General features: G+C 45.3%; 7 protein-coding genes across 7 annotated transcripts; all 7 read right to left on the reverse strand.

Moving 5' to 3' along the window:
• Positions 1–2,018: 2,018 nt before the first annotated feature.
• On the reverse strand, positions 2,019–4,071 carry LOC137089817 (zona pellucida sperm-binding protein 4-like). The gene is made up of 10 exons (XM_067453390.1): positions 4,045–4,071; positions 3,772–3,948; positions 3,480–3,675; positions 3,217–3,404; positions 3,053–3,150; positions 2,824–2,981; positions 2,549–2,741; positions 2,332–2,479; positions 2,181–2,253; positions 2,019–2,095 (listed from the first exon to the last, which is right to left on the reverse strand). The coding sequence occupies exons 1-10, from the start codon at positions 4,069–4,071 to the stop codon at positions 2,019–2,021; spliced, it is 1,335 nt and encodes a 444-aa protein (XP_067309491.1).
• A 3,150-nt stretch (positions 4,072–7,221) lies between these two features.
• LOC137089818 (zona pellucida sperm-binding protein 4-like) lies at positions 7,222–9,274 on the reverse strand. Its single transcript, XM_067453391.1, has 10 exons — positions 9,248–9,274; positions 8,975–9,151; positions 8,683–8,878; positions 8,420–8,607; positions 8,256–8,353; positions 8,027–8,184; positions 7,752–7,944; positions 7,535–7,682; positions 7,384–7,456; positions 7,222–7,298 (listed from the first exon to the last, which is right to left on the reverse strand). The coding sequence occupies exons 1-10, from the start codon at positions 9,272–9,274 to the stop codon at positions 7,222–7,224; spliced, it is 1,335 nt and encodes a 444-aa protein (XP_067309492.1).
• A 3,150-nt stretch (positions 9,275–12,424) lies between these two features.
• On the reverse strand, positions 12,425–14,477 carry LOC137089819 (zona pellucida sperm-binding protein 4-like). The gene is made up of 10 exons (XM_067453392.1): positions 14,451–14,477; positions 14,178–14,354; positions 13,886–14,081; positions 13,623–13,810; positions 13,459–13,556; positions 13,230–13,387; positions 12,955–13,147; positions 12,738–12,885; positions 12,587–12,659; positions 12,425–12,501 (listed from the first exon to the last, which is right to left on the reverse strand). The coding sequence occupies exons 1-10, from the start codon at positions 14,475–14,477 to the stop codon at positions 12,425–12,427; spliced, it is 1,335 nt and encodes a 444-aa protein (XP_067309493.1).
• Positions 14,478–17,627: 3,150 nt separating this feature from the next.
• Positions 17,628–19,680, reverse strand: LOC137089820 (zona pellucida sperm-binding protein 4-like). The gene is made up of 10 exons (XM_067453393.1): positions 19,654–19,680; positions 19,381–19,557; positions 19,089–19,284; positions 18,826–19,013; positions 18,662–18,759; positions 18,433–18,590; positions 18,158–18,350; positions 17,941–18,088; positions 17,790–17,862; positions 17,628–17,704 (listed from the first exon to the last, which is right to left on the reverse strand). The coding sequence occupies exons 1-10, from the start codon at positions 19,678–19,680 to the stop codon at positions 17,628–17,630; spliced, it is 1,335 nt and encodes a 444-aa protein (XP_067309494.1).
• Positions 19,681–22,830: 3,150 nt separating this feature from the next.
• On the reverse strand, positions 22,831–24,883 carry LOC137089821 (zona pellucida sperm-binding protein 4-like). The gene is made up of 10 exons (XM_067453394.1): positions 24,857–24,883; positions 24,584–24,760; positions 24,292–24,487; positions 24,029–24,216; positions 23,865–23,962; positions 23,636–23,793; positions 23,361–23,553; positions 23,144–23,291; positions 22,993–23,065; positions 22,831–22,907 (listed from the first exon to the last, which is right to left on the reverse strand). Exons 1-10 carry the CDS (start codon positions 24,881–24,883, stop codon positions 22,831–22,833), a joined length of 1,335 nt encoding a protein of 444 aa, XP_067309495.1.
• A 13,676-nt stretch (positions 24,884–38,559) lies between these two features.
• On the reverse strand, positions 38,560–40,672 carry LOC137089822 (zona pellucida sperm-binding protein 4-like). The gene is made up of 10 exons (XM_067453396.1): positions 40,646–40,672; positions 40,313–40,549; positions 40,021–40,216; positions 39,758–39,945; positions 39,594–39,691; positions 39,365–39,522; positions 39,090–39,282; positions 38,873–39,020; positions 38,722–38,794; positions 38,560–38,636 (listed from the first exon to the last, which is right to left on the reverse strand). Exons 1-10 carry the CDS (start codon positions 40,670–40,672, stop codon positions 38,560–38,562), a joined length of 1,395 nt encoding a protein of 464 aa, XP_067309497.1.
• Positions 40,673–49,085: 8,413 nt separating this feature from the next.
• Positions 49,086–51,138, reverse strand: LOC137089823 (zona pellucida sperm-binding protein 4-like). Its single transcript, XM_067453397.1, has 8 exons — positions 50,556–51,138; positions 50,293–50,480; positions 50,129–50,226; positions 49,900–50,057; positions 49,625–49,817; positions 49,408–49,555; positions 49,248–49,320; positions 49,086–49,162 (listed from the first exon to the last, which is right to left on the reverse strand). Exons 1-8 carry the CDS (start codon positions 51,136–51,138, stop codon positions 49,086–49,088), a joined length of 1,518 nt encoding a protein of 505 aa, XP_067309498.1.
• Between the last annotated feature and the right edge of the window lie 13,951 nt (positions 51,139–65,089).

A 65,089-nucleotide genomic window follows, 5' to 3' on the forward strand; every position in this document is an offset into this window, starting at 1 on the left:
CAGAGGTGAGAGAGTAGTGATAGGGGCAGATTTGAATGGACATGTTGGGGAAGGGAATAGTGGAGATGAGGAAGTGATGGGCAGGTTTGGTCTTCAAGAAAGGAACCCAGAAGGACAGAGGTTGGTAGACTTTGCTAAAAGTATGGAGATGGCTGTGGTGAACACGTACTTTCAAAAGAGGCAGGAACACAGGGTGACATATAAGAGTGTTGGCAGGAGCACACAAGTGGACTATATCTTATGTAGACGCTGCAATTTAATGGAAATTAGCGATTGTAGTGGAAAGTAGTGGTAGGTGAGAGTGTAGCTAGACAACATAGGATGGTGGTAAGATGACTCTGGTGGTGAGGAAGATGAAGAGAGTAAAAGCAGAGCAGAAGACAAAGTGGTGGAAGTTGGAAAAGGAAAAGTCATGTGTGGTTTTCAGGGAGGAGTTGAGGCAAGCTTTAGGTGGTCAGGAGGGGCTTCCGGATGACTGGACTACTACAGCCAAAGTGATCAGGGAGACGGGTAGGAAGGTGCTAGGTGTGTCATCTGGAAGGAGGAAAGAACACAAGGAGACTTGGTGGTGGAATGAGGAAGTGTATCGGTTGGCGAGGCAGGGGGATAGAGATGGAAAGGATGTGCAGCAGGTTAGAGTGATTTAAGATAGAGATGGAAATGTTTTGACAGGTGACAGGAGGGTGAGGGAAAGATGGAAGGAGTACTTTGAAGAACTGATGAATGAGGAAAATGACAGGGAGAGAAGAGTTGTAGAGGCAAATATTGTTGAACAGGAAGTAGAAAGTATTAGCAAGGGTGAAGTTAGGAGAGCTTTGAAGAGGATGAAGAGAGGAAAGGCAGTTGGCCCTGATGACATACCAGTGGAGGTATGGAAGTGTCTAGGAGAAATGGCAGTAGAGTTTTTAACTAGGTTGTTCAACAAGGTCTTAGAGAGTGAGAGGATGCCTGAGGAATGGAGGAGAAGTGTTTTGGTGCCGATTTTTAAGAACAAGGGAGATGTGCAGAGTTGTGGAAACTATAGAGGTATTAAGCTGATGAGCCATACAATGAAGTTGTGGGAAAGAGTAGTGGAAGCAAGGCTAAGGGGAGAAGTGGACATTGGCTTTGAGAAGTAGTGAGAAGTGGCTTCTCCTATCACTGCTATGGTGATGACACTCAACTCTACTTCTCATTTCAACCATATGATCCTACAGTCAGTGTTCGTATCGCTGCCTGTCTGACAGACATTTCTGACTGAACTCAATCTTGCAAAGACAGAATTACTTGTCTCAACCAACCCAGCACTTCAAAATTTCTCCATTCAGCTTGGTTCATCAACCATAACTCCATCCAGGACAGCCAGGAACCTTGGAGTTGTGATTGATGGCCATTTAAAATCTCACTGACCACATTACTGCAACAGCCCGGTCCTGCAGATTTGCCTTATACAACAGTAGAAAGATTATACCCTTCCTATCAGAACAGGCTACACAACTCCTGGTCCAAGCTCTAGTTCTCTCCAGACTAGACTATTGTAATGCTCTTCTAGCTGGCCTTCCAGAATGCACTATCAAACCCTTGCAACTAATCTAGAATGCAGCAGCGAGAGTTGTCTTTAACGAGCCGAAGAGAGCGCATGTTTGATATTAGCAGCACACTTACGGCTTTCATTACATGTGGTTGGGGAGGGGAGCTCTTGTCGCTGCTCTTATCTACAATGCACAGGGAGTTCTTGCCTGGAACAGAACCATACCACCAAGCTAAACGATATGCTAAATATAGAGGATAACCGAGGGTAACCCCTGTCACCAATTTGAAGTGTTCCACAAGTGGACAGGGGAGGTTTCTATGGACAGTCCCTTGACTCATTATGACAGGATGAGACTACACATGCACTTAGGACTTTCTAAGTCAACCCATTTCAAATAAAATCTGGTTTAGATTAGTGACCCAATAATGCAAACCCAACAGTCATGAAAAAGCAAAGACCAAAGAGACACTGCTGTTGAGTTTCATGTTTATTAAGACCATTAAAATCACATGACCAGGGTAACTTCTCCACTAGACACCACAGTTTGTCCAATGGAGACTGTCTTGACATCAGCATCTCTTCCTGGAAAAGAAGTGGCAGAATTGTGAGGGGCATTTAAAAACCAATTTCTCATGGTTCCTGAAGTCAGTTTACAGCAAGCACTCACTTTTCCTAGCGCAGCTTTGCTCACAGGAGCCAGAAGAGGGATGGCACACCGCTGTACTACAGTGGATGAAGATCTAGCAGAGAGGGAAAAGGGTCAAGCCACTATAAAAAAAGACTAATATCAAGGGTTCAGGCAAGGCTGTGGAGCTTACGGTTTCCTGCAGAGGAGCCAGTGATGCTGGATCCACAAATGTGAACATCTTCACAACAAAGCGCTTGTAGTGGGTTGGGAACTGAAGACCAGAAAAGCCAGCCACCGGAACCAGTGTGGTCAGGTAACGGTCATCCCGGTAAGGGCATCTGAAAGGCAAAGGGGCAGTCAGAAAGGCCTTACAGCACACTAGATGGATGAAGACCAGCCTTACTCACCCATCGACCAGAAGGTCCCACTGGGGTAGACTGAGTGGACTGGGGGTTGATGTTGCCCAGCAACGTCCCAGCATCAGGACAATGTTGGGGTCAGTCCTCTCCAACACGCGCACCTCAACAAACACAGGCTCCCGCAGGACTTTTGTGATCGGATAATCAGCATCACTGTAGTAGGACGTGTACGCCTCATCCCCTGAGGAAGAACACAGCGTTTAAACAGAAACTGCTGCAACCTGGAGTTGTAGAAAATCATCCATACTTGGACAGACACTTGCCTTCTGCACAGCCTTTGGTGACACATTGACCATTTGCCAGTCTAAGCTCCACCCTGAGGGGTCCAGAAGCAGCTACTGGTGGAGGTGCAGGAACAGTGTTGACCTCCACAACCAGAGCTTCCACAGAAGTACCAGAGTACCTACACTGGAAGAGAAGCCTGGACAACAAACAGAGAGCTTGTAGCATTTGTAAAGGATTAACATGCATGCTAGACAATAAGTCACCTACTCAAAATGGCTGTCCCTTGTGATGGAACCAAGTGGTCCGACACCCACTTCATACGAGGAGGTCATTCTGTTTTCATACACCACATATCCACTGTCCTCCTGCAAATAGTAACTGTTGGCATCCAGTCCATTCTAAGCAGAACAGAAGCACATGCAGCTACTCACCATCATGCTCGTGCCACATGCAGTGACAGGGAACTGGTATATAGCAAAGGAAGGTGTGGATCCCACAGGACTGCAAGGTGGGTCGTTTCCACCCAGGAGACGGACTGAATCCAGGCTCAATCGAGGCAGTGTGACATCTCTAGCCACCACTACCACAAACTGACCATCTCTTATACACTGGACAGTCACTGGAACAAAGAGAGCAGGTTATTGCTGAAGAGGAGTTTAACATGAACCCCTTTACATTGACTCAACACTCTTACCTGCCTTCCCATAGTAACACCGCTGTCCGTTAAAGCAGCAGTTGAGCGCTCCACAGTCCGCACCACTGATACCATCTGGGCCACATTGGATCTGCTCATAATCAGCTACAGCACATTTGTCAAGGGGCTCTGCCTGCACCACTGGCTGCTTAGACTGAACCTGCTGTTGAATCTGTTGACTAGCTTGTTGTTGAACCTACTGAGGAGACTGTTGACTAGCTTGTTTCTGAACCTGCTGATTAGCTTGTGTCTGAACCCACTGAGAAGATTGTTGACTAGCTTGTTTTTGAACCTGCTGATTAGCTTGTGTCTGAACCCTCTGAGGAGACTGCTGACTAGCTTGTTTCTGAACCTGCTGATTAGCTTGTTTTTGAACCCACTGAGGAAACTGTTGACCAACTTCCTTCTGAAGCCGCTGGTCAGTTTGCTGTAACATCAGCGCTTGCGGATTCTGGGGCAGATTACTCCACTGTGGAACAGCATGACAGAAAGCACAAAACCACACACAAAGTGCCAGAGACTGCACTGCACACCAGCTTCCTGCCATTGTTCAACAGCTAGTCACACTGTTGAGATGCTGCCCTTTGGTCATTTTGTATTCTACAGATTTTGGCTAATTAACGATAATCCCTCCCCTCTCCATTAACAGTCACGATTCTCCAGACTTGCCCAAATGGGAGCTTATGCTACCAGAAGATTCTCATTGGTTCTCAAAATTATACACGTGTGATAGTTCTTGATTCCAATTGGCCAGATTTGTCATCTTGAAGACAAGTAAAAAGGTTCATGCACAGGTTTGCTACTAGAGCTTGCCCAAAATACTTTGGGTAGATGTTTGGTGCATTCTGCTTTGCTTGTAGACATGCTGAAATATTAACTAGCATTATATACCTTTTTTAAAACAGAGAAATCTAAATATCGAAAGAGCAAGTAAAATCAAATATTTCTGATATAATATTATCATTAAATTATGTGAGGTAATACAGCCCAAATACTCAGAAAAAAAATGGCAGAAACAGACTTCAAACAATCAGACACCTAAAAGTTATTTATAAAGCAATTTAAGAGTATGTGAGATAAAATAAAGTTAATAATCCATTAACTTTGCATAATCCATTATGCGAATCACGAATAATCCATTCATTCGCATAATCCATTATGCGAATCACGAATATGACTTCCATACCGGATCGGTTGGGTCCCGGGTTAACAACGACCGCCATCAGTGCTGTTGACCTACAGGGCACTGGTGGAAATTGGGCTACTGTTAGTCAAACAAGGAGAGGAGGAAAGCGTGTCAGTAGGCAGAAAGAGAAGAGGAAAGGCAAGAGTTTAGGACTGAAAGTAGGGACTTTGAATGTTGGTACAATGACAGGAAAAGGCAGAGAGCTAGTAGATATGATGCAGAGGAGGAAAGTTGACATTCTGTGTGTCCAGGAGACCAGGTGGAAAGGGAGCAAGGCTAGAAGAATTGGAGCAGGGTTTAAACTGTTTTATAATGGTATGGACAGGAAGAAAAATGGAGTTGGAGTGATCCTGAAGGAGGAGTTTGTGAAGAATGTTCTGGAGGTAAAGAGAGTGTCAGATAGGTTGAGGAGTCTGAAGCTGGATATTGAAGGTGTGATGTTGAATTTTGTTAGTGCCTATGCTCCACAAGTAGGTTGTAAGCAAGATGAGAAAGACAGATTCTGGAGCGAGTTGGAGGAAGTGATGCAGACTGTTCCCAGAGGTGAGAGAGTAGTGATAGGGGCAGATTTGAATGGACATGTTGGGGAAGGGAATAGTGGAGATGAGGAAGTGATGGGCAGGTTTGGTCTTCAAGAAAGGAACCCAGAAGGACAGAGGTTGGTAGACTTTGCTAAAAGTATGGAGATGGCTGTGGTGAACACGTACTTTCAAAAGAGGCAGGAACACAGGGTGACATATAAGAGTGTTGGCAGGAGCACACAAGTGGACTATATCTTATGTAGACGCTGCAATTTAATGGAAATTAGCGATTGTAGTGGAAAGTAGTGGTAGGTGAGAGTGTAGCTAGACAACATAGGATGGTGGTAAGATGACTCTGGTGGTGAGGAAGATGAAGAGAGTAAAAGCAGAGCAGAAGACAAAGTGGTGGAAGTTGGAAAAGGAAAAGTCATGTGTGGTTTTCAGGGAGGAGTTGAGGCAAGCTTTAGGTGGTCAGGAGGGGCTTCCGGATGACTGGACTACTACAGCCAAAGTGATCAGGGAGACGGGTAGGAAGGTGCTAGGTGTGTCATCTGGAAGGAGGAAAGAACACAAGGAGACTTGGTGGTGGAATGAGGAAGTGTATCGGTTGGCGAGGCAGGGGGATAGAGATGGAAAGGATGTGCAGCAGGTTAGAGTGATTTAAGATAGAGATGGAAATGTTTTGACAGGTGACAGGAGGGTGAGGGAAAGATGGAAGGAGTACTTTGAAGAACTGATGAATGAGGAAAATGACAGGGAGAGAAGAGTTGTAGAGGCAAATATTGTTGAACAGGAAGTAGAAAGTATTAGCAAGGGTGAAGTTAGGAGAGCTTTGAAGAGGATGAAGAGAGGAAAGGCAGTTGGCCCTGATGACATACCAGTGGAGGTATGGAAGTGTCTAGGAGAAATGGCAGTAGAGTTTTTAACTAGGTTGTTCAACAAGGTCTTAGAGAGTGAGAGGATGCCTGAGGAATGGAGGAGAAGTGTTTTGGTGCCGATTTTTAAGAACAAGGGAGATGTGCAGAGTTGTGGAAACTATAGAGGTATTAAGCTGATGAGCCATACAATGAAGTTGTGGGAAAGAGTAGTGGAAGCAAGGCTAAGGGGAGAAGTGGACATTGGCTTTGAGAAGTAGTGAGAAGTGGCTTCTCCTATCACTGCTATGGTGATGACACTCAACTCTACTTCTCATTTCAACCATATGATCCTACAGTCAGTGTTCGTATCGCTGCCTGTCTGACAGACATTTCTGACTGAACTCAATCTTGCAAAGACAGAATTACTTGTCTCAACCAACCCAGCACTTCAAAATTTCTCCATTCAGCTTGGTTCATCAACCATAACTCCATCCAGGACAGCCAGGAACCTTGGAGTTGTGATTGATGGCCATTTAAAATCTCACTGACCACATTACTGCAACAGCCCGGTCCTGCAGATTTGCCTTATACAACAGTAGAAAGATTATACCCTTCCTATCAGAACAGGCTACACAACTCCTGGTCCAAGCTCTAGTTCTCTCCAGACTAGACTATTGTAATGCTCTTCTAGCTGGCCTTCCAGAATGCACTATCAAACCCTTGCAACTAATCTAGAATGCAGCAGCGAGAGTTGTCTTTAACGAGCCGAAGAGAGCGCATGTTTGATATTAGCAGCACACTTACGGCTTTCATTACATGTGGTTGGGGAGGGGAGCTCTTGTCGCTGCTCTTATCTACAATGCACAGGGAGTTCTTGCCTGGAACAGAACCATACCACCAAGCTAAACGATATGCTAAATATAGAGGATAACCGAGGGTAACCCCTGTCACCAATTTGAAGTGTTCCACAAGTGGACAGGGGAGGTTTCTATGGACAGTCCCTTGACTCATTATGACAGGATGAGACTACACATGCACTTAGGACTTTCTAAGTCAACCCATTTCAAATAAAATCTGGTTTAGATTAGTGACCCAATAATGCAAACCCAACAGTCATGAAAAAGCAAAGACCAAAGAGACACTGCTGTTGAGTTTCATGTTTATTAAGACCATTAAAATCACATGACCAGGGTAACTTCTCCACTAGACACCACAGTTTGTCCAATGGAGACTGTCTTGACATCAGCATCTCTTCCTGGAAAAGAAGTGGCAGAATTGTGAGGGGCATTTAAAAACCAATTTCTCATGGTTCCTGAAGTCAGTTTACAGCAAGCACTCACTTTTCCTAGCGCAGCTTTGCTCACAGGAGCCAGAAGAGGGATGGCACACCGCTGTACTACAGTGGATGAAGATCTAGCAGAGAGGGAAAAGGGTCAAGCCACTATAAAAAAAGACTAATATCAAGGGTTCAGGCAAGGCTGTGGAGCTTACGGTTTCCTGCAGAGGAGCCAGTGATGCTGGATCCACAAATGTGAACATCTTCACAACAAAGCGCTTGTAGTGGGTTGGGAACTGAAGACCAGAAAAGCCAGCCACCGGAACCAGTGTGGTCAGGTAACGGTCATCCCGGTAAGGGCATCTGAAAGGCAAAGGGGCAGTCAGAAAGGCCTTACAGCACACTAGATGGATGAAGACCAGCCTTACTCACCCATCGACCAGAAGGTCCCACTGGGGTAGACTGAGTGGACTGGGGGTTGATGTTGCCCAGCAACGTCCCAGCATCAGGACAATGTTGGGGTCAGTCCTCTCCAACACGCGCACCTCAACAAACACAGGCTCCCGCAGGACTTTTGTGATCGGATAATCAGCATCACTGTAGTAGGACGTGTACGCCTCATCCCCTGAGGAAGAACACAGCGTTTAAACAGAAACTGCTGCAACCTGGAGTTGTAGAAAATCATCCATACTTGGACAGACACTTGCCTTCTGCACAGCCTTTGGTGACACATTGACCATTTGCCAGTCTAAGCTCCACCCTGAGGGGTCCAGAAGCAGCTACTGGTGGAGGTGCAGGAACAGTGTTGACCTCCACAACCAGAGCTTCCACAGAAGTACCAGAGTACCTACACTGGAAGAGAAGCCTGGACAACAAACAGAGAGCTTGTAGCATTTGTAAAGGATTAACATGCATGCTAGACAATAAGTCACCTACTCAAAATGGCTGTCCCTTGTGATGGAACCAAGTGGTCCGACACCCACTTCATACGAGGAGGTCATTCTGTTTTCATACACCACATATCCACTGTCCTCCTGCAAATAGTAACTGTTGGCATCCAGTCCATTCTAAGCAGAACAGAAGCACATGCAGCTACTCACCATCATGCTCGTGCCACATGCAGTGACAGGGAACTGGTATATAGCAAAGGAAGGTGTGGATCCCACAGGACTGCAAGGTGGGTCGTTTCCACCCAGGAGACGGACTGAATCCAGGCTCAATCGAGGCAGTGTGACATCTCTAGCCACCACTACCACAAACTGACCATCTCTTATACACTGGACAGTCACTGGAACAAAGAGAGCAGGTTATTGCTGAAGAGGAGTTTAACATGAACCCCTTTACATTGACTCAACACTCTTACCTGCCTTCCCATAGTAACACCGCTGTCCGTTAAAGCAGCAGTTGAGCGCTCCACAGTCCGCACCACTGATACCATCTGGGCCACATTGGATCTGCTCATAATCAGCTACAGCACATTTGTCAAGGGGCTCTGCCTGCACCACTGGCTGCTTAGACTGAACCTGCTGTTGAATCTGTTGACTAGCTTGTTGTTGAACCTACTGAGGAGACTGTTGACTAGCTTGTTTCTGAACCTGCTGATTAGCTTGTGTCTGAACCCACTGAGAAGATTGTTGACTAGCTTGTTTTTGAACCTGCTGATTAGCTTGTGTCTGAACCCTCTGAGGAGACTGCTGACTAGCTTGTTTCTGAACCTGCTGATTAGCTTGTTGTTGAACCCACTGAGGAAACTGTTGACCAACTTCCTTCTGAAGCCGCTGGTCAGTTTGCTGTAACATCAGCGCTTGCGGATTCTGGGGCAGATTACTCCACTGTGGAACAGCATGACAGAAAGCACAAAACCACACACAAAGTGCCAGAGACTGCACTGCACACCAGCTTCCTGCCATTGTTCAACAGCTAGTCACACTGTTGAGATGCTGCCCTTTGGTCATTTTGTATTCTACAGATTTTGGCTAATTAACGATAATCCCTCCCCTCTCCATTAACAGTCACGATTCTCCAGACTTGCCCAAATGGGAGCTTATGCTACCAGAAGATTCTCATTGGTTCTCAAAATTATACACGTGTGATAGTTCTTGATTCCAATTGGCCAGATTTGTCATCTTGAAGACAAGTAAAAAGGTTCATGCACAGGTTTGCTACTAGAGCTTGCCCAAAATACTTTGGGTAGATGTTTGGTGCATTCTGCTTTGCTTGTAGACATGCTGAAATATTAACTAGCATTATATACCTTTTTTAAAACAGAGAAATCTAAATATCGAAAGAGCAAGTAAAATCAAATATTTCTGATATAATATTATCATTAAATTATGTGAGGTAATACAGCCCAAATACTCAGAAAAAAAATGGCAGAAACAGACTTCAAACAATCAGACACCTAAAAGTTATTTATAAAGCAATTTAAGAGTATGTGAGATAAAATAAAGTTAATAATCCATTAACTTTGCATAATCCATTATGCGAATCACGAATAATCCATTCATTCGCATAATCCATTATGCAAATCACGAATATGACTTCCATACCGGATCGGTTGGGTCCCGGGTTAACAACGACCGCCATCAGTGCTGTTGACCTACAGGGCACTGGTGGAAATTGGGCTACTGTTAGTCAAACAAGGAGAGGAGGAAAGCGTGTCAGTAGGCAGAAAGAGAAGAGGAAAGGCAAGAGTTTAGGACTGAAAGTAGGGACTTTGAATGTTGGTACAATGACAGGAAAAGGCAGAGAGCTAGTAGATATGATGCAGAGGAGGAAAGTTGACATTCTGTGTGTCCAGGAGACCAGGTGGAAAGGGAGCAAGGCTAGAAGAATTGGAGCAGGGTTTAAACTGTTTTATAATGGTATGGACAGGAAGAAAAATGGAGTTGGAGTGATCCTGAAGGAGGAGTTTGTGAAGAATGTTCTGGAGGTAAAGAGAGTGTCAGATAGGTTGAGGAGTCTGAAGCTGGATATTGAAGGTGTGATGTTGAATTTTGTTAGTGCCTATGCTCCACAAGTAGGTTGTAAGCAAGATGAGAAAGACAGATTCTGGAGCGAGTTGGAGGAAGTGATGCAGACTGTTCCCAGAGGTGAGAGAGTAGTGATAGGGGCAGATTTGAATGGACATGTTGGGGAAGGGAATAGTGGAGATGAGGAAGTGATGGGCAGGTTTGGTCTTCAAGAAAGGAACCCAGAAGGACAGAGGTTGGTAGACTTTGCTAAAAGTATGGAGATGGCTGTGGTGAACACGTACTTTCAAAAGAGGCAGGAACACAGGGTGACATATAAGAGTGTTGGCAGGAGCACACAAGTGGACTATATCTTATGTAGACGCTGCAATTTAATGGAAATTAGCGATTGTAGTGGAAAGTAGTGGTAGGTGAGAGTGTAGCTAGACAACATAGGATGGTGGTAAGATGACTCTGGTGGTGAGGAAGATGAAGAGAGTAAAAGCAGAGCAGAAGACAAAGTGGTGGAAGTTGGAAAAGGAAAAGTCATGTGTGGTTTTCAGGGAGGAGTTGAGGCAAGCTTTAGGTGGTCAGGAGGGGCTTCCGGATGACTGGACTACTACAGCCAAAGTGATCAGGGAGACGGGTAGGAAGGTGCTAGGTGTGTCATCTGGAAGGAGGAAAGAACACAAGGAGACTTGGTGGTGGAATGAGGAAGTGTATCGGTTGGCGAGGCAGGGGGATAGAGATGGAAAGGATGTGCAGCAGGTTAGAGTGATTTAAGATAGAGATGGAAATGTTTTGACAGGTGACAGGAGGGTGAGGGAAAGATGGAAGGAGTACTTTGAAGAACTGATGAATGAGGAAAATGACAGGGAGAGAAGAGTTGTAGAGGCAAATATTGTTGAACAGGAAGTAGAAAGTATTAGCAAGGGTGAAGTTAGGAGAGCTTTGAAGAGGATGAAGAGAGGAAAGGCAGTTGGCCCTGATGACATACCAGTGGAGGTATGGAAGTGTCTAGGAGAAATGGCAGTAGAGTTTTTAACTAGGTTGTTCAACAAGGTCTTAGAGAGTGAGAGGATGCCTGAGGAATGGAGGAGAAGTGTTTTGGTGCCGATTTTTAAGAACAAGGGAGATGTGCAGAGTTGTGGAAACTATAGAGGTATTAAGCTGATGAGCCATACAATGAAGTTGTGGGAAAGAGTAGTGGAAGCAAGGCTAAGGGGAGAAGTGGACATTGGCTTTGAGAAGTAGTGAGAAGTGGCTTCTCCTATCACTGCTATGGTGATGACACTCAACTCTACTTCTCATTTCAACCATATGATCCTACAGTCAGTGTTCGTATCGCTGCCTGTCTGACAGACATTTCTGACTGAACTCAATCTTGCAAAGACAGAATTACTTGTCTCAACCAACCCAGCACTTCAAAATTTCTCCATTCAGCTTGGTTCATCAACCATAACTCCATCCAGGACAGCCAGGAACCTTGGAGTTGTGATTGATGGCCATTTAAAATCTCACTGACCACATTACTGCAACAGCCCGGTCCTGCAGATTTGCCTTATACAACAGTAGAAAGATTATACCCTTCCTATCAGAACAGGCTACACAACTCCTGGTCCAAGCTCTAGTTCTCTCCAGACTAGACTATTGTAATGCTCTTCTAGCTGGCCTTCCAGAATGCACTATCAAACCCTTGCAACTAATCTAGAATGCAGCAGCGAGAGTTGTCTTTAACGAGCCGAAGAGAGCGCATGTTTGATATTAGCAGCACACTTACGGCTTTCATTACATGTGGTTGGGGAGGGGAGCTCTTGTCGCTGCTCTTATCTACAATGCACAGGGAGTTCTTGCCTGGAACAGAACCATACCACCAAGCTAAACGATATGCTAAATATAGAGGATAACCGAGGGTAACCCCTGTCACCAATTTGAAGTGTTCCACAAGTGGACAGGGGAGGTTTCTATGGACAGTCCCTTGACTCATTATGACAGGATGAGACTACACATGCACTTAGGACTTTCTAAGTCAACCCATTTCAAATAAAATCTGGTTTAGATTAGTGACCCAATAATGCAAACCCAACAGTCATGAAAAAGCAAAGACCAAAGAGACACTGCTGTTGAGTTTCATGTTTATTAAGACCATTAAAATCACATGACCAGGGTAACTTCTCCACTAGACACCACAGTTTGTCCAATGGAGACTGTCTTGACATCAGCATCTCTTCCTGGAAAAGAAGTGGCAGAATTGTGAGGGGCATTTAAAAACCAATTTCTCATGGTTCCTGAAGTCAGTTTACAGCAAGCACTCACTTTTCCTAGCGCAGCTTTGCTCACAGGAGCCAGAAGAGGGATGGCACACCGCTGTACTACAGTGGATGAAGATCTAGCAGAGAGGGAAAAGGGTCAAGCCACTATAAAAAAAGACTAATATCAAGGGTTCAGGCAAGGCTGTGGAGCTTACGGTTTCCTGCAGAGGAGCCAGTGATGCTGGATCCACAAATGTGAACATCTTCACAACAAAGCGCTTGTAGTGGGTTGGGAACTGAAGACCAGAAAAGCCAGCCACCGGAACCAGTGTGGTCAGGTAACGGTCATCCCGGTAAGGGCATCTGAAAGGCAAAGGGGCAGTCAGAAAGGCCTTACAGCACACTAGATGGATGAAGACCAGCCTTACTCACCCATCGACCAGAAGGTCCCACTGGGGTAGACTGAGTGGACTGGGGGTTGATGTTGCCCAGCAACGTCCCAGCATCAGGACAATGTTGGGGTCAGTCCTCTCCAACACGCGCACCTCAACAAACACAGGCTCCCGCAGGACTTTTGTGATCGGATAATCAGCATCACTGTAGTAGGACGTGTACGCCTCATCCCCTGAGGAAGAACACAGCGTTTAAACAGAAACTGCTGCAACCTGGAGTTGTAGAAAATCATCCATACTTGGACAGACACTTGCCTTCTGCACAGCCTTTGGTGACACATTGACCATTTGCCAGTCTAAGCTCCACCCTGAGGGGTCCAGAAGCAGCTACTGGTGGAGGTGCAGGAACAGTGTTGACCTCCACAACCAGAGCTTCCACAGAAGTACCAGAGTACCTACACTGGAAGAGAAGCCTGGACAACAAACAGAGAGCTTGTAGCATTTGTAAAGGATTAACATGCATGCTAGACAATAAGTCACCTACTCAAAATGGCTGTCCCTTGTGATGGAACCAAGTGGTCCGACACCCACTTCATACGAGGAGGTCATTCTGTTTTCATACACCACATATCCACTGTCCTCCTGCAAATAGTAACTGTTGGCATCCAGTCCATTCTAAGCAGAACAGAAGCACATGCAGCTACTCACCATCATGCTCGTGCCACATGCAGTGACAGGGAACTGGTATATAGCAAAGGAAGGTGTGGATCCCACAGGACTGCAAGGTGGGTCGTTTCCACCCAGGAGACGGACTGAATCCAGGCTCAATCGAGGCAGTGTGACATCTCTAGCCACCACTACCACAAACTGACCATCTCTTATACACTGGACAGTCACTGGAACAAAGAGAGCAGGTTATTGCTGAAGAGGAGTTTAACATGAACCCCTTTACATTGACTCAACACTCTTACCTGCCTTCCCATAGTAACACCGCTGTCCGTTAAAGCAGCAGTTGAGCGCTCCACAGTCCGCACCACTGATACCATCTGGGCCACATTGGATCTGCTCATAATCAGCTACAGCACATTTGTCAAGGGGCTCTGCCTGCACCACTGGCTGCTTAGACTGAACCTGCTGTTGAATCTGTTGACTAGCTTGTTGTTGAACCTACTGAGGAGACTGTTGACTAGCTTGTTTCTGAACCTGCTGATTAGCTTGTGTCTGAACCCACTGAGAAGATTGTTGACTAGCTTGTTTTTGAACCTGCTGATTAGCTTGTGTCTGAACCCTCTGAGGAGACTGCTGACTAGCTTGTTTCTGAACCTGCTGATTAGCTTGTTTTTGAACCCACTGAGGAAACTGTTGACCAACTTCCTTCTGAAGCCGCTGGTCAGTTTGCTGTAACATCAGCGCTTGCGGATTCTGGGGCAGATTACTCCACTGTGGAACAGCATGACAGAAAGCACAAAACCACACACAAAGTGCCAGAGACTGCACTGCACACCAGCTTCCTGCCATTGTTCAACAGCTAGTCACACTGTTGAGATGCTGCCCTTTGGTCATTTTGTATTCTACAGATTTTGGCTAATTAACGATAATCCCTCCCCTCTCCATTAACAGTCACGATTCTCCAGACTTGCCCAAATGGGAGCTTATGCTACCAGAAGATTCTCATTGGTTCTCAAAATTATACACGTGTGATAGTTCTTGATTCCAATTGGCCAGATTTGTCATCTTGAAGACAAGTAAAAAGGTTCATGCACAGGTTTGCTACTAGAGCTTGCCCAAAATACTTTGGGTAGATGTTTGGTGCATTCTGCTTTGCTTGTAGACATGCTGAAATATTAACTAGCATTATATACCTTTTTTAAAACAGAGAAATCTAAATATCGAAAGAGCAAGTAAAATCAAATATTTCTGATATAATATTATCATTAAATTATGTGAGGTAATACAGCCCAAATACTCAGAAAAAAAATGGCAGAAACAGACTTCAAACAATCAGACACCTAAAAGTTATTTATAAAGCAATTTAAGAGTATGTGAGATAAAATAAAGTTAATAATCCATTAACTTTGCATAATCCATTATGCGAATCACGAATAATCCATTCATTCGCATAATCCATTATGCAAATCACGAATATGACTTCCATACCGGATCGGTTGGGTCCCGGGTTAACAACGACCGCCATCAGTGCTGTTGACCTACAGGGCACTGGTGGAAATTGGGCTACTGTTAGTCAAACAAGGAGAGGAGGAAAGCGTGTCAGTAGGCAGAAAGAGAAGAGGAAAGGCAAGAGTTTAGGACTGAAAGTAGGGACTTTGAATGTTGGTACAATGACAGGAAAAGGCAGAGAGCTAGTAGATATGATGCAGAGGAGGAAAGTTGACATTCTGTGTGTCCAGGAGACCAGGTGGAAAGGGAGCAAGGCTAGAAGAATTGGAGCAGGGTTTAAACTGTTTTATAATGGTATGGACAGGAAGAAAAATGGAGTTGGAGTGATCCTGAAGGAGGAGTTTGTGAAGAATGTTCTGGAGGTAAAGAGAGTGTCAGATAGGTTGAGGAGTCTGAAGCTGGATATTGAAGGTGTGATGTTGAATTTTGTTAGTGCCTATGCTCCACAAGTAGGTTGTAAGCAAGATGAGAAAGACAGATTCTGGAGCGAGTTGGAGGAAGTGATGCAGACTGTTCCCAGAGGTGAGAGAGTAGTGATAGGGGCAGATTTGAATGGACATGTTGGGGAAGGGAATAGTGGAGATGAGGAAGTGATGGGCAGGTTTGGTCTTCAAGAAAGGAACCCAGAAGGACAGAGGTTGGTAGACTTTGCTAAAAGTATGGAGATGGCTGTGGTGAACACGTACTTTCAAAAGAGGCAGGAACACAGGGTGACATATAAGAGTGTTGGCAGGAGCACACAAGTGGACTATATCTTATGTAGACGCTGCAATTTAATGGAAATTAGCGATTGTAGTGGAAAGTAGTGGTAGGTGAGAGTGTAGCTAGACAACATAGGATGGTGGTAAGATGACTCTGGTGGTGAGGAAGATGAAGAGAGTAAAAGCAGAGCAGAAGACAAAGTGGTGGAAGTTGGAAAAGGAAAAGTCATGTGTGGTTTTCAGGGAGGAGTTGAGGCAAGCTTTAGGTGGTCAGGAGGGGCTTCCGGATGACTGGACTACTACAGCCAAAGTGATCAGGGAGACGGGTAGGAAGGTGCTAGGTGTGTCATCTGGAAGGAGGAAAGAACACAAGGAGACTTGGTGGTGGAATGAGGAAGTGTATCGGTTGGCGAGGCAGGGGGATAGAGATGGAAAGGATGTGCAGCAGGTTAGAGTGATTTAAGATAGAGATGGAAATGTTTTGACAGGTGACAGGAGGGTGAGGGAAAGATGGAAGGAGTACTTTGAAGAACTGATGAATGAGGAAAATGACAGGGAGAGAAGAGTTGTAGAGGCAAATATTGTTGAACAGGAAGTAGAAAGTATTAGCAAGGGTGAAGTTAGGAGAGCTTTGAAGAGGATGAAGAGAGGAAAGGCAGTTGGCCCTGATGACATACCAGTGGAGGTATGGAAGTGTCTAGGAGAAATGGCAGTAGAGTTTTTAACTAGGTTGTTCAACAAGGTCTTAGAGAGTGAGAGGATGCCTGAGGAATGGAGGAGAAGTGTTTTGGTGCCGATTTTTAAGAACAAGGGAGATGTGCAGAGTTGTGGAAACTATAGAGGTATTAAGCTGATGAGCCATACAATGAAGTTGTGGGAAAGAGTAGTGGAAGCAAGGCTAAGGGGAGAAGTGGACATTGGCTTTGAGAAGTAGTGAGAAGTGGCTTCTCCTATCACTGCTATGGTGATGACACTCAACTCTACTTCTCATTTCAACCATATGATCCTACAGTCAGTGTTCGTATCGCTGCCTGTCTGACAGACATTTCTGACTGAACTCAATCTTGCAAAGACAGAATTACTTGTCTCAACCAACCCAGCACTTCAAAATTTCTCCATTCAGCTTGGTTCATCAACCATAACTCCATCCAGGACAGCCAGGAACCTTGGAGTTGTGATTGATGGCCATTTAAAATCTCACTGACCACATTACTGCAACAGCCCGGTCCTGCAGATTTGCCTTATACAACAGTAGAAAGATTATACCCTTCCTATCAGAACAGGCTACACAACTCCTGGTCCAAGCTCTAGTTCTCTCCAGACTAGACTATTGTAATGCTCTTCTAGCTGGCCTTCCAGAATGCACTATCAAACCCTTGCAACTAATCTAGAATGCAGCAGCGAGAGTTGTCTTTAACGAGCCGAAGAGAGCGCATGTTTGATATTAGCAGCACACTTACGGCTTTCATTACATGTGGTTGGGGAGGGGAGCTCTTGTCGCTGCTCTTATCTACAATGCACAGGGAGTTCTTGCCTGGAACAGAACCATACCACCAAGCTAAACGATATGCTAAATATAGAGGATAACCGAGGGTAACCCCTGTCACCAATTTGAAGTGTTCCACAAGTGGACAGGGGAGGTTTCTATGGACAGTCCCTTGACTCATTATGACAGGATGAGACTACACATGCACTTAGGACTTTCTAAGTCAACCCATTTCAAATAAAATCTGGTTTAGATTAGTGACCCAATAATGCAAACCCAACAGTCATGAAAAAGCTAAGACCAAAGAGACACTGCTGTTGAGTTTCATGTTTATTAAGACCATTAAAATCACATGACCAGGGTAACTTCTCCACTAGACACCACAGTTTGTCCAATGGAGACTGTCTTGACATCAGCATCTCTTCCTGGAAAAGAAGTGGCAGAATTGTGAGGGGCATTTAAAAACCAATTTCTCATGGTTCCTGAAGTCAGTTTACAGCAAGCACTCACTTTTCCTAGCGCAGCTTTGCTCACAGGAGCCAGAAGAGGGATGGCACACCGCTGTACTACAGTGGATGAAGATCTAGCAGAGAGGGAAAAGGGTCAAGCCACTATAAAAAAAGACTAATATCAAGGGTTCAGGCAAGGCTGTGGAGCTTACGGTTTCCTGCAGAGGAGCCAGTGATGCTGGATCCACAAATGTGAACATCTTCACAACAAAGCGCTTGTAGTGGGTTGGGAACTGAAGACCAGAAAAGCCAGCCACCGGAACCAGTGTGGTCAGGTAACGGTCATCCCGGTAAGGGCATCTGAAAGGCAAAGGGGCAGTCAGAAAGGCCTTACAGCACACTAGATGGATGAAGACCAGCCTTACTCACCCATCGACCAGAAGGTCCCACTGGGGTAGACTGAGTGGACTGGGGGTTGATGTTGCCCAGCAACGTCCCAGCATCAGGACAATGTTGGGGTCAGTCCTCTCCAACACGCGCACCTCAACAAACACAGGCTCCCGCAGGACTTTTGTGATCGGATAATCAGCATCACTGTAGTAGGACGTGTACGCCTCATCCCCTGAGGAAGAACACAGCGTTTAAACAGAAACTGCTGCAACCTGGAGTTGTAGAAAATCATCCATACTTGGACAGACACTTGCCTTCTGCACAGCCTTTGGTGACACATTGACCATTTGCCAGTCTAAGCTCCACCCTGAGGGGTCCAGAAGCAGCTACTGGTGGAGGTGCAGGAACAGTGTTGACCTCCACAACCAGAGCTTCCACAGAAGTACCAGAGTACCTACACTGGAAGAGAAGCCTGGACAACAAACAGAGAGCTTGTAGCATTTGTAAAGGATTAACATGCATGCTAGACAATAAGTCACCTACTCAAAATGGCTGTCCCTTGTGATGGAACCAAGTGGTCCGACACCCACTTCATACGAGGAGGTCATTCTGTTTTCATACACCACATATCCACTGTCCTCCTGCAAATAGTAACTGTTGGCATCCAGTCCATTCTAAGCAGAACAGAAGCACATGCAGCTACTCACCATCATGCTCGTGCCACATGCAGTGACAGGGAACTGGTATATAGCAAAGGAAGGTGTGGATCCCACAGGACTGCAAGGTGGGTCGTTTCCACCCAGGAGACGGACTGAATCCAGGCTCAATCGAGGCAGTGTGACATCTCTAGCCACCACTACCACAAACTGACCATCTCTTATACACTGGACAGTCACTGGAACAAAGAGAGCAGGTTATTGCTGAAGAGGAGTTTAACATGAACCCCTTTACATTGACTCAACACTCTTACCTGCCTTCCCATAGTAACACCGCTGTCCGTTAAAGCAGCAGTTGAGCGCTCCACAGTCCGCACCACTGATACCATCTGGGCCACATTGGATCTGCTCATAATCAGCTACAGCACATTTGTCAAGGGGCTCTGCCTGCACCACTGGCTGCTTAGACTGAACCTGCTGTTGAATCTGTTGACTAGCTTGTTGTTGAACCTACTGAGGAGACTGTTGACTAGCTTGTTTCTGAACCTGCTGATTAGCTTGTGTCTGAACCCACTGAGAAGATTGTTGACTAGCTTGTTTTTGAACCTGCTGATTAGCTTGTGTCTGAACCCTCTGAGGAGACTGCTGACTAGCTTGTTTCTGAACCTGCTGATTAGCTTGTTGTTGAACCCACTGAGGAAACTGTTGACCAACTTCCTTCTGAAGCCGCTGGTCAGTTTGCTGTAACATCAGCGCTTGCGGATTCTGGGGCAGATTACTCCACTGTGGAACAGCATGACAGAAAGCACAAAACCACACACAAAGTGCCAGAGACTGCACTGCACACCAGCTTCCTGCCATTGTTCAACAGCTAGTCACACTGTTGAGATGCTGCCCTTTGGTCATTTTGTATTCTACAGATTTTGGCTAATTAACGATAATCCCTCCCCTCTCCATTAACAGTCACGATTCTCCAGACTTGCCCAAATGGGAGCTTATGCTACCAGAAGATTCTCATTGGTTCTCAAAATTATACACGTGTGATAGTTCTTGATTCCAATTGGCCAGATTTGTCATCTTGAAGACAAGTAAAAAGGTTCATGCACAGGTTTGCTACTAGAGCTTGCCCAAAATACTTTGGGTAGATGTTTGGTGCATTCTGCTTTGCTTGTAGACATGCTGAAATATTAACTAGCATTATATACCTTTTTTAAAACAGAGAAATCTAAATATCGAAAGAGCAAGTAAAATCAAATATTTCTGATATAATATTATCATTAAATTATGTGAGGTAATACAGCCCAAATACTCAGAAAAAAAATGGCAGAAACAGACTTCAAACAATCAGACACCTAAAAGTTATTTATAAAGCAATTTAAGAGTATGTGAGATAAAATAAAGTTAATAATCCATTAACTTTGCATAATCCATTATGCGAATCACGAATAATCCATTCATTCGCATAATCCATTATGCAAATCACGAATATGACTTCCATACCGGATCGGTTGGGTCCCGGGTTAACAACGACCGCCATCAGTGCTGTTGACCTACAGGGCACTGGTGGAAATTGGGCTACTGTTAGTCAAACAAGGAGAGGAGGAAAGCGTGTCAGTAGGCAGAAAGAGAAGAGGAAAGGCAAGAGTTTAGGACTGAAAGTAGGGACTTTGAATGTTGGTACAATGACAGGAAAAGGCAGAGAGCTAGTAGATATGATGCAGAGGAGGAAAGTTGACATTCTGTGTGTCCAGGAGACCAGGTGGAAAGGGAGCAAGGCTAGAAGAATTGGAGCAGGGTTTAAACTGTTTTATAATGGTATGGACAGGAAGAAAAATGGAGTTGGAGTGATCCTGAAGGAGGAGTTTGTGAAGAATGTTCTGGAGGTAAAGAGAGTGTCAGATAGGTTGAGGAGTCTGAAGCTGGATATTGAAGGTGTGATGTTGAATTTTGTTAGTGCCTATGCTCCACAAGTAGGTTGTAAGCAAGATGAGAAAGACAGATTCTGGAGCGAGTTGGAGGAAGTGATGCAGACTGTTCCCAGAGGTGAGAGAGTAGTGATAGGGGCAGATTTGAATGGACATGTTGGGGAAGGGAATAGTGGAGATGAGGAAGTGATGGGCAGGTTTGGTCTTCAAGAAAGGAACCCAGAAGGACAGAGGTTGGTAGACTTTGCTAAAAGTATGGAGATGGCTGTGGTGAACACGTACTTTCAAAAGAGGCAGGAACACAGGGTGACATATAAGAGTGTTGGCAGGAGCACACAAGTGGACTATATCTTATGTAGACGCTGCAATTTAATGGAAATTAGCGATTGTAGTGGAAAGTAGTGGTAGGTGAGAGTGTAGCTAGACAACATAGGATGGTGGTAAGATGACTCTGGTGGTGAGGAAGATGAAGAGAGTAAAAGCAGAGCAGAAGACAAAGTGGTGGAAGTTGGAAAAGGAAAAGTCATGTGTGGTTTTCAGGGAGGAGTTGAGGCAAGCTTTAGGTGGTCAGGAGGGGCTTCCGGATGACTGGACTACTACAGCCAAAGTGATCAGGGAGACGGGTAGGAAGGTGCTAGGTGTGTCATCTGGAAGGAGGAAAGAACACAAGGAGACTTGGTGGTGGAATGAGGAAGTGTATCGGTTGGCGAGGCAGGGGGATAGAGATGGAAAGGATGTGCAGCAGGTTAGAGTGATTTAAGATAGAGATGGAAATGTTTTGACAGGTGACAGGAGGGTGAGGGAAAGATGGAAGGAGTACTTTGAAGAACTGATGAATGAGGAAAATGACAGGGAGAGAAGAGTTGTAGAGGCAAATATTGTTGAACAGGAAGTAGAAAGTATTAGCAAGGGTGAAGTTAGGAGAGCTTTGAAGAGGATGAAGAGAGGAAAGGCAGTTGGCCCTGATGACATACCAGTGGAGGTATGGAAGTGTCTAGGAGAAATGGCAGTAGAGTTTTTAACTAGGTTGTTCAACAAGGTCTTAGAGAGTGAGAGGATGCCTGAGGAATGGAGGAGAAGTGTTTTGGTGCCGATTTTTAAGAACAAGGGAGATGTGCAGAGTTGTGGAAACTATAGAGGTATTAAGCTGATGAGCCATACAATGAAGTTGTGGGAAAGAGTAGTGGAAGCAAGGCTAAGGGGAGAAGTGGACATTGGCTTTGAGAAGTAGTGAGAAGTGGCTTCTCCTATCACTGCTATGGTGATGACACTCAACTCTACTTCTCATTTCAACCATATGATCCTACAGTCAGTGTTCGTATCGCTGCCTGTCTGACAGACATTTCTGACTGAACTCAATCTTGCAAAGACAGAATTACTTGTCTCAACCAACCCAGCACTTCAAAATTTCTCCATTCAGCTTGGTTCATCAACCATAACTCCATCCAGGACAGCCAGGAACCTTGGAGTTGTGATTGATGGCCATTTAAAATCTCACTGACCACATTACTGCAACAGCCCGGTCCTGCAGATTTGCCTTATACAACAGTAGAAAGATTATACCCTTCCTATCAGAACAGGCTACACAACTCCTGGTCCAAGCTCTAGTTCTCTCCAGACTAGACTATTGTAATGCTCTTCTAGCTGGCCTTCCAGAATGCACTATCAAACCCTTGCAACTAATCTAGAATGCAGCAGCGAGAGTTGTCTTTAACGAGCCGAAGAGAGCGCATGTTTGATATTAGCAGCACACTTACGGCTTTCATTACATGTGGTTGGGGAGGGGAGCTCTTGTCGCTGCTCTTATCTACAATGCACAGGGAGTTCTTGCCTGGAACAGAACCATACCACCAAGCTAAACGATATGCTAAATATAGAGGATAACCGAGGGTAACCCCTGTCACCAATTTGAAGTGTTCCACAAGTGGACAGGGGAGGTTTCTATGGACAGTCCCTTGACTCATTATGACAGGATGAGACTACACATGCACTTAGGACTTTCTAAGTCAACCCATTTCAAATAAAATCTGGTTTAGATTAGTGACCCAATAATGCAAACCCAACAGTCATGAAAAAGCAAAGACCAAAGAGACACTGCTGTTGAGTTTCATGTTTATTAAGACCATTAAAATCACATGACCAGGGTAACTTCTCCACTAGACACCACAGTTTGTCCAATGGAGACTGTCTTGACATCAGCATCTCTTCCTGGAAAAGAAGTGGCAGAATTGTGAGGGGCATTTAAAAACCAATTTCTCATGGTTCCTGAAGTCAGTTTACAGCAAGCACTCACTTTTCCTAGCGCAGCTTTGCTCACAGGAGCCAGAAGAGGGATGGCACACCGCTGTACTACAGTGGATGAAGATCTAGCAGAGAGGGAAAAGGGTCAAGCCACTATAAAAAAAGACTAATATCAAGGGTTCAGGCAAGGCTGTGGAGCTTACGGTTTCCTGCAGAGGAGCCAGTGATGCTGGATCCACAAATGTGAACATCTTCACAACAAAGCGCTTGTAGTGGGTTGGGAACTGAAGACCAGAAAAGCCAGCCACCGGAACCAGTGTGGTCAGGTAACGGTCATCCCGGTAAGGGCATCTGAAAGGCAAAGGGGCAGTCAGAAAGGCCTTACAGCACACTAGATGGATGAAGACCAGCCTTACTCACCCATCGACCAGAAGGTCCCACTGGGGTAGACTGAGTGGACTGGGGGTTGATGTTGCCCAGCAACGTCCCAGCATCAGGACAATGTTGGGGTCAGTCCTCTCCAACACGCGCACCTCAACAAACACAGGCTCCCGCAGGACTTTTGTGATCGGATAATCAGCATCACTGTAGTAGGACGTGTACGCCTCATCCCCTGAGGAAGAACACAGCGTTTAAACAGAAACTGCTGCAACCTGGAGTTGTAGAAAATCATCCATACTTGGACAGACACTTGCCTTCTGCACAGCCTTTGGTGACACATTGACCATTTGCCAGTCTAAGCTCCACCCTGAGGGGTCCAGAAGCAGCTACTGGTGGAGGTGCAGGAACAGTGTTGACCTCCACAACCAGAGCTTCCACAGAAGTACCAGAGTACCTACACTGGAAGAGAAGCCTGGACAACAAACAGAGAGCTTGTAGCATTTGTAAAGGATTAACATGCATGCTAGACAATAAGTCACCTACTCAAAATGGCTGTCCCTTGTGATGGAACCAAGTGGTCCGACACCCACTTCATACGAGGAGGTCATTCTGTTTTCATACACCACATATCCACTGTCCTCCTGCAAATAGTAACTGTTGGCATCCAGTCCATTCTAAGCAGAACAGAAGCACATGCAGCTACTCACCATCATGCTCGTGCCACATGCAGTGACAGGGAACTGGTATATAGCAAAGGAAGGTGTGGATCCCACAGGACTGCAAGGTGGGTCGTTTCCACCCAGGAGACGGACTGAATCCAGGCTCAATCGAGGCAGTGTGACATCTCTAGCCACCACTACCACAAACTGACCATCTCTTATACACTGGACAGTCACTGGAACAAAGAGAGCAGGTTATTGCTGAAGAGGAGTTTAACATGAACCCCTTTACATTGACTCAACACTCTTACCTGCCTTCCCATAGTAACACCGCTGTCCGTTAAAGCAGCAGTTGAGCGCTCCACAGTCCGCACCACTGATACCATCTGGGCCACATTGGATCTGCTCATAATCAGCTACAGCACATTTGTCAAGGGGCTCTGCCTGCACCACTGGCTGCTTAGACTGAACCTGCTGTTGAATCTGTTGACTAGCTTGTTGTTGAACCTACTGAGGAGACTGTTGACTAGCTTGTTTCTGAACCTGCTGATTAGCTTGTGTCTGAACCCACTGAGAAGATTGTTGACTAGCTTGTTTTTGAACCTGCTGATTAGCTTGTGTCTGAACCCTCTGAGGAGACTGCTGACTAGCTTGTTTCTGAACCTGCTGATTAGCTTGTTGTTGAACCCACTGAGGAAACTGTTGACCAACTTCCTTCTGAAGCCGCTGGTCAGTTTGCTGTAACATCAGCGCTTGCGGATTCTGGGGCAGATTACTCCACTGTGGAACAGCATGACAGAAAGCACAAAACCACACACAAAGTGCCAGAGACTGCACTGCACACCAGCTTCCTGCCATTGTTCAACAGCTAGTCACACTGTTGAGATGCTGCCCTTTGGTCATTTTGTATTCTACAGATTTTGGCTAATTAACGATAATCCCTCCCCTCTCCATTAACAGTCACGATTCTCCAGACTTGCCCAAATGGGAGCTTATGCTACCAGAAGATTCTCATTGGTTCTCAAAATTATACACGTGTGATAGTTCTTGATTCCAATTGGCCAGATTTGTCATCTTGAAGACAAGTAAAAAGGTTCATGCACAGGTTTGCTACTAGAGCTTGCCCAAAATACTTTGGGTAGATGTTTGGTGCATTCTGCTTTGCTTGTAGACATGCTGAAATATTAACTAGCATTATATACCTTTTTTAAAACAGAGAAATCTAAATATCGAAAGAGCAAGTAAAATCAAATATTTCTGATATAATATTATCATTAAATTATGTGAGGTAATACAGCCCAAATACTCAGAAAAAAAATGGCAGAAACAGACTTCAAACAATCAGACACCTAAAAGTTATTTATAAAGCAATTTAAGAGTATGTGAGATAAAATAAAGTTAATAATCCATTAACTTTGCATAATCCATTATGCGAATCACGAATAATCCATTCATTCGCATAATCCATTATGCAAATCACGAATATGACTTCCATACCGGATCGGTTGGGTCCCGGGTTAACAACGACCGCCATCAGTGCTGTTGACCTACAGGGCACTGGTGGAAATTGGGCTACTGTTAGTCAAACAAGGAGAGGAGGAAAGCGTGTCAGTAGGCAGAAAGAGAAGAGGAAAGGCAAGAGTTTAGGACTGAAAGTAGGGACTTTGAATGTTGGTACAATGACAGGAAAAGGCAGAGAGCTAGTAGATATGATGCAGAGGAGGAAAGTTGACATTCTGTGTGTCCAGGAGACCAGGTGGAAAGGGAGCAAGGCTAGAAGAATTGGAGCAGGGTTTAAACTGTTTTATAATGGTATGGACAGGAAGAAAAATGGAGTTGGAGTGATCCTGAAGGAGGAGTTTGTGAAGAATGTTCTGGAGGTAAAGAGAGTGTCAGATAGGTTGAGGAGTCTGAAGCTGGATATTGAAGGTGTGATGTTGAATTTTGTTAGTGCCTATGCTCCACAAGTAGGTTGTAAGCAAGATGAGAAAGACAGATTCTGGAGCGAGTTGGAGGAAGTGATGCAGACTGTTCCCAGAGGTGAGAGAGTAGTGATAGGGGCAGATTTGAATGGACATGTTGGGGAAGGGAATAGTGGAGATGAGGAAGTGATGGGCAGGTTTGGTCTTCAAGAAAGGAACCCAGAAGGACAGAGGTTGGTAGACTTTGCTAAAAGTATGGAGATGGCTGTGGTGAACACGTACTTTCAAAAGAGGCAGGAACACAGGGTGACATATAAGAGTGTTGGCAGGAGCACACAAGTGGACTATATCTTATGTAGACGCTGCAATTTAATGGAAATTAGCGATTGTAGTGGAAAGTAGTGGTAGGTGAGAGTGTAGCTAGACAACATAGGATGGTGGTAAGATGACTCTGGTGGTGAGGAAGATGAAGAGAGTAAAAGCAGAGCAGAAGACAAAGTGGTGGAAGTTGGAAAAGGAAAAGTCATGTGTGGTTTTCAGGGAGGAGTTGAGGCAAGCTTTAGGTGGTCAGGAGGGGCTTCCGGATGACTGGACTACTACAGCCAAAGTGATCAGGGAGACGGGTAGGAAGGTGCTAGGTGTGTCATCTGGAAGGAGGAAAGAACACAAGGAGACTTGGTGGTGGAATGAGGAAGTGTATCGGTTGGCGAGGCAGGGGGATAGAGATGGAAAGGATGTGCAGCAGGTTAGAGTGATTTAAGATAGAGATGGAAATGTTTTGACAGGTGACAGGAGGGTGAGGGAAAGATGGAAGGAGTACTTTGAAGAACTGATGAATGAGGAAAATGACAGGGAGAGAAGAGTTGTAGAGGCAAATATTGTTGAACAGGAAGTAGAAAGTATTAGCAAGGGTGAAGTTAGGAGAGCTTTGAAGAGGATGAAGAGAGGAAAGGCAGTTGGCCCTGATGACATACCAGTGGAGGTATGGAAGTGTCTAGGAGAAATGGCAGTAGAGTTTTTAACTAGGTTGTTCAACAAGGTCTTAGAGAGTGAGAGGATGCCTGAGGAATGGAGGAGAAGTGTTTTGGTGCCGATTTTTAAGAACAAGGGAGATGTGCAGAGTTGTGGAAACTATAGAGGTATTAAGCTGATGAGCCATACAATGAAGTTGTGGGAAAGAGTAGTGGAAGCAAGGCTAAGGGGAGAAGTGGACATTGGCTTTGAGAAGTAGTGAGAAGTGGCTTCTCCTATCACTGCTATGGTGATGACACTCAACTCTACTTCTCATTTCAACCATATGATCCTACAGTCAGTGTTCGTATCGCTGCCTGTCTGACAGACATTTCTGACTGAACTCAATCTTGCAAAGACAGAATTACTTGTCTCAACCAACCCAGCACTTCAAAATTTCTCCATTCAGCTTGGTTCATCAACCATAACTCCATCCAGGACAGCCAGGAACCTTGGAGTTGTGATTGATGGCCATTTAAAATCTCACTGACCACATTACTGCAACAGCCCGGTCCTGCAGATTTGCCTTATACAACAGTAGAAAGATTATACCCTTCCTATCAGAACAGGCTACACAACTCCTGGTCCAAGCTCTAGTTCTCTCCAGACTAGACTATTGTAATGCTCTTCTAGCTGGCCTTCCAGAATGCACTATCAAACCCTTGCAACTAATCTAGAATGCAGCAGCGAGAGTTGTCTTTAACGAGCCGAAGAGAGCGCATGTTTGATATTAGCAGCACACTTACGGCTTTCATTACATGTGGTTGGGGAGGGGAGCTCTTGTCGCTGCTCTTATCTACAATGCACAGGGAGTTCTTGCCTGGAACAGAACCATACCACCAAGCTAAACGATATGCTAAATATAGAGGATAACCGAGGGTAACCCCTGTCACCAATTTGAAGTGTTCCACAAGTGGACAGGGGAGGTTTCTATGGACAGTCCCTTGACTCATTATGACAGGATGAGACTACACATGCACTTAGGACTTTCTAAGTCAACCCATTTCAAATAAAATCTGGTTTAGATTAGTGACCCAATAATGCAAACCCAACAGTCATGAAAAAGCAAAGACCAAAGAGACACTGCTGTTGAGTTTCATGTTTATTAAGACCATTAAAATCACATGACCAGGGTAACTTCTCCACTAGACACCACAGTTTGTCCAATGGAGACTGTCTTGACATCAGCATCTCTTCCTGGAAAAGAAGTGGCAGAATTGTGAGGGGCATTTAAAAACCAATTTCTCATGGTTCCTGAAGTCAGTTTACAGCAAGCACTCACTTTTCCTAGCGCAGCTTTGCTCACAGGAGCCAGAAGAGGGATGGCACACCGCTGTACTACAGTGGATGAAGATCTAGCAGAGAGGGAAAAGGGTCAAGCCACTATAAAAAAAGACTAATATCAAGGGTTCAGGCAAGGCTGTGGAGCTTACGGTTTCCTGCAGAGGAGCCAGTGATGCTGGATCCACAAATGTGAACATCTTCACAACAAAGCGCTTGTAGTGGGTTGGGAACTGAAGACCAGAAAAGCCAGCCACCGGAACCAGTGTGGTCAGGTAACGGTCATCCCGGTAAGGGCATCTGAAAGGCAAAGGGGCAGTCAGAAAGGCCTTACAGCACACTAGATGGATGAAGACCAGCCTTACTCACCCATCGACCAGAAGGTCCCACTGGGGTAGACTGAGTGGACTGGGGGTTGATGTTGCCCAGCAACGTCCCAGCATCAGGACAATGTTGGGGTCAGTCCTCTCCAACACGCGCACCTCAACAAACACAGGCTCCCGCAGGACTTTTGTGATCGGATAATCAGCATCACTGTAGTAGGACGTGTACGCCTCATCCCCTGAGGAAGAACACAGCGTTTAAACAGAAACTGCTGCAACCTGGAGTTGTAGAAAATCATCCATACTTGGACAGACACTTGCCTTCTGCACAGCCTTTGGTGACACATTGACCATTTGCCAGTCTAAGCTCCACCCTGAGGGGTCCAGAAGCAGCTACTGGTGGAGGTGCAGGAACAGTGTTGACCTCCACAACCAGAGCTTCCACAGAAGTACCAGAGTACCTACACTGGAAGAGAAGCCTGGACAACAAACAGAGAGCTTGTAGCATTTGTAAAGGATTAACATGCATGCTAGACAATAAGTCACCTACTCAAAATGGCTGTCCCTTGTGATGGAACCAAGTGGTCCGACACCCACTTCATACGAGGAGGTCATTCTGTTTTCATACACCACATATCCACTGTCCTCCTGCAAATAGTAACTGTTGGCATCCAGTCCATTCTAAGCAGAACAGAAGCACATGCAGCTACTCACCATCATGCTCGTGCCACATGCAGTGACAGGGAACTGGTATATAGCAAAGGAAGGTGTGGATCCCACAGGACTGCAAGGTGGGTCGTTTCCACCCAGGAGACGGACTGAATCCAGGCTCAATCGAGGCAGTGTGACATCTCTAGCCACCACTACCACAAACTGACCATCTCTTATACACTGGACAGTCACTGGAACAAAGAGAGCAGGTTATTGCTGAAGAGGAGTTTAACATGAACCCCTTTACATTGACTCAACACTCTTACCTGCCTTCCCATAGTAACACCGCTGTCCGTTAAAGCAGCAGTTGAGCGCTCCACAGTCCGCACCACTGATACCATCTGGGCCACATTGGATCTGCTCATAATCAGCTACAGCACATTTGTCAAGGGGCTCTGCCTGCACCACTGGCTGCTTAGACTGAACCTGCTGTTGAATCTGTTGACTAGCTTGTTGTTGAACCCACTGAGGAGACTGTTGACTAGCTTGTTTCTGAACCTGCTGATTAGCTTGTGTCTGAACCCACTGAGAAGATTGTTGACTAGCTTGTTTTTGAACCTGCTGATTAGCTTGTGTCTGAACCCACTGAGGAGACTGTTGACTAGCTTGTTTTTGAACCTGCTGATTAGCTTGTGTCTGAACCCTCTGAGGAGACTGCTGACTAGCTTGTTTCTGAACCTGCTGATTAGCTTGTTGTTGAACCCACTGAGGAAACTGTTGACCAACTTCCTTCTGAAGCCGCTGGTCAGTTTGCTGTAACATCAGCGCTTGCGGATTCTGGGGCAGATTACTCCACTGTGGAACAGCATGACAGAAAGCACAAAACCACACACAAAGTGCCAGAGACTGCACTGCACACCAGCTTCCTGCCATTGTTCAACAGCTAGTCACACTGTTGAGATGCTGCCCTTTGGTCATTTTGTATTCTACAGATTTTGGCTAATTAACGATAATCCCTCCCCTCTCCATTAACAGTCACGATTCTCCAGACTTGCCCAAATGGGAGCTTATGCTACCAGAAGATTCTCATTGGTTCTCAAAATTATACACGTGTGATAGTTCTTGATTCCAATTGGCCAGATTTGTCATCTTGAAGACAAGTAAAAAGGTTCATGCACAGGTTTGCTACTAGAGCTTGCCCAAAATACTTTGGGTAGATGTTTGGTGCATTCTGCTTTGCTTGTAGACATGCTGAAATATTAACTAGCATTATATACCTTTTTTAAAACAGAGAAATCTAAATATCGAAAGAGCAAGTAAAATCAAATATTTCTGATATAATATTATCATTAAATTATGTGAGGTAATACAGCCCAAATACTCAGAAAAAAAATGGCAGAAACAGACTTCAAACAATCAGACACCTAAAAGTTATTTATAAAGCAATTTAAGAGTATGTGAGATAAAATAAAGTTAATAATCCATTAACTTTGCATAATCCATTATGCGAATCACGAATAATCCATTCATTCGCATAATCCATTATGCGAATCACGAATATGACTTCCATACCGGATCGGTTGGGTCCCGGGTTAACAACGACCGCCATCAGTGCTGTTGACCTACAGGGCACTGGTGGAAATTGGGCTACTGTTAGTCAAACAAGGAGAGGAGGAAAGCGTGTCAGTAGGCAGAAAGAGAAGAGGAAAGGCAAGAGTTTAGGACTGAAAGTAGGGACTTTGAATGTTGGTACAATGACAGGAAAAGGCAGAGAGCTAGTAGATATGATGCAGAGGAGGAAAGTTGACATTCTGTGTGTCCAGGAGACCAGGTGGAAAGGGAGCAAGGCTAGAAGAATTGGAGCAGGGTTTAAACTGTTTTATAATGGTATGGACAGGAAGAAAAATGGAGTTGGAGTGATCCTGAAGGAGGAGTTTGTGAAGAATGTTCTGGAGGTAAAGAGAGTGTCAGATAGGTTGAGGAGTCTGAAGCTGGATATTGAAGGTGTGATGTTGAATTTTGTTAGTGCCTATGCTCCACAAGTAGGTTGTAAGCAAGATGAGAAAGACAGATTCTGGAGCGAGTTGGAGGAAGTGATGCAGACTGTTCCCAGAGGTGAGAGAGTAGTGATAGGGGCAGATTTGAATGGACATGTTGGGGAAGGGAATAGTGGAGATGAGGAAGTGATGGGCAGGTTTGGTCTTCAAGAAAGGAACCCAGAAGGACAGAGGTTGGTAGACTTTGCTAAAAGTATGGAGATGGCTGTGGTGAACACGTACTTTCAAAAGAGGCAGGAACACAGGGTGACATATAAGAGTGTTGGCAGGAGCACACAAGTGGACTATATCTTATGTAGACGCTGCAATTTAATGGAAATTAGCGATTGTAGTGGAAAGTAGTGGTAGGTGAGAGTGTAGCTAGACAACATAGGATGGTGGTAAGATGACTCTGGTGGTGAGGAAGATGAAGAGAGTAAAAGCAGAGCAGAAGACAAAGTGGTGGAAGTTGGAAAAGGAAAAGTCATGTGTGGTTTTCAGGGAGGAGTTGAGGCAAGCTTTAGGTGGTCAGGAGGGGCTTCCGGATGACTGGACTACTACAGCCAAAGTGATCAGGGAGACGGGTAGGAAGGTGCTAGGTGTGTCATCTGGAAGGAGGAAAGAACACAAGGAGACTTGGTGGTGGAATGAGGAAGTGTATCGGTTGGCGAGGCAGGGGGATAGAGATGGAAAGGATGTGCAGCAGGTTAGAGTGATTTAAGATAGAGATGGAAATGTTTTGACAGGTGACAGGAGGGTGAGGGAAAGATGGAAGGAGTACTTTGAAGAACTGATGAATGAGGAAAATGACAGGGAGAGAAGAGTTGTAGAGGCAAATATTGTTGAACAGGAAGTAGAAAGTATTAGCAAGGGTGAAGTTAGGAGAGCTTTGAAGAGGATGAAGAGAGGAAAGGCAGTTGGCCCTGATGACATACCAGTGGAGGTATGGAAGTGTCTAGGAGAAATGGCAGTAGAGTTTTTAACTAGGTTGTTCAACAAGGTCTTAGAGAGTGAGAGGATGCCTGAGGAATGGAGGAGAAGTGTTTTGGTGCCGATTTTTAAGAACAAGGGAGATGTGCAGAGTTGTGGAAACTATAGAGGTATTAAGCTGATGAGCCATACAATGAAGTTGTGGGAAAGAGTAGTGGAAGCAAGGCTAAGGGGAGAAGTGGACATTGGCTTTGAGAAGTAGTGAGAAGTGGCTTCTCCTATCACTGCTATGGTGATGACACTCAACTCTACTTCTCATTTCAACCATATGATCCTACAGTCAGTGTTCGTATCGCTGCCTGTCTGACAGACATTTCTGACTGAACTCAATCTTGCAAAGACAGAATTACTTGTCTCAACCAACCCAGCACTTCAAAATTTCTCCATTCAGCTTGGTTCATCAACCATAACTCCATCCAGGACAGCCAGGAACCTTGGAGTTGTGATTGATGGCCATTTAAAATCTCACTGACCACATTACTGCAACAGCCCGGTCCTGCAGATTTGCCTTATACAACAGTAGAAAGATTATACCCTTCCTATCAGAACAGGCTACACAACTCCTGGTCCAAGCTCTAGTTCTCTCCAGACTAGACTATTGTAATGCTCTTCTAGCTGGCCTTCCAGAATGCACTATCAAACCCTTGCAACTAATCTAGAATGCAGCAGCGAGAGTTGTCTTTAACGAGCCGAAGAGAGCGCATGTTTGATATTAGCAGCACACTTACGGCTTTCATTACATGTGGTTGGGGAGGGGAGCTCTTGTCGCTGCTCTTATCTACAATGCACAGGGAGTTCTTGCCTGGAACAGAACCATACCACCAAGCTAAACGATATGCTAAATATAGAGGATAACCGAGGGTAACCCCTGTCACCAATTTGAAGTGTTCCACAAGTGGACAGGGGAGGTTTCTATGGACAGTCCCTTGACTCATTATGACAGGATGAGACTACACATGCACTTAGGACTTTCTAAGTCAACCCATTTCAAATAAAATCTGGTTTAGATTAGTGACCCAATAATGCAAACCCAACAGTCATGAAAAAGCAAAGACCAAAGAGACACTGCTGTTGAGTTTCATGTTTATTAAGACCATTAAAATCACATGACCAGGGTAACTTCTCCACTAGACACCACAGTTTGTCCAATGGAGACTGTCTTGACATCAGCATCTCTTCCTGGAAAAGAAGTGGCAGAATTGTGAGGGGCATTTAAAAACCAATTTCTCATGGTTCCTGAAGTCAGTTTACAGCAAGCACTCACTTTTCCTAGCGCAGCTTTGCTCACAGGAGCCAGAAGAGGGATGGCACACCGCTGTACTACAGTGGATGAAGATCTAGCAGAGAGGGAAAAGGGTCAAGCCACTATAAAAAAAGACTAATATCAAGGGTTCAGGCAAGGCTGTGGAGCTTACGGTTTCCTGCAGAGGAGCCAGTGATGCTGGATCCACAAATGTGAACATCTTCACAACAAAGCGCTTGTAGTGGGTTGGGAACTGAAGACCAGAAAAGCCAGCCACCGGAACCAGTGTGGTCAGGTAACGGTCATCCCGGTAAGGGCATCTGAAAGGCAAAGGGGCAGTCAGAAAGGCCTTACAGCACACTAGATGGATGAAGACCAGCCTTACTCACCCATCGACCAGAAGGTCCCACTGGGGTAGACTGAGTGGACTGGGGGTTGATGTTGCCCAGCAACGTCCCAGCATCAGGACAATGTTGGGGTCAGTCCTCTCCAACACGCGCACCTCAACAAACACAGGCTCCCGCAGGACTTTTGTGATCGGATAATCAGCATCACTGTAGTAGGACGTGTACGCCTCATCCCCTGAGGAAGAACACAGCGTTTAAACAGAAACTGCTGCAACCTGGAGTTGTAGAAAATCATCCATACTTGGACAGACACTTGCCTTCTGCACAGCCTTTGGTGACACATTGACCATTTGCCAGTCTAAGCTCCACCCTGAGGGGTCCAGAAGCAGCTACTGGTGGAGGTGCAGGAACAGTGTTGACCTCCACAACCAGAGCTTCCACAGAAGTACCAGAGTACCTACACTGGAAGAGAAGCCTGGACAACAAACAGAGAGCTTGTAGCATTTGTAAAGGATTAACATGCATGCTAGACAATAAGTCACCTACTCAAAATGGCTGTCCCTTGTGATGGAACCAAGTGGTCCGACACCCACTTCATACGAGGAGGTCATTCTGTTTTCATACACCACATATCCACTGTCCTCCTGCAAATAGTAACTGTTGGCATCCAGTCCATTCTAAACAGAACAGAAGCACATGCAGCTACTCACCATCATGCTCGTGCCACATGCAGTGACAGGGAACTGGTATATAGCAAAGGAAGGTGTGGATCCCACAGGACTGCAAGGTGGGTCGTTTCCACCCAGGAGACGGACTGAATCCAGGCTCAATCGAGGCAGTGTGACATCTCTAGCCACCACTACCACAAACTGACCATCTCTTATACACTGGACAGTCACTGGAACAAAGAGAGCAGGTTATTGCTGAAGAGGAGTTTAACATGAACCCCTTTACATTGACTCAACACTCTTACCTGCCTTCCCATAGTAACACCGCTGTCCGTTAAAGCAGCAGTTGAGCGCTCCACAGTCCGCACCACTGATACCATCTGGGCCACATTGGATCTGCTCATAATCAGCTACAGCACATTTGTCAAGGGGCTCTGCCTGCACCACTGGCTGCTTAGACTGAACCTGCTGTTGAATCTGTTGACTAGCTGGTTGTTGAACCCACTGAGGAGACTGTTGACTAGCTTGTTTCTGAACCTGCTGATTAGCTTGTGTCTGAACCCACTGAGAAGATTGTTGACTAGCTTGTTTTTGAACCTGCTGATTAGCTTGTGTCTGAACCCACTGAGGAGACTGTTGACTAGCTTGTTTTTGAACCTGCTGATTAGCTTGTGTCTGAACCCTCTGAGGAGACTGCTGACTAGCTTGTTTCCGAACCTGCTGATTAGCTTGTTGTTGAACCCACTGAGGAAACTGTTGACCAACTTCCTTCTGAAGCCGCTGGTCAGTTTGCTGTAACATCAGCACTTGCGGATTCTGGGGCAGATTACTCCACTGTGGAACAGCATGACAGAAAGCACAAAACCACACACAAAGTGCCAGAGACTGCACTGCACACCAGCTTCCTGCCATTGTTCAACAGCTAGTCACACTGTTGAGATGCTGCCCTTTGGTCATTTTGTATTCTACAGATTTTGGCTAATTAACGATAATCCCTCCCCTCTCCATTAACAGTCACGATTCTCCAGACTTGCCCAAATGGGAGCTTATGCTACCAGAAGATTCTCATTGGTTCTCAAAATTATACACGTGTGATAGTTCTTGATTCCAATTGGCCAGATTTGTCATCTTGAAGACAAGTAAAAAGGTTCATGCACAGGTTTGCTACTAGAGCTTGCCCAAAATACTTTGGGTAGATGTTTGGTGCATTCTGCTTTGCTTGTAGACATGCTGAAATATTAACTAGCATTATATACCTTTTTTAAAACAGAGAAATCTAAATATCGAAAGAGCAAGTAAAATCAAATATTTCTGATATAATATTATCATTAAATTATGTGAGGTAATACAGCCCAAATACTCAGAAAAAAAATGGCAGAAACAGACTTCAAACAATCAGACACCTAAAAGTTATTTATAAAGCAATTTAAGAGTATGTGAGATAAAATAAAGTTAATAATCCATTAACTTTGCATAATCCATTATGCGAATCACGAATAATCCATTCATTCGCATAATCCATTATGCAAATCACGAATATGACTTCCATACCGGATCGGTTGGGTCCCGGGTTAACAACGACCGCCATCAGTGCTGTTGACCTACAGGGCACTGGTGGAAATTGGGCTACTGTTAGTCAAACAAGGAGAGGAGGAAAGCGTGTCAGTAGGCAGAAAGAGAAGAGGAAAGGCAAGAGTTTAGGACTGAAAGTAGGGACTTTGAATGTTGGTACAATGACAGGAAAAGGCAGAGAGCTAGTAGATATGATGCAGAGGAGGAAAGTTGACATTCTGTGTGTCCAGGAGACCAGGTGGAAAGGGAGCAAGGCTAGAAGAATTGGAGCAGGGTTTAAACTGTTTTATAATGGTATGGACAGGAAGAAAAATGGAGTTGGAGTGATCCTGAAGGAGGAGTTTGTGAAGAATGTTCTGGAGGTAAAGAGAGTGTCAGATAGGTTGAGGAGTCTGAAGCTGGATATTGAAGGTGTGATGTTGAATTTTGTTAGTGCCTATGCTCCACAAGTAGGTTGTAAGCAAGATGAGAAAGACAGATTCTGGAGCGAGTTGGAGGAAGTGATGCAGACTGTTCCCAGAGGTGAGAGAGTAGTGATAGGGGCAGATTTGAATGGACATGTTGGGGAAGGGAATAGTGGAGATGAGGAAGTGATGGGCAGGTTTGGTCTTCAAGAAAGGAACCCAGAAGGACAGAGGTTGGTAGACTTTGCTAAAAGTATGGAGATGGCTGTGGTGAACACGTACTTTCAAAAGAGGCAGGAACACAGGGTGACATATAAGAGTGTTGGCAGGAGCACACAAGTGGACTATATCTTATGTAGACGCTGCAATTTAATGGAAATTAGCGATTGTAGTGGAAAGTAGTGGTAGGTGAGAGTGTAGCTAGACAACATAGGATGGTGGTAAGATGACTCTGGTGGTGAGGAAGATGAAGAGAGTAAAAGCAGAGCAGAAGACAAAGTGGTGGAAGTTGGAAAAGGAAAAGTCATGTGTGGTTTTCAGGGAGGAGTTGAGGCAAGCTTTAGGTGGTCAGGAGGGGCTTCCGGATGACTGGACTACTACAGCCAAAGTGATCAGGGAGACGGGTAGGAAGGTGCTAGGTGTGTCATCTGGAAGGAGGAAAGAACACAAGGAGACTTGGTGGTGGAATGAGGAAGTGTATCGGTTGGCGAGGCAGGGGGATAGAGATGGAAAGGATGTGCAGCAGGTTAGAGTGATTTAAGATAGAGATGGAAATGTTTTGACAGGTGACAGGAGGGTGAGGGAAAGATGGAAGGAGTACTTTGAAGAACTGATGAATGAGGAAAATGACAGGGAGAGAAGAGTTGTAGAGGCAAATATTGTTGAACAGGAAGTAGAAAGTATTAGCAAGGGTGAAGTTAGGAGAGCTTTGAAGAGGATGAAGAGAGGAAAGGCAGTTGGCCCTGATGACATACCAGTGGAGGTATGGAAGTGTCTAGGAGAAATGGCAGTAGAGTTTTTAACTAGGTTGTTCAACAAGGTCTTAGAGAGTGAGAGGATGCCTGAGGAATGGAGGAGAAGTGTTTTGGTGCCGATTTTTAAGAACAAGGGAGATGTGCAGAGTTGTGGAAACTATAGAGGTATTAAGCTGATGAGCCATACAATGAAGTTGTGGGAAAGAGTAGTGGAAGCAAGGCTAAGGGGAGAAGTGGACATTGGCTTTGAGAAGTAGTGAGAAGTGGCTTCTCCTATCACTGCTATGGTGATGACACTCAACTCTACTTCTCATTTCAACCATATGATCCTACAGTCAGTGTTCGTATCGCTGCCTGTCTGACAGACATTTCTGACTGAACTCAATCTTGCAAAGACAGAATTACTTGTCTCAACCAACCCAGCACTTCAAAATTTCTCCATTCAGCTTGGTTCATCAACCATAACTCCATCCAGGACAGCCAGGAACCTTGGAGTTGTGATTGATGGCCATTTAAAATCTCACTGACCACATTACTGCAACAGCCCGGTCCTGCAGATTTGCCTTATACAACAGTAGAAAGATTATACCCTTCCTATCAGAACAGGCTACACAACTCCTGGTCCAAGCTCTAGTTCTCTCCAGACTAGACTATTGTAATGCTCTTCTAGCTGGCCTTCCAGAATGCACTATCAAACCCTTGCAACTAATCTAGAATGCAGCAGCGAGAGTTGTCTTTAACGAGCCGAAGAGAGCGCATGTTTGATATTAGCAGCACACTTACGGCTTTCATTACATGTGGTTGGGGAGGGGAGCTCTTGTCGCTGCTCTTATCTACAATGCACAGGGAGTTCTTGCCTGGAACAGAACCATACCACCAAGCTAAACGATATGCTAAATATAGAGGATAACCGAGGGTAACCCCTGTCACCAATTTGAAGTGTTCCACAAGTGGACAGGGGAGGTTTCTATGGACAGTCCCTTGACTCATTATGACAGGATGAGACTACACATGCACTTAGGACTTTCTAAGTCAACCCATTTCAAATAAAATCTGGTTTAGATTAGTGACCCAATAATGCAAACCCAACAGTCATGAAAAAGCAAAGACCAAAGAGACACTGCTGTTGAGTTTCATGTTTATTAAGACCATTAAAATCACATGACCAGGGTAACTTCTCCACTAGACACCACAGTTTGTCCAATGGAGACTGTCTTGACATCAGCATCTCTTCCTGGAAAAGAAGTGGCAGAATTGTGAGGGGCATTTAAAAACCAATTTCTCATGGTTCCTGAAGTCAGTTTACAGCAAGCACTCACTTTTCCTAGCGCAGCTTTGCTCACAGGAGCCAGAAGAGGGATGGCACACCGCTGTACTACAGTGGATGAAGATCTAGCAGAGAGGGAAAAGGGTCAAGCCACTATAAAAAAAGACTAATATCAAGGGTTCAGGCAAGGCTGTGGAGCTTACGGTTTCCTGCAGAGGAGCCAGTGATGCTGGATCCACAAATGTGAACATCTTCACAACAAAGCGCTTGTAGTGGGTTGGGAACTGAAGACCAGAAAAGCCAGCCACCGGAACCAGTGTGGTCAGGTAACGGTCATCCCGGTAAGGGCATCTGAAAGGCAAAGGGGCAGTCAGAAAGGCCTTACAGCACACTAGATGGATGAAGACCAGCCTTACTCACCCATCGACCAGAAGGTCCCACTGGGGTAGACTGAGTGGACTGGGGGTTGATGTTGCCCAGCAACGTCCCAGCATCAGGACAATGTTGGGGTCAGTCCTCTCCAACACGCGCACCTCAACAAACACAGGCTCCCGCAGGACTTTTGTGATCGGATAATCAGCATCACTGTAGTAGGACGTGTACGCCTCATCCCCTGAGGAAGAACACAGCGTTTAAACAGAAACTGCTGCAACCTGGAGTTGTAGAAAATCATCCATACTTGGACAGACACTTGCCTTCTGCACAGCCTTTGGTGACACATTGACCATTTGCCAGTCTAAGCTCCACCCTGAGGGGTCCAGAAGCAGCTACTGGTGGAGGTGCAGGAACAGTGTTGACCTCCACAACCAGAGCTTCCACAGAAGTACCAGAGTACCTACACTGGAAGAGAAGCCTGGACAACAAACAGAGAGCTTGTAGCATTTGTAAAGGATTAACATGCATGCTAGACAATAAGTCACCTACTCAAAATGGCTGTCCCTTGTGATGGAACCAAGTGGTCCGACACCCACTTCATACGAGGAGGTCATTCTGTTTTCATACACCACATATCCACTGTCCTCCTGCAAATAGTAACTGTTGGCATCCAGTCCATTCTAAGCAGAACAGAAGCACATGCAGCTACTCACCATCATGCTCGTGCCACATGCAGTGACAGGGAACTGGTATATAGCAAAGGAAGGTGTGGATCCCACAGGACTGCAAGGTGGGTCGTTTCCACCCAGGAGACGGACTGAATCCAGGCTCAATCGAGGCAGTGTGACATCTCTAGCCACCACTACCACAAACTGACCATCTCTTATACACTGGACAGTCACTGGAACAAAGAGAGCAGGTTATTGCTGAAGAGGAGTTTAACATGAACCCCTTTACATTGACTCAACACTCTTACCTGCCTTCCCATAGTAACACCGCTGTCCGTTAAAGCAGCAGTTGAGCGCTCCACAGTCCGCACCACTGATACCATCTGGGCCACATTGGATCTGCTCATAATCAGCTACAGCACATTTGTCAAGGGGCTCTGCCTGCACCACTGGCTGCTTAGACTGAACCTGCTGTTGAATCTGTTGACTAGCTTGTTGTTGAACCTACTGAGGAGACTGTTGACTAGCTTGTTTCTGAACCTGCTGATTAGCTTGTGTCTGAACCCACTGAGAAGATTGTTGACTAGCTTGTTTTTGAACCTGCTGATTAGCTTGTGTCTGAACCCACTGAGGAGACTGTTGACTAGCTTGTTTTTGAACCTGCTGATTAGCTTGTGTCTGAACCCTCTGAGGAGACTGCTGACTAGCTTGTTTCTGAACCTGCTGATTAGCTTGTTGTTGAACCCACTGAGGAAACTGTTGACCAACTTCCTTCTGAAGCCGCTGGTCAGTTTGCTGTAACATCAGCGCTTGCGGATTCTGGGGCAGATTACTCCACTGTGGAACAGCATGACAGAAAGCACAAAACCACACACAAAGTGCCAGAGACTGCACTGCACACCAGCTTCCTGCCATTGTTCAACAGCTAGTCACACTGTTGAGATGCTGCCCTTTGGTCATTTTGTATTCTACAGATTTTGGCTAATTAACGATAATCCCTCCCCTCTCCATTAACAGTCACGATTCTCCAGACTTGCCCAAATGGGAGCTTATGCTACCAGAAGATTCTCATTGGTTCTCAAAATTATACACGTGTGATAGTTCTTGATTCCAATTGGCCAGATTTGTCATCTTGAAGACAAGTAAAAAGGTTCATGCACAGGTTTGCTACTAGAGCTTGCCCAAAATACTTTGGGTAGATGTTTGGTGCATTCTGCTTTGCTTGTAGACATGCTGAAATATTAACTAGCATTATATACCTTTTTTAAAACAGAGAAATCTAAATATCGAAAGAGCAAGTAAAATCAAATATTTCTGATATAATATTATCATTAAATTATGTGAGGTAATACAGCCCAAATACTCAGAAAAAAAATGGCAGAAACAGACTTCAAACAATCAGACACCTAAAAGTTATTTATAAAGCAATTTAAGAGTATGTGAGATAAAATAAAGTTAATAATCCATTAACTTTGCATAATCCATTATGCGAATCACGAATAATCCATTCATTCGCATAATCCATTATGCAAATCACGAATATGACTTCCATACCGGATCGGTTGGGTCCCGGGTTAACAACGACCGCCATCAGTGCTGTTGACCTACAGGGCACTGGTGGAAATTGGGCTACTGTTAGTCAAACAAGGAGAGGAGGAAAGCGTGTCAGTAGGCAGAAAGAGAAGAGGAAAGGCAAGAGTTTAGGACTGAAAGTAGGGACTTTGAATGTTGGTACAATGACAGGAAAAGGCAGAGAGCTAGTAGATATGATGCAGAGGAGGAAAGTTGACATTCTGTGTGTCCAGGAGACCAGGTGGAAAGGGAGCAAGGCTAGAAGAATTGGAGCAGGGTTTAAACTGTTTTATAATGGTATGGACAGGAAGAAAAATGGAGTTGGAGTGATCCTGAAGGAGGAGTTTGTGAAGAATGTTCTGGAGGTAAAGAGAGTGTCAGATAGGTTGAGGAGTCTGAAGCTGGATATTGAAGGTGTGATGTTGAATTTTGTTAGTGCCTATGCTCCACAAGTAGGTTGTAAGCAAGATGAGAAAGACAGATTCTGGAGCGAGTTGGAGGAAGTGATGCAGACTGTTCCCAGAGGTGAGAGAGTAGTGATAGGGGCAGATTTGAATGGACATGTTGGGGAAGGGAATAGTGGAGATGAGGAAGTGATGGGCAGGTTTGGTCTTCAAGAAAGGAACCCAGAAGGACAGAGGTTGGTAGACTTTGCTAAAAGTATGGAGATGGCTGTGGTGAACACGTACTTTCAAAAGAGGCAGGAACACAGGGTGACATATAAGAGTGTTGGCAGGAGCACACAAGTGGACTATATCTTATGTAGACGCTGCAATTTAATGGAAATTAGCGATTGTAGTGGAAAGTAGTGGTAGGTGAGAGTGTAGCTAGACAACATAGGATGGTGGTAAGATGACTCTGGTGGTGAGGAAGATGAAGAGAGTAAAAGCAGAGCAGAAGACAAAGTGGTGGAAGTTGGAAAAGGAAAAGTCATGTGTGGTTTTCAGGGAGGAGTTGAGGCAAGCTTTAGGTGGTCAGGAGGGGCTTCCGGATGACTGGACTACTACAGCCAAAGTGATCAGGGAGACGGGTAGGAAGGTGCTAGGTGTGTCATCTGGAAGGAGGAAAGAACACAAGGAGACTTGGTGGTGGAATGAGGAAGTGTATCGGTTGGCGAGGCAGGGGGATAGAGATGGAAAGGATGTGCAGCAGGTTAGAGTGATTTAAGATAGAGATGGAAATGTTTTGACAGGTGACAGGAGGGTGAGGGAAAGATGGAAGGAGTACTTTGAAGAACTGATGAATGAGGAAAATGACAGGGAGAGAAGAGTTGTAGAGGCAAATATTGTTGAACAGGAAGTAGAAAGTATTAGCAAGGGTGAAGTTAGGAGAGCTTTGAAGAGGATGAAGAGAGGAAAGGCAGTTGGCCCTGATGACATACCAGTGGAGGTATGGAAGTGTCTAGGAGAAATGGCAGTAGAGTTTTTAACTAGGTTGTTCAACAAGGTCTTAGAGAGTGAGAGGATGCCTGAGGAATGGAGGAGAAGTGTTTTGGTGCCGATTTTTAAGAACAAGGGAGATGTGCAGAGTTGTGGAAACTATAGAGGTATTAAGCTGATGAGCCATACAATGAAGTTGTGGGAAAGAGTAGTGGAAGCAAGGCTAAGGGGAGAAGTGGACATTGGCTTTGAGAAGTAGTGAGAAGTGGCTTCTCCTATCACTGCTATGGTGATGACACTCAACTCTACTTCTCATTTCAACCATATGATCCTACAGTCAGTGTTCGTATCGCTGCCTGTCTGACAGACATTTCTGACTGAACTCAATCTTGCAAAGACAGAATTACTTGTCTCAACCAACCCAGCACTTCAAAATTTCTCCATTCAGCTTGGTTCATCAACCATAACTCCATCCAGGACAGCCAGGAACCTTGGAGTTGTGATTGATGGCCATTTAAAATCTCACTGACCACATTACTGCAACAGCCCGGTCCTGCAGATTTGCCTTATACAACAGTAGAAAGATTATACCCTTCCTATCAGAACAGGCTACACAACTCCTGGTCCAAGCTCTAGTTCTCTCCAGACTAGACTATTGTAATGCTCTTCTAGCTGGCCTTCCAGAATGCACTATCAAACCCTTGCAACTAATCTAGAATGCAGCAGCGAGAGTTGTCTTTAACGAGCCGAAGAGAGCGCATGTTTGATATTAGCAGCACACTTACGGCTTTCATTACATGTGGTTGGGGAGGGGAGCTCTTGTCGCTGCTCTTATCTACAATGCACAGGGAGTTCTTGCCTGGAACAGAACCATACCACCAAGCTAAACGATATGCTAAATATAGAGGATAACCGAGGGTAACCCCTGTCACCAATTTGAAGTGTTCCACAAGTGGACAGGGGAGGTTTCTATGGACAGTCCCTTGACTCATTATGACAGGATGAGACTACACATGCACTTAGGACTTTCTAAGTCAACCCATTTCAAATAAAATCTGGTTTAGATTAGTGACCCAATAATGCAAACCCAACAGTCATGAAAAAGCAAAGACCAAAGAGACACTGCTGTTGAGTTTCATGTTTATTAAGACCATTAAAATCACATGACCAGGGTAACTTCTCCACTAGACACCACAGTTTGTCCAATGGAGACTGTCTTGACATCAGCATCTCTTCCTGGAAAAGAAGTGGCAGAATTGTGAGGGGCATTTAAAAACCAATTTCTCATGGTTCCTGAAGTCAGTTTACAGCAAGCACTCACTTTTCCTAGCGCAGCTTTGCTCACAGGAGCCAGAAGAGGGATGGCACACCGCTGTACTACAGTGGATGAAGATCTAGCAGAGAGGGAAAAGGGTCAAGCCACTATAAAAAAAGACTAATATCAAGGGTTCAGGCAAGGCTGTGGAGCTTACGGTTTCCTGCAGAGGAGCCAGTGATGCTGGATCCACAAATGTGAACATCTTCACAACAAAGCGCTTGTAGTGGGTTGGGAACTGAAGACCAGAAAAGCCAGCCACCGGAACCAGTGTGGTCAGGTAACGGTCATCCCGGTAAGGGCATCTGAAAGGCAAAGGGGCAGTCAGAAAGGCCTTACAGCACACTAGATGGATGAAGACCAGCCTTACTCACCCATCGACCAGAAGGTCCCACTGGGGTAGACTGAGTGGACTGGGGGTTGATGTTGCCCAGCAACGTCCCAGCATCAGGACAATGTTGGGGTCAGTCCTCTCCAACACGCGCACCTCAACAAACACAGGCTCCCGCAGGACTTTTGTGATCGGATAATCAGCATCACTGTAGTAGGACGTGTACGCCTCATCCCCTGAGGAAGAACACAGCGTTTAAACAGAAACTGCTGCAACCTGGAGTTGTAGAAAATCATCCATACTTGGACAGACACTTGCCTTCTGCACAGCCTTTGGTGACACATTGACCATTTGCCAGTCTAAGCTCCACCCTGAGGGGTCCAGAAGCAGCTACTGGTGGAGGTGCAGGAACAGTGTTGACCTCCACAACCAGAGCTTCCACAGAAGTACCAGAGTACCTACACTGGAAGAGAAGCCTGGACAACAAACAGAGAGCTTGTAGCATTTGTAAAGGATTAACATGCATGCTAGACAATAAGTCACCTACTCAAAATGGCTGTCCCTTGTGATGGAACCAAGTGGTCCGACACCCACTTCATACGAGGAGGTCATTCTGTTTTCATACACCAAATATCCACTGTCCTCCTGCAAATAGTAACTGTTGGCATCCAGTCCATTCTAAGCAGAACAGAAGCACATGCAGCTACTCACCATCATGCTCGTGCCACATGCAGTGACAGGGAACTGGTATATAGCAAAGGAAGGTGTGGATCCCACAGGACTGCAAGGTGGGTCGTTTCCACCCAGGAGACGGACTGAATCCAGGCTCAATCGAGGCAGTGTGACATCTCTAGCCACCACTACCACAAACTGACCATCTCTTATACACTGGACAGTCACTGGAACAAAGAGAGCAGGTTATTGCTGAAGAGGAGTTTAACATGAACCCCTTTACATTGACTCAACACTCTTACCTGCCTTCCCATAGTAACACCGCTGTCCGTTAAAGCAGCAGTTGAGCGCTCCACAGTCCGCACCACTGATACCATCTGGGCCACATTGGATCTGCTCATAATCAGCTACAGCACATTTGTCAAGGGGCTCTGCCTGCACCACTGGCTGCTTAGACTGAACCTGCTGTTGAATCTGTTGACTAGCTTGTTGTTGAACCCACTGAGGAGACTGTTGACTAGCTTGTTTCTGAACCTGCTGATTAGCTTGTGTCTGAACCCACTGAGAAGATTGTTGACTAGCTTGTTTTTGAACCTGCTGATTAGCTTGTGTCTGAACCCACTGAGGAGACTGTTGACTAGCTTGTTTTTGAACCTGCTGATTAGCTTGTGTCTGAACCCTCTGAGGAGACTGCTGACTAGCTTGTTTCTGAACCTGCTGATTAGCTTGTTGTTGAACCCACTGAGGAAACTGTTGACCAACTTCCTTCTGAAGCCGCTGGTCAGTTTGCTGTAACATCAGCGCTTGCGGATTCTGGGGCAGATTACTCCACTGTGGAACAGCATGACAGAAAGCACAAAACCACACACAAAGTGCCAGAGACTGCACTGCACACCAGCTTCCTGCCATTGTTCAACAGCTAGTCACACTGTTGAGATGCTGCCCTTTGGTCATTTTGTATTCTACAGATTTTGGCTAATTAACGATAATCCCTCCCCTCTCCATTAACAGTCACGATTCTCCAGACTTGCCCAAATGGGAGCTTATGCTACCAGAAGATTCTCATTGGTTCTCAAAATTATACACGTGTGATAGTTCTTGATTCCAATTGGCCAGATTTGTCATCTTGAAGACAAGTAAAAAGGTTCATGCACAGGTTTGCTACTAGAGCTTGCCCAAAATACTTTGGGTAGATGTTTGGTGCATTCTGCTTTGCTTGTAGACATGCTGAAATATTAACTAGCATTATATACCTTTTTTAAAACAGAGAAATCTAAATATCGAAAGAGCAAGTAAAATCAAATATTTCTGATATAATATTATCATTAAATTATGTGAGGTAATACAGCCCAAATACTCAGAAAAAAAATGGCAGAAACAGACTTCAAACAATCAGACACCTAAAAGTTATTTATAAAGCAATTTAAGAGTATGTGAGATAAAATAAAGTTAATAATCCATTAACTTTGCATAATCCATTATGCGAATCACGAATAATCCATTCATTCGCATAATCCATTATGCGAATCACGAATATGACTTCCATACCGGATCGGTTGGGTCCCGGGTTAACAACGACCGCCATCAGTGCTGTTGACCTACAGGGCACTGGTGGAAATTGGGCTACTGTTAGTCAAACAAGGAGAGGAGGAAAGCGTGTCAGTAGGCAGAAAGAGAAGAGGAAAGGCAAGAGTTTAGGACTGAAAGTAGGGACTTTGAATGTTGGTACAATGACAGGAAAAGGCAGAGAGCTAGTAGATATGATGCAGAGGAGGAAAGTTGACATTCTGTGTGTCCAGGAGACCAGGTGGAAAGGGAGCAAGGCTAGAAGAATTGGAGCAGGGTTTAAACTGTTTTATAATGGTATGGACAGGAAGAAAAATGGAGTTGGAGTGATCCTGAAGGAGGAGTTTGTGAAGAATGTTCTGGAGGTAAAGAGAGTGTCAGATAGGTTGAGGAGTCTGAAGCTGGATATTGAAGGTGTGATGTTGAATTTTGTTAGTGCCTATGCTCCACAAGTAGGTTGTAAGCAAGATGAGAAAGACAGATTCTGGAGCGAGTTGGAGGAAGTGATGCAGACTGTTCCCAGAGTTGAGAGAGTAGTGATAGGGGCAGATTTGAATGGACATGTTGGGGAAGGGAATAGTGGAGATGAGGAAGTGATGGGCAGGTTTGGTCTTCAAGAAAGGAACCCAGAAGGACAGAGGTTGGTAGACTTTGCTAAAAGTATGGAGATGGCTGTGGTGAACACGTACTTTCAAAAGAGGCAGGAACACAGGGTGACATATAAGAGTGTTGGCAGGAGCACACAAGTGGACTATATCTTATGTAGACGCTGCAATTTAATGGAAATTTGCGATTGTAGTGGAAAGTAGTGGTAGGTGAGAGTGTAGCTAGACAACATAGGATGGTGGTAAGATGACTCTGGTGGTGAGGAAGATGAAGAGAGTAAAAGCAGAGCAGAAGACAAAGTGGTGGAAGTTGGAAAAGGAAAAGTCATGTGTGGTTTTCAGGGAGGAGTTGAGGCAAGCTTTAGGTGGTCAGGAGGGGCTTCCGGATGACTGGACTACTACAGCCAAAGTGATCAGGGAGACGGGTAGGAAGGTGCTAGGTGTGTCATCTGGAAGGAGGAAAGAACACAAGGAGACTTGGTGGTGGAATGAGGAAGTGTATCGGTTGGCGAGGCAGGGGGATAGAGATGGAAAGGATGTGCAGCAGGTCAGAGTGATTTAAGATAGAGATGGAAATGTTTTGACAGGTGACAGGAGGGTGAGGGAAAGATGGAAGGAGTACTTTGAAGAACTGATGAATGAGGAAAATGACAGGGAGAGAAGAGTTGTAGAGGCAAATATTGTTGAACAGGAAGTAGAAAGTATTAGCAAGGGTGAAGTTAGGAGAGCTTTGAAGAGGATGAAGAGAGGAAAGGCAGTTGGCCCTGATGACATACCAGTGGAGGTATGGAAGTGTCTAGGAGAAATGGCAGTAGAGTTTTTAACTAGGTTGTTCAACAAGGTCTTAGAGAGTGAGAGGATGCCTGAGGAATGGAGGAGAAGTGTTTTGGTGCCGATTTTTAAGAACAAGGGAGATGTGCAGAGTTGTGGAAACTATAGAGGTATTAAGCTGATGAGCCATACAATGAAGTTGTGGGAAAGAGTAGTGGAAGCAAGGCTAAGGGGAGAAGTGGACATTGGCTTTGAGAAGTAGTGAGAAGTGGCTTCTCCTATCACTGCTATGGTGATGACACTCAACTCTACTTCTCATTTCAACCATATGATCCTACAGTCAGTGTTCGTATTGCTGCCTGTCTGACAGACATTTCTGACTGAACTCAATCTTGCAAAGACAGAATTACTTGTCTCAACCAACCCAGCACTTCAAAATTTCTCCATTCAGCTTGGTTCATCAACCATAACTCCATCCAGGACAGCCAGGAACCTTGGAGTTGTGATTGATGGCCATTTAAAATCTCACTGACCACATTACTGCAACAGCCCGGTCCTGCAGATTTGCCTTATACAACAGTAGAAAGATTATACCCTTCCTATCAGAACAGGCTACACAACTCCTGGTCCAAGCTCTAGTTCTCTCCAGACTAGACTATTGTAATGCTCTTCTAGCTGGCCTTCCAGAATGCACTATCAAACCCTTGCAACTAATCTAGAATGCAGCAGCGAGAGTTGTCTTTAACGAGCCGAAGAGAGCGCATGTTTGATATTAGCAGCACACTTACGGCTTTCATTACATGTGGTTGGGGAGGGGAGCTCTTGTCGCTGCTCTTATCTACAATGCACAGGGAGTTCTTGCCTGGAACAGAACCATACCACCAAGCTAAACGATATGCTAAATATAGAGGATAACCGAGGGTAACCCCTGTCACCAATTTGAAGTGTTCCACAAGTGGACAGGGGAGGTTTCTATGGACAGTCCCTTGACTCATTATGACAGGATGAGACTACACATGCACTTAGGACTTTCTAAGTCAACCCATTTCAAATAAAATCTGGTTTAGATTAGTGACCCAATAATGCAAACCCAACAGTCATGAAAAAGCAAAGACCAAAGAGACACTGCTGTTGAGTTTCATGTTTATTAAGACCATTAAAATCACATGACCAGGGTAACTTCTCCACTAGACACCACAGTTTGTCCAATGGAGACTGTCTTGACATCAGCATCTCTTCCTGGAAAAGAAGTGGCAGAATTGTGAGGGGCATTTAAAAACCAATTTCTCATGGTTCCTGAAGTCAGTTTACAGCAAGCACTCACTTTTCCTAGCGCAGCTTTGCTCACAGGAGCCAGAAGAGGGATGGCACACCGCTGTACTACAGTGGATGAAGATCTAGCAGAGAGGGAAAAGGGTCAAGCCACAGAAGCCACTATAAAAAAAGACTAATATCAAGGGTTCAGGCAAGGCTGTGGAGCTTACGGTTTCCTGCAGAGGAGCCAGTGATGCTGGATCCACAAATGTGAACATCTTCACAACAAAGCGCTTGTAGTGGGTTGGGAACTGAAGACCAGAAAAGCCAGCCACCGGAACCAGTGTGGTCAGGTAACGGTCATCCCGGTAAGGGCATCTGAAAGGCAAAGGGGCAGTCAGAAAGGCCTTACAGCACACTAGATGGATGAAGACCAGCCTTACTCACCCATCGACCAGAAGGTCCCACTGGGGTAGACTGAGTGGACTGGGGGTTGATGTTGCCCAGCAACGTCCCAGCATCAGGACAATGTTGGGGTCAGTCCTCTCCAACACGCGCACCTCAACAAACACAGGCTCCCGCAGGACTTTTGTGATCGGATAATCAGCATCACTGTAGTAGGACGTGTACGCCTCATCCCCTGAGGAAGAACACAGCGTTTAAACAGAAACTGCTGCAACCTGGAGTTGTAGAAAATCATCCATACTTGGACAGACACTTGCCTTCTGCACAGCCTTTGGTGACACATTGACCATTTGCCAGTCTAAGCTCCACCCTGAGGGGTCCAGAAGCAGCTACTGGTGGAGGTGCAGGAACAGTGTTGACCTCCACAACCAGAGCTTCCACAGAAGTACCAGAGTACCTACACTGGAAGAGAAGCCTGGACAACAAACAGAGAGCTTGTAGCATTTGTAAAGGATTAACATGCATGCTAGACAATAAGTCACCTACTCAAAATGGCTGTCCCTTGTGATGGAACCAAGTGGTCCGACACCCACTTCATACGAGGAGGTCATTCTGTTTTCATACACCACATATCCACTGTCCTCCTGCAAATAGTAACTGTTGGCATCCAGTCCATTCTAAGCAGAACAGAAGCACATGCAGCTACTCACCATCATGCTCGTGCCACATGCAGTGACAGGGAACTGGTATATAGCAAAGGAAGGTGTGGATCCCACAGGACTGCAAGGTGGGTCGTTTCCACCCAGGAGACGGACTGAATCCAGGCTCAATCGAGGCAGTGTGACATCTCTAGCCACCACTACCACAAACTGACCATCTCTTATACACTGGACAGTCACTGGAACAAAGAGAGCAGGTTATTGCTGAAGAGGAGTTTAACATGAACCCCTTTACATTGACTCAACACTCTTACCTGCCTTCCCATAGTAACACCGCTGTCCGTTAAAGCAGCAGTTGAGCGCTCCACAGTCCGCACCACTGATACCATCTGGGCCACATTGGATCTGCTCATAATCAGCTACAGCACATTTGTCAAGGGGCTCTGCCTGCACCACTGGCTGCTTAGACTGAACCTGCTGTTGAGTCTGTTGACTAGCTTGTTGTTGAACCCACTGAGGAGACTGTTGACCAGCTTGTTTCTGAACCTGCTGATTAGCTTGTGTCTGAACCCACTGAGAAGATTGGTGACTAGCTTGTTTTTGAACCCACTGAGGAGACTGTTGACTAGCTTGTTTTTGAACCTGCTGATTAGCTTGTGTCTGAACCCTCTGAGGAGACTGCTGACTAGCTTGTTTCTGAACCTGCTGATTAGCTTGTTGTTGAACCCACTGAGGAAACTGTTGACCAACTTGCTTCTGAAGCCGCTGGTCAGTTTGCTGTAACATCAGAGCTTGCGGATTCTGGGGCAGATTACTCCACTGTGGAACAGCATGACAGAAAGCACAAAACCACACACAAAGTGCCAGAGACTGCACTGCACACCAGCTTCCTGCCATTGTTCAACAGCTAGTCACACTGTTGAGATGCTGCCCTTTGGTCATTTTGTATTCTACAGATTGTGGCTAATTAACGATAATCCCTCCCCTCTCCATTAACAGTCACGATTCTCCAGACTTGCCCAAATGGGAGCTTATGCTACCAGAAGATACTCATTGGTTCTCAAAATTATACACGTGTGATAGTTCTTGATTCCAATTGGCCAGATTTGTCATCTTGAAGACAAGTAAAAAGGTTCATGCACAGGTTTGCTACTAGAGCTTGCCCAAAATACTTTGGGTAGACGTTTGGTGCATTCTGCTTTGCTTGTAGACATGCTGAAATATTAACTAGCATTATATACCTATTTTAAAACAGAGAAATCTAAATATCGAAAGAGCAAGTAAAATCAAATATTTCTGATATAATATTATCATTAAATTATGTGAGGTAATACAGCCCAAATACTCAGAAAAAAATGGCAGAAACAGACTTCATACAATCAGACACCTAAAAGTTATTTGTAAAGCAATTTAAGAGTATGTGAGATAAAATAAAGTTAATAATCCATTAACTTTGCATAATCCATTATGCGAATCACGAATATGACTTCCATACCGGATCGGTTGGGTCCCGGGTTAACAACGACCGCCATCAGTGCTGTTGACCTACAGGGCACTGGTGGAAATTGGGCTACTGTTAGTCAAACAAGGAGAGGAGGAAAGCGTGTCAGTAGGCAGAAAGAGAAGAGGAAAGGCAAGAGTTTAGGACTGAAAGTAGGGACTTTGAATGTTGGTACAATGACAGGTAAAGGCAGAGAGCTAGTAGATATGATGCAGAGGAGGAAAGTTGACATTCTGTGTGTCCAGGAGACCAGGTGGAAAGGGAGCAAGGCTAGAAGAATTGGAGCAGGGTTTAAACTGTTTTATAATGGTGTGGACAGGAAGAAAAATGGAGTTGGAGTGATCCTGAAGGAGGAGTTTGTGAAGAATGTTCTGGAGGTAAAGAGAGTGTCAGATAGGTTGATGAGTCTGAAGCTGGATATTGAAGGTGTGATGTTGAATTTTGTTAGTGCCTATGCTCCACAAGTAGGTTGTAAGCAAGATGAGAAAGACAGATTCTGGAGCGAGTTGGAGGAAGTGATGCAGACTGTTCCCAGAGGTGAGAGAGTAGTGATAGGGGCAGATTTGAATGGACATGTTGGGGAAGGGAATAGTGGAGATGAGGAAGTGATGGGCAGGTTTGGTCTTCAAGAAAGGAACCCAGAAGGACAGAGGTTGGTAGACTTTGCTAAAAGTATGGAGATGGCTGTGGTGAACACGTACTTTCAGAAGAGGCAGGAACACAGGGTGACTTATAAGAGTGTTGGCAGGAGCACACAAGTGGACTATATCTTATGTAGACGCTGCAATTTAATGGAAATTAGCGATTGTAGTGGAAAGTAGTGGTAGGTGAGAGTGTAGCTAGACAGCATAGGATGGTGGTGTGTAAGATGACTCTGGTGGTGAGGAAGATGAATAGAGTAAAAGCAGAGCAGAAGACAAAGTGGTGGAAGTTGGAAAAGGAAAAGTCCTGTGTGGTTTTCAGGGAGGAGTTGAGGCAAGCTTTAGGTGGTCAGGAGGGGCTTCCGGATGACTGGACTACTACAGCCAAAGTGATCAGGGAGACGGGTAGGAAGGTGCTAGTTGTGTCATCTGGAAGGAGGAAAGAACACAAGGAGACTTGGTGGTGGAATGAGGAAGTCCAGGAGAGTATCCAGAGGAAGAAGTTAGCTAGGAAGAAGTGGGACAGTGAGAGGACGGAGGAAAGTAGACAGGAATATAGGGCGATGCAGCGTGAGGTTAAGATAGAGGTGGCAAAGGCCAAACAGAGAGCGTATCAGGACATGTATGCAAGGTTAGATAGTAAGGAAGGTGAGAGGGATGTGTATCGGTTGGCGAGGCAGGGGGATAGAGATGGAAAGGATGTGCAGCAGGTTAGAGTGATTTAAGATAGAGATGGAAATGTTTTGACAGGTGACAGGAGGGTGAGGGAAAGATGGAAGGAGTACTTTGAAGAACTGATGAATGAGGAAAATGACAGGGAGAGAAGAGTTGTAGAGGCAAATATTGTTGAACAGGAAGTAGAAAGTATTAGCAAGGGTGAAGTTAGGAGAGCTTTGAAGAGGATGAAGAGAGGAAAGGCAGTTGGCCCTGATGACATACCAGTGGAGGTATGGAAGTGTCTAGGAGAAATGGCAGTAGAGTTTATAACTAGGTTGTTCAACAAGGTCTTAGAGAGTGAGAGGATGCCTGAGGAATGGAGGAGAAGTGTTTTGGTGCCGATTTTTAAGAACAAGGGAGATGTGCAGAGTTGTGGAAACTATAGAGGTATTAAGCTGATGAGCCATACAATGAAGTTGTGGGAAAGAGTAGTGGAAGCAAGGCTAAGGGGAGAAGTGGACATTGGCTTTGAGAAGTAGTGAGAAGTGGCTTCTCCTATCACTGCTATGGTGATGACACTCAACTCTACTTCTCATTTCAACCATATGATCCTACAGTCAGTGTTCGTATCGCTGCCTGTCTGACAGACATTTCTGACTGAACTCAATCTTGCAAAGACAGAATTACTTGTCTCAACCAACCCAGCACTTCAAAATTTCTCCATTCAGCTTGGTTCATCAACCATAACTCCATCCAGGACAGCCAGGAACCTTGGAGTTGTGATTGATGACCATTTAAAATCTCACTGACCACATTACTGCAACAGCCCGGTCCTGCAGATTTGCCTTATACAACAGTAGAAAGATTATACCCTTCCTATCAGAACAGGCTACACAACTCCTGGTCCAAGCTCTAGTTCTCTCCAGACTAGACTATTGTAATGCTCTTCTAGCTGGCCTTCCAGAATGCACTATCAAACCCTTGCAACTAATCTAGAATGCAGCAGCGAGAGTTGTCTTTAACGAGCCGAAGAGAGCGCATGTTTGATATTAGCAGCACACTTACGGCTTTCATTACATGTGGTTGGGGAGGGGAGCTCTTGTCGCTGCTCTTATCTACAATGCACAGGGAGTTCTTGCCTGGAACAGAACCATACCACCAAGCTAAACGATATGCTAAATATAGAGGATAACCGAGGGTAACCCCTGTCACCAATTTGAAGTGTTCCACAAGTGGACAGGGGAGGTTTCTATGGACAGTCCCTTGACTCATTATGACAGGATGAGACTACACATGCACTTGGGACTTTCTAAGTCAACCCATTTCAAATAAAATCTGGTTTAGATTAGTGACCCAATAATGCAAACCCAACAGTCATGAAAAAGCAAAGACCAAAGAGACACTGCTGTTGAGTTTCATGTTTATTAAGACCATTAAAATCACATGACCAGGGTAACTTCTCCACTAGACACCACAGTTTGTCCAATGGAGACTGTCTTGACATCAGCATCTCTTCCTGGAAAAGAAGTGGCAGAATTGTGAGGGGCATTTAAAAACCAATTTCTCATGGTTCCTGAAGTCAGTTTACAGCAAGCACTCACTTTTCCTAGCGCAGCTTTGCTCACAGGAGCCAGAAGAGGGATGGCACACCGCTGTACTACAGTGGATGAAGATCTAGCAGAGAGGGAAAAGGGTCAAGCCACAGAAGCCACTATAAAAAAAGACTAATATCAAGGGTTCAGGCAAGGCTGTGGAGCTTACGGTTTCCTGCAGAGGAGCCAGTGATGCTGGATCCACAAATGTGAACATCTTCACAACAAAGCGCTTGTAGTGGGTTGGGAACTGAAGACCAGAAAAGCCAGCCACCGGAACCAGTGTGGTCAGGTAACGGTCATCCCGGTAAGGGCATCTGAAAGGCAAAGGGGCAGTCAGAAAGGCCTTACAGCACACTAGATGGATGAAGACCAGCCTTACTCACCCATCGACCAGAAGGTCCCACTGGGGTAGACTGAGTGGACTGGGGGTTGATGTTGCCCAGCAACGTCCCAGCATCAGGACAATGTTGGGGTCAGTCCTCTCCAACACGCGCACCTCAACAAACACAGGCTCCCGCAGGACTTTTGTGATCGGATAATCAGCATCACTGTAGTAGGACGTGTACGCCTCATCCCCTGAGGAAGAACACAGCGTTTAAACAGAAACTGCTGCAACCTGGAGTTGTAGAAAATCATCCATACTTGGACAGACACTTGCCTTCTGCACAGCCTTTGGTGACACATTGACCATTTGCCAGTCTAAGCTCCACCCTGAGGGGTCCAGAAGCAGCTACTGGTGGAGGTGCAGGAACAGTGTTGACCTCCACAACCAGAGCTTCCACAGAAGTACCAGAGTACCTACACTGGAAGAGAAGCCTGGACAACAAACAGAGAGCTTGTAGCATTTGTAAAGGATTAACATGCATGCTAGACAATAAGTCACCTACTCAAAATGGCTGTCCCTTGTGATGGAACCAAGTGGTCCGACACCCACTTCATACGAGGAGGTCATTCTGTTTTCATACACCACATATCCACTGTCCTCCTGCAAATAGTAACTGTTGGCATCCAGTCCATTCTAAGCAGAACAGAAGCACATGCAGCTACTCACCATCATGCTCGTGCCACATGCAGTGACAGGGAACTGGTATATAGCAAAGGAAGGTGTGGATCCCACAGGACTGCAAGGTGGGTCGTTTCCACCCAGGAGACGGACTGAATCCAGGCTCAATCGAGGCAGTGTGACATCTCTAGCCACCACTACCACAAACTGACCATCTCTTATACACTGGACAGTCACTGGAACAAAGAGAGCAGGTTATTGCTGAAGAGGAGTTTAACATGAACCCCTTTACATTGACTCAACACTCTTACCTGCCTTCCCATAGTAACACCGCTGTCCGTTAAAGCAGCAGTTGAGCGCTCCACAGTCCGCACCACTGATACCATCTGGGCCACATTGGATCTGCTCATAATCAGCTACAGCACATTTGTCAAGGGGCTCTGCCTGCACCACTGGCTGCTTAGACTGAACCTGCTGTTGAGTCTGTTGACTAGCTTGTTGTTGAACCCACTGAGGAGACTGTTGACTAGCTTGTGTCTGAACCCACTGAGAAGATTGTTGACTAGCTTGTTTTTGAACCTGCTGATTAGCTTGTGTCTGAACCCTCTGAGGAGACTGCTGACTAGCTTGTTTCTGAACCTGCTGATTAGCTTGTTGTTGAACCCACTGAGGAAACTGTTGACCAACTTGCTTCTGAAGCCGCTGGTCAGTTTGCTGTAACATCAGAGCTTGCGGATTCTGGGGCAGATTACTCCACTGTGGAACAGCATGACAGAAAGCACAAAACCACACACAAAGTGCCAGAGACTGCACTGCACACCAGCTTCCTGCCATTGTTCAACAGCTAGTCACACTGTTGAGATGCTGCCCTTTGGTCATTTTGTATTCTACAGATTGTGGCTAATTAACGATAATCCCTCCCCTCTCCATTAACAGTCACGATTCTCCAGACTTGCCCAAATGGGAGCTTATGCTACCAGAAGATACTCATTGGTTCTCAAAATTATACACGTGTGATAGTTCTTGATTCCAATTGGCCAGATTTGTCATCTTGAAGACAAGTAAAAAGGTTCATGCACAGGTTTGCTACTAGAGCTTGCCCAAAATACTTTGGGTAGATGTTTGGTGCATTCTGCTTTGCTTGTAGACATGCTGAAATATTAACTAGCATTATATACCTATTTTAAAACAGAGAAATCTAAATATCGAAAGAGCAAGTAAAATCAAATATTTCTGATATAATATTATCATTAAATTATGTGAGGTAATACAGCCCAAATACTCAGAAAAAAATGGCAGAAACAGACTTCATACAATCAGACACCTAAAAGTTATTTGTAAAGCAATTTAAGAGTATGTGAGATAAAATAAAGTTAATAATCCATTAACTTTGCATAATCCATTATGCGAATCACGAATAATCCATTCATTCGCATAATCCATTATGCGAATCACGAATATGACTTCCATACCGGATCGGTTGGGTCCCGGGTTAACAACGACCGCCATCAGTGCTGTTGACCTACAGGGCACTGGTGGAAATTGGGCTACTGTTAGTCAAACAAGGAGAGGAGGAAAGCGTGTCAGTAGGCAGAAAGAGAAGAGGAAAGGCAAGAGTTTAGGACTGAAAGTAGGGACTTTGAATGTTGGTACAATGACAGGTAAAGGCAGAGAGCTAGTAGAATTGATGCAGAGGAGGAAAGTTGACATTCTGTGTGTCCAGGAGACCAGGTGGAAAGGGAGCAAGGCTAGAAGAATTGGAGCAGGGTTTAAACTGTTTTATAATGGTGTGGACGGGAAGAAAAATGGAGTTGGAGTGATCCTGAAGGAGGAGTTTGTGAAGAATGTTCTGGAGGTAAAGAGAGTGTCAGATAGGTTGATGAGTCTGAAGCTGGATATTGAAGGTGTGATGTTGAATTTTGTTAGTGCCTATGCTCCACAAGAAGGTTGTAAGCAAGATGAGAAAGACAGATTCTGGAGCGAGTTGGAGGAAGTGATGCAGACTGTTCCCAGAGGTGAGAGAGTAGTGATAGGGGCAGATTTGAATGGACATGTTGGGGAAGGGAATAGTGGAGATGAGTAAGTGATGGGCAGGTTTGGTCTTCAAGAAAGGAACCCAGAAGGACAGAGGTTGGTAGACTTTGCTAAAAGTATGGAGATGGCTGTGGTGAACACGTACTTTCAGAAGAGGCAGGAACACAGGGTGACATATAAGAGTGTTGGCAGGAGCACACAAGTGGACTATATCTTATGTAGACGCTGCAATTTAATGGAAATTAGCGATTGTAGTGGAAAGTAGTGGTAGGTGAGAGTGTAGCTAGACAGCATAGGATGGTGGTGTGTAAGATGACTCTGGTGGTGAGGAAGATGAAGAGAGTAAAAGCAGAGCAGAAGACAAAGTGGTGGAAGTTGGAAAAGGAAAAGTCCTGTGTGGTTTTCAGGGAGGAGTTGAGGCAAGCTTTAGGTGGTCAGGAGGGGCTTCCGGATGACTGGACTGCTACAGCCAAAGTGATCAGGGAGACGGGTAGGAAGGTGCTAGGTGTGTCATCTGGAAGGAGGAAAGAACACAAGGAGACTTGGTGGTGGAATGAGGAAGTCCAGGAGAGTATCCAGAGGAAGAAGTTAGCTAGGAAGAAGTGGGACAGTGAGAGGGCGGAGGAAAGTAGACAGGAATATAGGGCGATGCAGCGTGAGGTTAAGATAGAGGTGGCAAAGGCCAAACAGAGAGCGTATGAGGACATGTATGCAAGGTTAGATAGTAAGGAAGGTGAGAGGGATGTGTATCGGTTGGCGAGGCAGGGGGATAGAGATGGAAAGGATGTGCAGCAGGTTAGAGTGATTTAAGATAGAGATGGAAATGTTTTGACAGGTGACAGGAGGGTGAGGGAAAGATGGAAGGAGTACTTTGAAGAACTGATGAATGAGGAAAATGACAGGGAGAGAAGAGTTGTAGAGGCAAATATTGTTGAACAGGAAGTAGAAAGTATTAGCAAGGGTGAAGTTAGGAGAGCTTTGAAGAGGATGAAGAGAGGAAAGGCAGTTGGCCCTGATGACATACCAGTGGAGGTATGGAAGTGTCTAGGAGAAATGGCAGTAGAGTTTATAACTAGGTTGTTCAACAAGGTCTTAGAGAGTGAGAGGATGCCTGAGGAATGGAGGAGAAGTGTTTTGGTGCCGATTTTTAAGAACAAGGGAGATGTGCAGAGTTGTGGAAACTATAGAGGTATTAAGCTGATGAGCCATACAATGAAGTTGTGGGAAAGAGTAGTGGAAGCAAGGCTAAGGGGAGAAGTGGACATTGGCTTTGAGAAGTGGCTTCTCCTATCACTGCTATGGTGATGACACTCAACTCTACTTCTCATTTCAACCATATGATCCTACAGTCAGTGTTCGTATCGCTGCCTGTCTGACAGACATTTCTGACTGAACTCAATCTTGCAAAGACAGAATTACTTGTCTCAACCAACCCAGCACTTCAAAATTTCTCCATTCAGCTTGGTTCATCAACCATAACTCCATCCAGGACAGCCAGGAACCTTGGAGTTGTGATTGATAACCATTTAAAATCTCACTGACCACATTACTGCAACAGCCCGGTCCTGCAGATTTGCCTTATACAACAGTAGAAAGATTATACCCTTCCTATCAGAACAGGCTACACAACTCCTGGTCCAAGCTCTAGTTCTCTCCAGACTAGACTATTGTAATGCTCTTCTAGCTGGCCTTCCAGAATGCACTATCAAACCCTTGCAACTAATCTAGAATGCAGCAGCGAGAGTTGTCTTTAACGAGCCGAAGAGAGCGCATGTTTGATATTAGCAGCACACTTACGGCTTTCATTACATGTGGTTGGGGAGGGGAGCTCTTGTCGCTGCTCTTATCTACAATGCACAGGGAGTTCTTGCCTGGAACAGAACCATACCACCAAGCTAAACGATATGCTAAATATAGAGGATAACCGAGGGTAACCCCTGTCACCAATTTGAAGTGTTCCACAAGTGGACAGGGGAGGTTTCTATGGACAGTCCCTTGACTCATTATGACAGGATGAGACTACACATGCACTTAGGACTTTCTAAGTCAACCCATTTCAAATAAAATCTGGTTTAGATTAGTGACCCAATAATGCAAACCCAACAGTCATGAAAAAGCAAGAACAAAGAGACACTGCTGTTGAGTTTCATGTTTATTAAGACCATTAGAATCACATGACCAGGGTAACTTCTCCACTAGACACCACAGTTTGTCCAATGGAGACTGTCTTGACATCAGCATCTCTTCCTGGAAAAGAAGTGGCAGAATTGTGAGGGGCATTTAAAAACCAATTTCTCATGGTTCCTGAAGTCAGTTTACAGCAAGCACTCACTTTTCCTAGCGCAGCTTTGCTCACAGGAGCCAGAAGAGGGATGGCACACCGCTGTACTACAGTGGATGAAGATCTAGCAGAGAGGGAAAAGGGTCAAGCCACAGAAGCCACTATAAAAAAAGACTAATATCAAGGGTTCAGGCAAGGCTGTGGAGCTTACGGTTTCCTGCAGAGGAGCCAGTGATGCTGGATCCACAAATGTGAACATCTTCACAACAAAGCGCTTGTAGTGGGTTGGGAACTGAAGACCAGAAAAGCCAGCCACCGGAACCAGTGTGGTCAGGTAACGGTCATCCCGGTAAGGGCATCTGAAAGGCAAAGGGGCAGTCAGAAAGGCCTTACAGCACACTAGATGGATGAAGACCAGCCTTACTCACCCATCGACCAGAAGGTCCCACTGGGGTAGACTGAGTGGACTGGGGGTTGATGTTGCCCAGCAACGTCCCAGCATCAGGACAATGTTGGGGTCAGTCCTCTCCAACACGCGCACCTCAACAAACACAGGCTCCCGCAGGACTTTTGTGATCGGATAATCAGCATCACTGTAGTAGGACGTGTACGCCTCATCCCCTGAGGAAGAACACAGCGTTTAAACAGAAACTGCTGCAACCTGGAGTTGTAGAAAATCATCCATACTTGGACAGACACTTGCCTTCTGCACAGCCTTTGGTGACACATTGACCATTTGCCAGTCTAAGCTCCACCCTGAGGGGTCCAGAAGCAGCTACTGGTGGAGGTGCAGGAACAGTGTTGACCTCCACAACCAGAGCTTCCACAGAAGTACCAGAGTACCTACACTGGAAGAGAAGCCTGGACAACAAACAGAGAGCTTGTAGCATTTGTAAAGGATTAACATGCATGCTAGACAATAAGTCACCTACTCAAAATGGCTGTCCCTTGTGATGGAACCAAGTGGTCCGACACCCACTTCATACGAGGAGGTCATTCTGTTTTCATACACCACATATCCACTGTCCTCCTGCAAATAGTAACTGTTGGCATCCAGTCCATTCTAAGCAGAACAGAAGCACATGCAGCTACTCACCATCATGCTCGTGCCACATGCAGTGACAGGGAACTGGTATATAGCAAAGGAAGGTGTGGATCCCACAGGACTGCAAGGTGGGTCGTTTCCACCCAGGAGACGGACTGAATCCAGGCTCAATCGAGGCAGTGTGACATCTCTAGCCACCACTACCACAAACTGACCATCTCTTATACACTGGACAGTCACTGGAACAAAGAGAGCAGGTTATTGCTGAAGAGGAGTTTAACATGAACCCCTTTACATTGACTCAACACTCTTACCTGCCTTCCCATAGTAACACCGCTGTCCGTTAAAGCAGCAGTTGAGCGCTCCACAGTCCGCACCACTGATACCATCTGGGCCACATTGGATCTGCTCATAATCAGCTACAGCACATTTGTCAAGGGGCTCTGCCTGCACCACTGGCTGCTTAGACTGAACCTGCTGTTGAATCTGTTGATTAGCTTGTTGTTGAACCCACTGAGGAGACTGTTGACTAGCTTGTTTCTGAACCTGCTGATTAGCTTGTGTCTGAACCCACTGAGAAGATTGTTGACTAGCTTGTTTTTGAACCTGCTGATTACCTTGTGTCTGAACCCACTGAGGAGACTGTTGACTAGCTTGTTTTTGAACCTGCTGATTAGCTTGTGTCTGAACCCTCTGAGGAGACTGCTGACTAGCTTGTTTCTGAACCTGCTGATTAGCTTGTTGTTGAACCCACTGAGGAAACTGTTGACCAACTTGCTTCTGAAGCCGCTGGTCAGTTTGCTGTAACATCAGAGCTTGCGGATTCTGGGGCAGATTACTCCACTGTGGAACAGCATGACAGAAAGCACAAAACCACACACAAAGTGCCAGAGACTGCACTGCACACCAGCTTCCTGCCATTGTTCAACAGCTAGTCACACTGTTGAGATGCTGCCCTTTGGTCATTTTGTATTCTACAGATTTTGGCTAATTAACGATAATCCCTCCCCTCTCCATTAACAGTCACGATTCTCCAGACTTGCCCAAATGGGAGCTTATGCTACCAGAAGATACTCATTGGTTCTCAAAATTATACACGTGTGATAGTTCTTGATTCCAATTGGCCAGATTTGTCATCTTGAAGACAAGTAAAAAGGTTCATGCACAGGTTTGCTACTAGAGCTTGCCCAAAATACTTTGGGTAGACGTTTGGTGCATTCTGCTTTGCTTGTAGACATGCTGAAATATTAACTAGCATTATATACCTATTTTAAAACAGAGAAATCTAAATATCGAAAGAGCAAGTAAAATCAAATATTTCTGATATAATATTATCATTAAATTATGTGAGGTAATACAGCCCAAATACTCAGAAAAAAATGGCAGAAACAGACTTCATACAATCAGACACCTAAAAGTTATTTGTAAAGCAATTTAAGAGTATGTGAGATAAAATAAAGTTAATAATCCATTAACTTTGCATAATCCATTATGCGAATCACGAAAAATCCATTCATTCGCATAATCCATTATGCGAATCACGAATATGACTTCCATACCGGATCGGTTGGGTCCCGGGTTAACAACGACCGCCATCAGTGCTGTTGACCTACAGGGCACTGGTGGAAATTGGGCTACTGTTAGTCAAACAAGGAGAGGAGGAAAGCGTGTCAGTAGGCAGAAAGAGAAGAGGAAAGGCAAGAGTTTAGGACTGAAAGTAGGGACTTTGAATGTTGGTACAATGACAGGTAAAGGCAGAGAGCTAGTAGATATGATGCAGAGGAGGAAAGTTGACATTCTGTGTGTCCAGGAGACCAGGTGGAAAGGGAGCAAGGCTAGAAGAATTGGAGCAGGGTTTAAACTGTTTTATTATGGTGTGGACAGGAAGAAAAATGGAGTTGGAGTGATCCTGAAGGAGGAGTTTGTGGAGAATGTTCTGGAGGTAAAGAGAGTGTCAGATAGGTTGATGAGTCTGAAGCTGGATATTGAAGGTGTGATGTTGAATTTTGTTAGTGCCTATGCTCCACAAGTAGGTTGTAAGCAAGATGAGAAAGACAGATTCTGGAGCGAGTTGGAGGAAGTGATGCAGACTGTTCCCAGAGGTGAGAGAGTAGTGATAGGGGCAGATTTGAATGGACATGTTGGGGAAGGGAATAGTGGAGATGAGGAAGTGATGGGCAGGTTTGGTCTTCAAGAAAGGAACCCAGAAGGACAGAGGTTGGTAGACTTTGCTAAAAGTATGGAGATGGCTGTGGTGAACACGTACTTTCAGAAGAGGCAGGAACACAGGGTGACTTATAAGAGTGTTGGCAGGAGCACACAAGTGGACTATATCTTATGTAGACGCTGCAATTTAATGGAAATTAGCGATTGTAGTGGAAAGTAGTGGTAGGTGAGAGTGTAGCTAGACAGCATAGGATGGTGGTGTGTAAGATGACTCTGGTGGTGAGGAAGATGAATAGAGTAAAAGCAGAGCAGAAGACAAAGTGGTGGAAGTTGGAAAAGGAAAAGTCCTGTGTGGTTTTCAGGGAGGAGTTGAGGCAAGCTTTAGGTGGTCAGGAGGGGCTTCCGGATGACTGGACTACTACAGCCAAAGTGATCAGGGAGACGGGTAGGAAGGTGCTAGTTGTGTCATCTGGAAGGAGGAAAGAACACAAGGAGACTTGGTGGTGGAATGAGGAAGTCCAGGAGAGTATCCAGAGGAAGAAGTTAGCTAGGAAGAAGTGGGACAGTGAGAGGACGGAGGAAAGTAGACAGGAATATAGGGCGATGCAGCGTGAGGTTAAGATAGAGGTGGCAAAGGCCAAACAGAGAGCGTATCAGGACATGTATGCAAGGTTAGATAGTAAGGAAGGTGAGAGGGATGTGTATCGGTTGGCGAGGCAGGGGGATAGAGATGGAAAGGATGTGCAGCAGGTTAGAGTGATTTAAGATAGAGATGGAAATGTTTTGACAGGTGACAGGAGGGTGAGGGAAAGATGGAAGGAGTACTTTGAAGAACTGATGAATGAGGAAAATGACAGGGAGAGAAGAGTTGTAGAGGCAAATATTGTTGAACAGGAAGTAGAAAGTATTAGCAAGGGTGAAGTTAGGAGAGCTTTGAAGAGGATGAAGAGAGGAAAGGCAGTTGGCCCTGATGACATACCAGTGGAGGTATGGAAGTGTCTAGGAGAAATGGCAGTAGAGTTTTTAACTAGGTTGTTCAACAAGGTCTTAGAGAGTGAGAGGATGCCTGAGGAATGGAGGAGAAGTGTTTTGGTGCCGATTTTTAAGAACAAGGGAGATGTGCAGAGTTGTGGAAACTATAGAGGTATTAAGCTGATGAGCCATACAATGAAGTTGTGGGAAAGAGTAGTGGAAGCAAGGCTAAGGGGAGAAGTGGACATTGGCTTTGAGAAGTGGCTTCTCCTATCACTGCTATGGTGATGACACTCAACTCTACTTCTCATTTCAACCATATGATCCTACAGTCAGTGTTCGTATCGCTGCCTGTCTGACAGACATTTCTGACTGAACTCAATCTTGCAAAGACAGAATTACTTGTCTCAACCAACCCAGCACTTCAAAATTTCTCCATTCAGCTTGGTTCATCAACCATAACTCCATCCAGGACAGCCAGGAACCTTGGAGTTGTGATTGATAACCATTTAAAATCTCACTGACCACATTACTGCAACAGCCCGGTCCTGCAGATTTGCCTTATACAACAGTAGAAAGATTATACCCTTCCTATCAGAACAGGCTACACAACTCCTGGTCCAAGCTCTAGTTCTCTCCAGACTAGACTATTGTAATGCTCTTCTAGCTGGCCTTCCAGAATGCACTATCAAACCCTTGCAACTAATCTAGAATGCAGCAGCGAGAGTTGTCTTTAACGAGCCGAAGAGAGCGCATGTTTGATATTAGCAGCACACTTACGGCTTTCATTACATGTGGTTGGGGAGGGGAGCTCTTGTCGCTGCTCTTATCTACAATGCACAGGGAGTTCTTGCCTGGAACAGAACCATACCACCAAGCTAAACGATATGCTAAATATAGAGGATAACCGAGGGTAACCCCTGTCACCAATTTGAAGTGTTCCACAAGTGGAC

The sequence above is a fragment of the Pseudorasbora parva genome, chromosome 9 (assembly GCF_024679245.1).
Source record: "Pseudorasbora parva isolate DD20220531a chromosome 9, ASM2467924v1, whole genome shotgun sequence".
Lineage (NCBI taxonomy): Eukaryota > Metazoa > Chordata > Actinopteri > Cypriniformes > Gobionidae > Pseudorasbora > Pseudorasbora parva.

Bases quoted from the DNA above. Each gene is read 5' to 3' on its own strand.
- LOC137089817 (XM_067453390.1), bottom strand. From the start codon at position 4,071: ATGACCAAAGGGCAGCATCTCAACAGT. The intron at 3,405-3,479 runs GTAAGAGTGTTG...TCTTTGTTCCAG, and splicing joins GTGTTACTATGGGAAGGCAG to TGACTGTCCAGTGTATAAGA. The intron at 2,742-2,823 runs GCAAGTGTCTGT...GTTCTTCCTCAG, and splicing joins CACCAAAGGCTGTGCAGAAG to GGGATGAGGCGTACACGTCC.
- LOC137089818 (XM_067453391.1), bottom strand. From the start codon at position 9,274: ATGACCAAAGGGCAGCATCTCAACAGT. The intron at 8,608-8,682 runs GTAAGAGTGTTG...TCTTTGTTCCAG, and splicing joins GTGTTACTATGGGAAGGCAG to TGACTGTCCAGTGTATAAGA. The intron at 7,299-7,383 runs GTGAGTGCTTGC...CTTCTTTTCCAG, and splicing joins GCAAAGCTGCGCTAGGAAAA to GAAGAGATGCTGATGTCAAG.
- LOC137089819 (XM_067453392.1), bottom strand. From the start codon at position 14,477: ATGACCAAAGGGCAGCATCTCAACAGT. The intron at 13,557-13,622 runs GTGAGTAGCTGC...TACTATTTGCAG, and splicing joins CATGTGGCACGAGCATGATG to GAGGACAGTGGATATGTGGT. The intron at 13,388-13,458 runs GTAGGTGACTTA...TTTGTTGTCCAG, and splicing joins ACAAGGGACAGCCATTTTGA to GCTTCTCTTCCAGTGTAGGT.
- LOC137089820 (XM_067453393.1), bottom strand. From the start codon at position 19,680: ATGACCAAAGGGCAGCATCTCAACAGT. The intron at 19,558-19,653 runs GTGACTAGCTGT...GCTGTTCCACAG, and splicing joins AAGGGCAGCATCTCAACAGT to TGGAGTAATCTGCCCCAGAA. The intron at 17,705-17,789 runs GTGAGTGCTTGC...CTTCTTTTCCAG, and splicing joins GCAAAGCTGCGCTAGGAAAA to GAAGAGATGCTGATGTCAAG.
- LOC137089821 (XM_067453394.1), bottom strand. From the start codon at position 24,883: ATGACCAAAGGGCAGCATCTCAACAGT. The intron at 23,794-23,864 runs GTAGGTGACTTA...TTTGTTGTCCAG, and splicing joins ACAAGGGACAGCCATTTTGA to GCTTCTCTTCCAGTGTAGGT. The intron at 23,066-23,143 runs GTAAGCTCCACA...CCTCTCTGCTAG, and splicing joins TGGCTCCTCTGCAGGAAACC to ATCTTCATCCACTGTAGTAC.
- LOC137089822 (XM_067453396.1), bottom strand. From the start codon at position 40,672: ATGACCAAAGGGCAGCATCTCAACAGT. The intron at 40,550-40,645 runs GTGACTAGCTGT...GCTGTTCCACAG, and splicing joins AAGGGCAGCATCTCAACAGT to TGGAGTAATCTGCCCCAGAA. The intron at 40,217-40,312 runs GTTCAAAAACAA...TCTCCTCAGTAG, and splicing joins AGACACAAGCTAATCAGCAG to GTTCAACAACAAGCTAGTCA.
- LOC137089823 (XM_067453397.1), bottom strand. From the start codon at position 51,138: ATGGCAGGAAGCTGGTGTGCAGTGCAGTCTCTGGCACTTTGTGTGTGG. The intron at 50,481-50,555 runs GTAAGAGTGTTG...TCTTTGTTCCAG, and splicing joins GTGTTACTATGGGAAGGCAG to TGACTGTCCAGTGTATAAGA. The intron at 50,227-50,292 runs GTGAGTAGCTGC...TACTATTTGCAG, and splicing joins CATGTGGCACGAGCATGATG to GAGGACAGTGGATATGTGGT.